This window comes from Ambystoma mexicanum, chromosome 4q, assembly GCF_040938575.1.
Source record: "Ambystoma mexicanum isolate Mex_15411 chromosome 4q, UKY_AmexF1_1, whole genome shotgun sequence".
NCBI lineage: Eukaryota > Metazoa > Chordata > Amphibia > Caudata > Ambystomatidae > Ambystoma > Ambystoma mexicanum.
In genome coordinates this window covers 428,712,321-428,784,409 of record NC_090928.1, presented here as the reverse complement: position 1 = coordinate 428,784,409, position 72,089 = coordinate 428,712,321, and positions in this window count along the sequence as shown.

Genomic DNA, 72,089 nt, shown 5'->3' with positions numbered 1-72,089 from the left:
GGGTACTAGATGGAATTCGTACCCTAGTGCTCTAACAAGGCTGTCTATGACCCCTGGGGGAAGATGACGGGTCACACAACGCACAGGCAGCCCAAAAACAAAAATAAACGTGCACGCTACCCCTCGTAGACCACGTGCATGGAAAAATTAACCCGCACTACGCTGTGGCACCCAGAAACACAAAAATAAGCGTATGCGTGATACACGCAGCCTACAATGACTTCTGAAGGGGTACGCGACACACAGGAAAGCACAGTTGCTAAGTACGTGCGGAACTCACCGTCTGCCTGGAAAAAGAACATGAAAAATACGCGCGTGTGCGCGTTGGCAACACCCCCGCCAAAAGAAGAATTGTACGCTGTCTGAGGAGACAGGACAAAAGGAGAAGTGAACACTGTTTGAGGAAACAGTCCCAAAAAAATTTGAAAAATGAAAGCTGTCAGAGGTAACAGGGAGTACGAACTTGAAACGCTGTGAAGTAATCGCATGTGAACCGACAACAAGTACAAAATCCACCCACTCGCTCTCCACAAAAAGCACGTACAAGGAAATGGCGTCCTACACGTACCTTTTAAACCGACCCACACGTACACATCACTTATGCGTGTACGCGCCCTTTCCTACAAACGCGCTGACACTCGGACGTGCAGCTTTTCCACGTGTGCTCTGTCATCACGTGCTATGAGGGAAACACCCACGCACGTCACGTCACAGACGCGCTTACACGCTAAGGGCCTTTGGTCCAATGAAATCACGTACGTGCACTGACGCGCTTATGCGCTAAGGGCCTTTCCTTGAATTACACGCTGACATGCAAGATTTTCACGTGCCAAATCACTCCGTATCAAGCTGGCCACGCGTTCACACACGGAAGACAATGCTCCTGCCCAGAAGGCTGAATTACTACCCCCCAGAACCCAGAGCACGCTCCCACCTGCCATCTGCTGCTGCCTGACTGCCTGCTGCCCACGTACCCTGCCATTTGCTGCCTGCACGTCAGCCAGGGGTGCTGTTGCTGTGACCACCCCTGCTGGAACCGAAGACTCCCGATTGGGATTCCATCACTCCACAGCCCAGCCCCAGGACCCAGTTGCCCACCCACTCCTGCCTCTAGGGTTGCCATGTCCAGCACTACACCATCTGGTGGCACTGGCAACCCCCAGCCAGAGAGGCAGAGGGCCACCAGCTTCACTGCCACCGAAGTTGGTGTCCTGGTAGAGCAAGTCCTGGGGCAGTATGATGCCCTCTTCGGAAGGTTGCGCGCCGACAAGGAAGGACAGACCAGGATCTGGACAGAATCGTGACTGCCATCAACGCGGAGGGGGTGGCAGTCCGCAAATTCCATCATGTCAAGAAGTGCTGGGAGGACTTCAGGTCCAGGACCCTCAACAAGGCCTGGCGCCTCTTGAAGGCAGCGGATGCTAAGGGGCACCGGGGCCACCTTTCGGAAGACCAAATGAGGGTCCTGGAACGCGTATGCCCACCGCTCCATGTCCAGGTCCTTGAGAGGCAGACCCGTCTGAAGTTGAGCGGTAAGTGTACATGCATACTGATTGGAAGCTGTGCGTGTGGTGGTGTGCCAGTAGTGTGCAGGTTGCACATGTGGTTTTGTAGGGCCATGTATGGATGTGTATGTACAGGGCCGTGAGGCTGACACATGCGAGTCCTTTCATGTGTGAGACACATGGATGGTGTATTTGTGGGTAAGCATGCAGGCCAAATGCAGATGTGTGAGCACACATGTTTGAATGACTGTGTATGTCAGTTGTCAAGGTTGTGGTGTCACACATGGATGTTGGTTCCAGCTGCATGTATCTGCACTGTGTACATGTGCATGTATGTGTATCTGACAAGTGTGCAACTGTCATGCAACATTGATGCATGTGAGACTGATATGTAGAAGACTGATTGCCAGATGTGACATGGATGCCAATCTCATCACTGCGACATTTGGTGGAGGTGTACACATGCATGTAAGTGTGGTGGCGTGTGTGCATGTCTAGTGCACTCCCTGTGTCTCATGTGATGTCTGGCTAACCTTTGCCTGCTCATGCTGTTGTACGTGTATGGATGGTGCTGGCTGTTGCGATATGGCTGTGGAATAGCTCATGTGTGTGATTTGAAATGACATGTGTGTTGGGGATTGTGATGCCATGTCTGAAGTTTGACAATGACACTTGTGTGCAACTGTCATGTGTGTATGAGTCCATTGTACAGTGCCATGTTGCCTGTGTCCTATCTCTCCCTGTCTGCAGTGCCGACTGATGAAAATGGCGGAGAGGGTGCTGTGGAGCACAGCGGCAGGGATCGCACCGCCAGCCGGAGACGCAAGGCCCGGCTCCCCTCCCAGGTTGTCATCTCGTCGGGGAGTGAGGAGTCCGGTGCTGCGTCCCATGTCGCAGCTGCCGAGGGGAGGTCCAAGAGGCGGAGGTCGGAGTTGGACAGAAGGGGCAGCTGAGACCCCACAGGGCCCGACGGAGGAAGATGGCACGGAGTCATCCAGGTTGGTGGGGGGTTTGGTGGAGGAGGAGGCCATGCAAGGGACAGAGACGGGGTCTGGAAGTGGGGATTCCACTGGTGTTAGTGGTGCAGTGCAGGGCAGGGACAGGAGGCAGCACAGGCCGCCGCGAAGGTGCCTGTGTGTAATCCTGTCCCCAATCCTGTCACTGCATCATCCCGCACCAGCAGGGATGCCTACATCCAGACCCGTTCTCAGGGAGGGGATCGGCTTACACCAACTGGCCTTCCTCTCCCTGTGGATGTGGCTATCCGACACCGGGTTGAGCCTGTCCTGGGTGGGGTGGCGTTGCGTCAACGTGCCACGCGAGCTTACCTGCAGTCTTTTCATGAGGAGACTGCACGTCTTCGCGCATGGCTCGTTGACCGCGTTGACCCACTGGGACAGCTCACCAGGGCCGGATTCCTCCGTTTTCTGAACCTTGTTCCGACCCCCTCCTAACTGAACCCCCTATGCGCCAGTCGTCCTCTGTGCCATCTTCCCACCCATGTGTCACCTGGGTGCCCTGTGGAGCTGCCTCTGACCCTGCGACCAGGCTGCTGGAGGACACATCCCTGCCGCAGTCGGGCGTCGGACGTCCAGCAGGGGTGGCCACATCAACAACTGCACCCCAGCCGGAGGAGGATGTGCAGGCAGCAGGAGCCAGGGCACAGGCAGAGGCACAGCAGCAGCAGCAACAAGGTGGGATCCATGATGGCTCGGGGCCTTCAACAGCGGTGGGGCAGGCATCGGCCAGAGGGCAGGAGGACCCAGGACTGGAAGTGTCTTCCGTGTGGCAGCGGTTGGACCATGCTATAGATGCGGAGCCCAGAAATACACCCCAGAAATACACGTACCCTGCTGAAATCGCGTGTGGAACTTCCCGCGCACCCCAGTAATACACGTAACCTGCTGAAATCGCGTGTTAAACTTCCCTGCACCCCAGAAATACACATACCCTGCTGAAATCGCGTGTGGAACTTCCCGCGCACCCCAGTAATACACGTTCCCCGCTTGGCGTTTGCTGTTTGGCAGCCCTGTATACTGGTCCAGGGTTAGCGCAGCCCTTTGCGCTGAATTGGGAATTTTTATGGCTTTTCCTTGCGCGAGGGCGTTCTTGGGGGCGTAACTGGTGCTGCTGCAGGGTCGCTGAGCCACTCTGCACCACGGCTGGTTTTGGAGGCTAAAATCCATGAATATGCTGTGCGCGGAAATCGATTTTAGCGCACGTGGCTGGCGCAGACATTCGCACGCGCACACTGTGCGCCAGCCGCGTGCGCCACTTTTGGGCGAAATTCTATGTATTACCCTCCATAATTATAAGGTGACTTACATGAGGACAAGTCACGCCTGCGCTGTCTGGTTTAGAGGAGGTGTGAAACGTATATGGTACTATGACGGGACATGTCATACCCCAGCTGCTTGGTGGGGGAGAGGACATCCGGGCCTGATGAAGGATGTGTCTTAAGAGGATATGAGACAGCAGTCTACGGACCGCCGTGAAGAGCTGTCAGCGCAATACTGTTATGTTAAGTTAGTATTATTTATAAAGCGCAACATTCACCAAAAGGCATCTTGGTGCTACTCAACAAAGCAGAGGCAAGACAAAGTAAAAAAGATAAGTTTTCAGCGCCTGACGGAAAGAAAGATGGTTGCATGTCGTCCTAATCGCACAGGGGAGAGAATTCCACAGGGAAGGTTTTGCAACAACTTCCACCAATCCGGCCCGATTTGAACCTGGGGATGTGGACAAGGCAAGTGTTCGCAGGGAGCACTGCATGCCCAGGAACATATGGGTGGACTATGATCTGGAGGTGCTCAACACCGTGACCATGACAAGCGCGATGCACTAAGCACAGTGCCTTAAATTGAATGCGCTGGGCTACAAGAAGTCAGTGTCTGTTGATGAGGCTAGCATACCCTTTCGGACGGGGACATTGGGTCTCACACAGAGGTAGTGCCTGGTGGGGGAGGCGTCATGCTAGCACTGACTCGTAAAGGGGGATGTGATACCTATACTGCCTAGTGAGAGGAGGCTTCACACATGTAGCGCCTATTAAAGGGAGGAGCCGTGCATCTCCTACCTTAAGAAGGGAGGTGTCAGGCCTGTGCTGCCTGATGGGAGAATGCATGAAGCCAATACTGATTGGTGGGAAAGGGGTCCCTAATTATACCACCTTACAAGGAGATGGTTCTTTAGTACGTAATGAATGGCAAAACGAAACTGCTTTTTCAGGGACAAACGCACTCTGAATGTTTAGGTCATTTTAATATTGCCTGAAGGGGTTAGTTCCCAATCTGGTGGATTTGGGTTCAGCACTTAAAACGCCTTTCACTATGCAAAGTCTAAACTATTGACTTTGCCAGTACTGGTTTAAGGAATGTGTGTGTTTCTACTGTGATGCCACCATCACTGTCAACACTGGAAATATTGAATCCTGGGAAAATATACGAAGAGAAGTGCACCTCCGAGTGAAATACCCTAAACTGCATACACTTATGAAACTAGTGGGAACACTATAAACATGGTAAAGAGACAAATAGAGGTTGTGTGTGTGGCCCCCGCCTCCAGAAAAATCACATTACAAATGAGATTGTATCTCGGGAGGATAGCTCAGCTGCAATGTGCTTGCATTGGAAGCAAAGCGCGTTATAAATAGCCTATCGTATCACAACCATAGCACAGAGGAAAGGTAGCTAATATTTAAAGCAAGTGTTGTGAAGTAGTGTTGTACTGCGAGTTAAGCTTTCTTTTTTAATGAGGTAGAGTTTGCTTGTTTTAGGAAATTACTTTATGTGGACTCAGCGCCCGTATTGTATTTGTATTTTATTTGAATTTATAAAGCGCTATTCGCCAAAGGCGCTAATACAAAGAATTAAACAACAGTACAATTAATGTCAACAGTAAATGCCAATTGAATAAAAACAGATGAGGGGGTAAAAGTAAAGATTATTTGTTGGGAAGAAGAGGTAGAAGATGAGTTTTAAGATGTGCCTGAATGATGAGAAGAGAGGAGGAATAACGTATGGAAAGAGGAAGTTCTAATGGTTGGGGGCAAGAAGGGCAAAGGAGCGGAAACCAGAAGGTGCAAATGGGGGTTTACAAACATTGAGAAGACACTGATTCTGGGAGTGGGGAGGACGGGGAGGGGGGTACATAGAAATGAGAGAAGGGAGATAAAGAGGGGCAAGACCATGGACACACTTGAAGACAATGGAGAGAAAGTGATTCCTCAGCATCTTTGCAGACTTTGCATTTTCTTATGTTTGGATTGCGTGTGCAGAGAGTACCTCTTCAATCAAACCTAAACTCTTTTTTTAAAGTGCTTTTCCCACTGATTTAAATTGTTTATGTTCCACATTTAATTCGGTGCATGGGGTATGTGAACGATGTTTCGTCCGTCATGCTCACTTGTATTTTCTGCGCAGTTTGTGTCCATGCATTCATCCCACAGATAAAGATCCTGTGTATTATTGTCTGGGACATGGTGGATGCATATGTTTGTTGTGTGCGTGTTAATGTGGTGATGCTGTATGTTTAAATTGGCCTGCCTCATTCACAACATGCGTAATGGTCACATGCCTTACAACAACGCGCATGCTGTTAACTCCAAGACCACTTTGCACGGTTCCATGAATCAAGGTTTGTGTCAGCAGTGCAAAGGCACTTTGAACCTGGCAAATATTCCATGGATCCGGCCCGGTGTATGTACAAATGTTGGATCTGTGCAGGTTGATGTTGATGTTGCGTACGTGGATATGTTTCACACTCCGGTCCACACGTGATATAATATGATATGATAGTTTATTTATATAGCGCCTATACACAATGGGCCTCATTACGAGTACGGCGGTAGGGGGTTAATGGCACCGGTAAGGATGCCGGTGCCGTTAACCCCCTACCGCTGCATTCTGAGGTCTCTTAGCGGGTCCGACTAAGGCCGGCTGGTTTTACCAGCCGCCCTTAGCGGGACCCGCTAAGGGACCAGGGAGCTAATAACGGACCCGCTATTTGCGGGCCCGTTATTAGCTCCTTCCCTATGCTCGAATGGGAATGGGGAATGGTTTTCAGAATGGGGATTTACCGGGTCCTCCAAGGTTGGAATGACCTGGTAAGTCCCCATTCCGACTACTCGGACATGGAGAAGGGTTTGGAGGCCCAATGTGTTTCAAAGCGCTTCAAGGCAAGGGAGGGAACAAAGGAAAATATAGTGACATTATTACAGGCCATGAACAGTAAGGATGTGAAATTAACTATTGTACTTGGCCTGACGACATTTCAGATAGTGCAAGAGCTAAGACATAGATAAGGAAGGGAGCGGGAGATTGGGAAGGAAATGGAAACAGACAGGCGACTACCGTACTAGGCCTGACGACATTTCTGGTAGAGCCAGAGAAAAACAAAAGGTGAGGGACAGAAGTGCAGAAAGGGAGGGGAGGAACAAAACAAGCGACTATCGTACTAGGCCTGACGACATTTCAGATAGTGCTGGAGGGGTGCAGGGAGGAAACAAGTAAGGAAAGGGGGGGCGGAGACATAGGAGGTTGCTATCATACTAGGTCCAGGGACAATAGAGTAAGTGCATAGAAGAAAGTAAGGGGAGGAGGGGAGCAGATAGGGATAAAGGGATAGGAGGAGAGAACAGAGAGTAAGCAGTCAAAAAGAGTGGAGAAGCAAGAGGGGAGAGCAAATACAACTGCAGAAGTCAGTAGTAACACATAACGTTGTAAGCCAGGATACAAAAAGATGGGAACACGCCACCATGAGTACAAGATGCAAAGGAAGTCCAGCAGGTGAACACCTGATGCTCAAATGCAATCCATCACTAAATATTATAAAATACATTTCCAGAGTTGTTTATTTCAGAGAACTTCAACCTCAAAAGGGAAGCACTTACAAATATATAAAACGCAGATGCCAACCTTGAAGCTGTATTTCTGTGAGTTTCCAAGACATCTGAAATTCCAAAGTGCAATGTTCTGCCAGTGGGTCTGCAGCACTGTTCTCACCTGAGGCTGTTCCTGGTATGGGCATTGTGGAAGAAGTGGCCACCTTTTTATCCCTTGAATGGCCCTCAAGGCACTAAACCATTAAGTAGCTCCTCCCATGTGCAGATTGCATCCCTATGCATTCATAACACAGTGGTTCTCACTGAGTATTGTTGCCCTTCATTTATTTGTTCCACTCTCTCCCTGTGTGTCTCATTCGCAGAACGTGTGCTGGCGACTCTAGTTGTGCTTTGCATGTGCCACTATTTGTATAAATATGTATTTCTTGAAAAGTGAATATATTGTGCGCCAGTGGGGTGCTTGTTCATAGGTTCATTGTACTCTTATTTTTCTTGAGTATTGTTCTGCATACTCTTCCATACATGTGCTCCACGTATGTTTGTTCTGCACACATGCTTTCTTGCTGATTGTGTTGTTCGATGTTGCATTAGGATTTATATACATAACCGAACCCTATACATTCTTTCAGTGTGCACAAGCTCAGGCGTGCTCGTTTCTCCAATAAAGGGAACCTTTTCACAACTGGAAACATTGCGTCCTAGGAAAGCACATTAAGACAAAGAACCCCCCAAACACGGTATTCTGTGCAGACTACATTTAGAAAATCAGTCCGAAGTTTTCTTTTTACAATGTGGCCCCAGCAAGTCATATGTGCTGACAGCTGTGTGACTCCAGACACAATTTTTGCATGCAGAAGTCAGCAAATTCACATTTTATATTTCAAGATTTTCTAATATTGCTCTTATAAAACTACTTTGTTTATCACACACTACCACTACCTAACAAAAGATAACAAACTAAAAAAACGAGGTTACTTTCCAAAATATGTGCGAAAGGAAGCACAACTGGATCTTATCTGGTGACAGATGATGTTTTCATCTAAAAGGCTCCATTAAATACAGGAAACAGCTTAATGCGGAGGTAGCCAGGCAGGCCTGGGAGATGTCACCTTGATCACCTCATGTTCGGTGTCAGGTTTACTTCTGCACGCATGACCTCTGCTCTCACCAGCCTCCTGGCCACGCTTCCAGAGTCAGAGCTCCTTGAAATTGCAGGAAATTATATTGTGTTTCAATCGAGCCAAGCCTCCCTCTGTCGATCCAGGATAAATAGGCCGCCCTCAGCATATCATTGAGGAAATTCGGTTTATTACGCAGCTGACATAGGATCCCGTTATCTAATAGCGTGCATTGTAGCAGAATAGGCTGCTATTGTGTTGAACAATACATTTCCCAACAGTGAAAACATGGACAAAGTTACATGTTCGTTCTCATGAGCTCTTATCAAGGCAGCGTCAAGGGTCCTGCCATTTTGATGACTAATTATATTACTCCATTGGCAGCATGCCATGTTTTGCCACACAACAGATTGCAACGTTTGACTCACTCTGTTTAACAAATATATGAGTTACAGGTGTTGAAGGCATGGACACAAGTATTTCAATTCAAAACACTGGATAGGAGGGGTTTCCCATGTGATATACAAGCAATATATCATATATAAAATATCATAGCCTGTGGTTACAATTACAAATAAGAAAAGAAAGCAACACTCTGCAATAACACTTCAGCACATTACCACAACCCTGCAGGTCCGCAGCGCAAAACTACTGACATAATAGTGAATGTCATTCCTCCAAGTTGGAGACTGCACGGCTTGCCTCTAGTTATGATGTAACCGGTTAGGAAGGCCATGGATTGCATCAGGGTCTCAGCACATGTCTGATGGCATAAACAGAAACAGACGTGGGGCTATTAGGCCTAAGGTCGACACACAATACGCCCAATGGCTGAATCTGTGGTTCCTCTTGTACTGAGTAGGATTACTGTTGCAATAACATATCATGAGCAGCGTGAAATGAACATGTCTTCAGGCAGGCGGTCTAAACACAGATCGCATTCCCTGTGAGTTGGGGAACAAGAGATGGATCGGAATATCTGGAGCACTCAATCTGATGCATCCATTTCCATGGCAACTTTATCACTTGACTTATAAAGCTTTAAACTGATTAAAAACTTTTTTTAAAAAAAGTTATTCGATTAAAACAATTACCTTACGTGTTAAACTACTGAAGAAGTATGCAAGAGGCAGTTAATAAAAGATACATCCATCCGTGTATACCAGAGTTCTTGTGCTCTGCTCACAGAGTGCTTCTCTCCTCAGCTGTGAATCATTAGGTCTCTGATAATTTAGGTTCCCCAGCTACCTCTCTCCATGGAAACCGCTCACTTTTTGAACAATCCGCCGCTCTGATGAAGCTGTCATAACGATATATGTTATGATTTGATAAGTCATTTACAACACGCCTGTACACAAGTGTTTCTAGGCACCACAAGACAAGGAAGGGAAGACAGAAGGAGGACAAAACAACAATCTTATTAGGCCTGTGTCATTCAGATTGCGGAGGGAGCGTGGGGAAGATGTGCCAGGGGTTAGGGGGCTGGGGAGAGTTCAATGAAACTCATAAGTGCTGCCAAGGAGGTGGCTCATAAGTGCAGAGAGTCAGCGGGCTGTAGGGTTGCAGATACAGTCCCTAAATGGGTGGGAGGCCCAGAGACAGTGCAAGGGCAACTGGTCATGCAGGAGCCTGGTCCTGTAAAGTTCTGTGGGTGGTCAGGTAACCAGTATGCACAGCAGACCGGGAAATCAGCAAGAGAGAGAGAAAGCGGAAGCGAAAAATAAAGTCTTGAGTTGCTTCTGGAACCTTAGGTGGTCCTGCTGCTCAATTATGACAGAGTCAGTGAGGCTGTTCCAGAGGGAGGCCCCAGCCGAGGACAGAGACCTACCCCTCACTCTCTGCCTCAAGAAGCATCTGACCCTGAGAGAGTTGGAGGTGGATGAGCAGAGGGCTTGAGAAGGAAGATGCTTAGGAAGAGAATGTTAGATGTAGTGTGGTCTCCGACCCCAGAAAGCCTTCTGGGTGATGCAGATGGTTTTGAACTTGATCCTTGCAGCCACAGGGAACCAATGGAGAGATTTCAAGGCTGGAGAGATACAATGCCTGGGCTTGAGGCCAAGGAAAAGTTTCACGGTCCTGTTCTGGATTTGTAAAAGGCGAAGACTGGAGGCAGGCATATTTAGAAAGTGGCTGTTGCAGTAGTCCAGCCTAGAGAGGACCAGGGCTCTGGAGGCAGTAAGCTTCTGGGGGAAAGTGAAAAGAGAAACAGTACCTCTGAGGAGGTGCAGCTGATGGTGTGACTTCTTAGAGATGTTAGAGTTGTGAGGAGAGAAGGAGAAGGTGGAGTCGAAAATGACACCAAGGTTCCTAGCCTCACAGGAAGGTGCAGGTAGAGGGCCCATGGTGGCCAGCCAGAGTGAGAGAGGTAAGGCTGGAGCAGGTGTCCCAATGAGGAGGATCACAGTCATACTGACATTAAGGCAGAGATCATTGGAGGCACCCTATTCCTGAATTGCAGACAGATAGGGCCTCATCACGACCTCGGCGGTAGCGGTAGCGCTATTAGCGCGGGGGCTATTAGCGCGACCGCCATAGCCCCCGGCGCTAATAGCGCGGGATCAGGAGTTGGGCGGACTTAAAAGTCCCCATTCCCCATTGAGCCCATTCGGGAATGCCCCATTCCCCATTGGGCTCAATGGGGAAATTTCGCGCTCATACCACCGGCGGATTTCCCGCCGGCGGTATTAGCGCAAATTCTCGGCGGATTTCACACCAGCTCAGAGCTGGTTTGAAATCCGCCGAAGCCCTGATTCGGCGGACCCTTAAATCCGGCGGTAATAGCGCTACCGCCGGATTTAAGGGTTACCGCCGAGGTCGTGATGAGGCCCATAGTCAGGTATGAGAGAAGGAGCAGTAGAGGCTGAGGCGATTCTGAAGGAGAGCTGGGTGTCATCCACATAAAACTGAAAGTTAGAACAGAAGGCAGAGATGCGGTGGGCCAGAGTTGCCAGGTGAGAGAGGTTAGACCCCACGGGAATACCACATATAGAGAGAGAGATAGAAGGGATGAAAGACCCAAGTTGGCACTGGTAGGGTTGATCTGCGAGAAAGGAGGTCAACCAGGCTAGGGCCTGACCAGAGATACCCAGGTTGTCACGGAGTCGATTGAGCAGGATGGCATGGTTGACTGTGTCAAAAGCAGAGGATAGATCAAGGAGAATGAGGACAAAAGGAAGGTTAGAGTCTAGATTAGAGAGCAAGTCTTCACGGGTGTTCAGGAGAGCAGTTTCCGTGCTTCTAGCTGCTCTGAAGCCACACTGGAGATCATGGAGACAAACAACAGATTCAGTATGTAGATTAAGCTGGGAGATGGCCAGCTTTTCCAGGAGTTTTCCCAGGAAAGGAGGGATGGAGATTGGGCGATAGTTTGGCAGAGAGGAAGGATCGACAGAGGGCTTCTTAATGAGGGGGTGCACAAGGGAGTGCTTAAGAGGGAGGGGAAGGTTCCAGTGGCAAAAGACTGATTGCAGAAATAGGCCAAGGCTGGAGTAAGGGTGTCAATGTATTGTTTAATAGTTCTGGAGGAGCAGGGAGCACCTGCTTTGACAAGACTTTCATAGATCAGACTTGTGTCGAAACATCGTCGGCAGTGAACAGGGAGAAGGTGGAGAAAGCAAGAGGTGATACGGCCGGAGAGGGGCCTGGAAGGGAGAGGAAGAGGAGGTAGAGGAAGAGGAGACAGTGGACAGGATGTCCAGAGTTTTAGTGGTGAAATGAGATGCCAGAGCTGTGCAAAGGGCATGGGAGGGAACGGGAGATGTGGAGACTGCAGCAGGATTGGCCAGCTACTTGCAGATTTTGAAAGGTTCAGACGAGTTGTTAGTGGGCGCTGAGACACGGGCTTGGATGCAGGCACTCTTCTTTGAAAGGACAGATAGTCTGTATTGCCTTTAGAGCAGACAGCAGGCCAGTTTGTCAGAGGATGATTCTGATGCCCTCCACTTCTTCTCAGGCACCCTACACTTGCGTTTAAAGGAATAGTGTACTCAAAAATTGTATTGTCTTAAAAGATGGGCAGTAATACAAAAAACATATATTAAACATCTTTTTTAAGAAAGTTCCTATGTAAAATTGTGCACGAGTTATGTTTAAACCCCTTTAATTTCAAGCACTAGCAGGCATCCATTTTGTGAAATGGATGAGCCTCCTGTGCTTCTGTTAATCTCTGCCCTTGTGCCACTAATGAAGCAAAATCCACCTGCTGGTATCTTTTATTACAGCAGCTTTTGCTTCATTAGTGCCGGAGAGCAGAGAAGTGCTTTTATAAATACAACATTGTTGTATTGATGATTGCCGTGGTTAGAAAACCATCGAAATCATAAATACAACAATGTTGTATTTATAATTGCAGTGGCTTTTGCGTTGAGTCTCTCAAGCCCGGGAGACTGAAAGTGTAAGCCACTGCAAAATTTAATACAACCGTGTTGTATTTATAAATGCTGTGGTTTTCTTTTTAAGTTTCTCTTAGTGAATGAGAGATAAAGGTTGGAAAGGGCTGTGTCAGAGTGTGAGTCAGCCAAAGAAGTAGGAGGAGGAGAGAAAGTAGCAGCAAAAGCCTCCACTGAAACATGCTTCATGGGCCGGATGACTGAGAAGGTGAGTGGCAGTGCTGGGGTCAGTTTAACCTGAGGGGCAGAGAGTGACAGTTGAGAGGAGAGAAGAAAGTGGTCAGTCCAAGAGAGAGGAGTGGTGAGAGGGTTGGAGAGGGGGAGGTCTGATGAGATCAGAACATCCAGGGTGTGCCCTGCAGAGTGAGTCAGGCCAGAGGGAAGAATAGAGAGAGAATTAGAGAGTCACAGAGGTTGCAAAAGAGCCCAGAGGAGGGGCTAGAAGCATCCAAGTGGATGTTGAGGTCTCCGAGGAAAAGAAGTTGAGAGGTAGTGTAAGAGGATTCAATTCAACACTACAGCTAAATCAATGCCTAGTCTGGGATACTGAATGGAAACCCTTATTGATATATCTTTACGTCCAGTTCATGCGTTCTGGATGACTACCCCTATATAACACCCCTCTCTTGGAATCCCCCTGACCCCACTGAGCCAAGAAGTAGTTCTGTTTTGCAAGTTTAAAAGGTTTATTTGATAATTTAAACAATAGATATATATATCACACTTTATAATAAATTAATAATTGAATATCACGCTTAATCTGAGCAGTAATCAATAATGGATAGTCCGGCACTAGCACACTTCTTTATAATCAATGATGGTTGGTTATAGGATGGATAAGATAGCAACAATACTTTTATGGTTTCAAATGGATGCAAGGTGGAATGAAATTGCAGTACAGAAATACTCAATATGATTTCAACAAAACAATGTAATCACTTTTCTCTGGCAATCCACTCCCCCCTTTATGCAATGCAAGGAAATGGAGATGACACAGTTCTTAGGAATGCAATCAAATAGAATTCAGTTCAATTCCCCCCCAGCAGCTTATACAACAGATAGGAGTTTTGAAACACAGGCAAAATGCTTTGAATATGGTGACAATGCAGTGAGAAATATGCTGAAAATGGTTTTAATTCCCTTTAGGAGGTTCAGGGTGAGTGAAATATACTTGGGATGAGTTCAGGCTCACTTTAGCAAGGATCTAGGAGTAACTAGCAGGTTAAACGAATTTTTGGCAAAGGAAAGCAATGAAGCTGCTGTTTTCACACGTGGCTGGATTTTTAACCAAATCGCAAATCGTGGTAAAATTCGGTAGGAAGTCGGTTCTAGGATTGTTGAAAAGGTGAGATTCTAAGCTTTCAGAGGAAAGTTAAACCAAGTTCCTAGCCCAAACGGTTACAGAGATACGAACGATTAAATAAAGGTAGTTTTTCGGATTTTAAATTTTAAAAGTTCAAAGCGACAGGTTACAGCTTGCAGATAGAAAATGACAGGTGACAGCTTTGCAAATGACAGGTGACAACTAGGAGGCAGTTCTACTTAGATTAAAATAGTTTGGATTAGAATATTTTAACTAAGAGATTGGTTCCTCACAGTTCTGCTAGGTACTCACAATATATTTTAAAATAGGCCTCGCCACGGATCTGGTCAGGTTTTGGACTGGACTCCGGTTCAGCTCTCTGGTTCTGCGAACAGCGGTCTGGGTGAGCTCTGCTCTGCTGGTCTAGCCTCTCTGGATTCTGGATACTGCTCTGCTTTCTAAGTACTGCTACAGGTTCTGGAGATTGATGGATTTGAAGTCTGGATCTCTGGATGTTGTATGGTCCGGCAGCATGCTCTGCAGCAAATGGAATTGAATGTCTCTATCTGTCCTGACTGTCTGCTTTTATGTGTTTTGAAAGTGGGTGTGTGTGCAGCATCACTAGCCAGCCCCTCTTTCAACTTGTCATTGGCCCAATTCTCCCCTCTCCGCTGATTGGGGAAGGAACTGTGAGTCAGAGTGATGCTGTAGGTTTTATGGGTCAGAGGATCCTCCCCTGGTCCGTTTGCCCACAAATCTATATTTGATTCAAAATGCACATTTCTCAAATACATAGTGGTTTGTCATTGCATGTACATATTACCTATCACATGAGGTAGTCTCTGTCCCAAATCTGCTCTTCCTAGGAGCTTGGGTTCAAAAATGGCAACATATTTCACTTTTTAGTCGGGTTACCAATATTGGATTTTTCCCCGCATTTACACAGATGTGCCCATGGTGTGTGGGCATTAGGTGGTGGAGTGTCAGATTTTTAACATACATACATTTAGAGTAATATCCTCTTTTCCGCTAAAACCCCCCTGAACATACCACCGGGTCCTACCACGTCTTCAAATGTGCACAGAAAAATCACAAGAATAATGATATCACTTATAAAATTTTCACAAGTCCGCTCTATGAATGATCCATTTTTTAGATTTTTATGTTCTGGCCCCAAAGGGGTGTGGTTTCCCCCAGCACAAGGTTGAATTTCTGGTTTTTCCAGTTCTGCCGAGCCAGCTTGCTCTCACAGGCAGTGCTCCTCCCCTTTCCTTCCAGGAGGAAGCCACTTTTACGACCCCCATAATAAAACATTTGCCTGAGTCAGGACAGGGCTTTGTTCAATTTCCTGCAGAGCCCAGGTAATTCAATCAGAGAAGTGTCATATTCCTTTTGGTGGGAACAGCAAAAGGCAGCTAGGCCTGGGAACACAGCTGTTGTGCAAGTCTCAACTCCTGTCGGGGTAGCTGGTGGTCAGAATTCAGTTTCATTAAGCCAGGTTTCAGATAAAATGTCACTTTTTGTTCCCCAGTTTAAGTCAAGACAATTTTTACATATGCAGCTAGAATGCTGATTCTAAGTTCAAAACTATGACATTTCAACAGTGACAAACTATGTGACACTCAAAAGTAGGTCACTCAGTTAATTTAAACATTTTCGATTTTTGGTAGTTTTAAATCCAGTTTCAGTTAGGCTGCTGCAGACCTGCAGAGCTCAGCCAGTCTTGTTATGAACATTCAAGTCACTTCAGAATATAACTTTACATTGTATCCACCTCTCAGTAAGTTTTTGTTTGGCCTGCTTTGGGTTCATTTATTCAGTTTTACACAAAAGTCTGGTGGTTTTAAAACGCCGGCTTTCTGATAGTGGTGAGTACTGGTAATGCAACCATTTTTGGGATTTAAGAAAATGAATTCCCCACAGTTCTAGGTTGCTTTTGGCAATCAGCATTGCCATTCCCAATGGTTTCAGGCTACTGTGTGGGTAGTCCAATGGTGGTTTTAGGCAGTGCCCTTCTGTGCCCATAACATCGGCAAAAATGGGTGGCAGCCTATTCTTCATGCATTTCCCTGGGCATTTTCTGGGAAGCTGGCTATCATGATGTTTTCAATGCCAGTACTGCACAGTTTTTGTGGTAGGGCTCGGATGCATGGGTAAAAACATCCCACAAGCCCCCCTCTTGCGATGGCCATTCTGTTTCACTGATGGAACTCGCAAGATCTGGGATGTTTCCCTCATCTTCTTCCGGTAGATGGCACAGTTCTGCATCTTTTCCTCCATCCGGTACTGATCGATCGGTTCTCCTCGCCGGTCCTGATGGGAAGATTGGGCGGTACCCCGGGCCCCTTGCGTCTCTGCTCCCGGTCTCCGGATCGTCCTCCTTGGCCAGTCTCGAGGTTTTCTTTCTCCTAGGACGACAAAGGAAGAGCGGCAATACCTATTCATAGACATTTTTCCCCCACCATTGATATAGTGGGGTGGCATATAAATTTATAGTCAAAACATATGAACATGCGCATTTCTTTTTGCATTCAAAAACGAAAACACCCACATTGAGAAACTCAGAATTTGATAGGCGATATGTAGGATATTTTAAGTTAGAACTGAATTAATCTGAGACAGTACCCTCTAGGATTCCAGAGGATTCCTCCAGTTGTTGCAGAGTGTGCCTGGGATGGCAACACTTTAGCTGATTTATATGTACCCACTTGTCTTCCCCCTCTGCCAAACCGCCTTTGGGGATGCAGATCTTGTAGGCCACAGGGGAGATCTTGTCTATAATCTCATAGGGTCCCTTCCATGCAGGCAAACATTTTCGCTGCTTGGCCTGGTTCCTTTGGAAATTGTATAGATAGACCCGGTCCCCGACCTGATATTCCTTCCTGGAAGTTTTCAGGTCATAGTGGGTCTTCATACTCTCAGCTGATCTTTCTAGATTCCGCTGAGCATAGGCAAAAGCATGCTGAAGGTGTTTCCTTAAATTCTCCACATACTCATGAGTTGTGGAGGCATTTATCAATGTTTGCTCTTGGGTTCTGTAGAGCAAATGCTGAGGAAGCACCATCTTGCGTCCAGTCATCAACTCAAATGGTGACATTTTGGTTGCAGATGAAGGGGTAGATCTGATGGCCATTAGGACCAGAGGTAATCGGATATCCCAACTTGGCCCAGAATCTGCCACAAACTTTTTTAAGATGCTCACAATTGTTTGGTTGTAGCGTTCCACTGATCCAGAAGAAGCTGGCCTGTAAGCAATGTGTAGCTTTCTTTTAACCCCCAGTATCTCCCACATCTTTGTCATTACTCCACTGGTGAAGTGGCTACCTCTGTCTGACTCAATCCTTTGAGGTAGACCAAAACGGGAAAAGATGTGGTTAATCATCAGGGCAGCTGCTGTTTCTGCCTTGCAATTTGGGGCTGGGAGACATTCCACCCACTTGGTAAACAAGCATGTAACGGTCAACATGTACTTGTTTCCTCTAGTCGAGCGAATCACAGGGCCTACAAAGTCGATTTGCAAATCTGACCATGGCAGTGTCCTCCCCCTCTTTTGGAGGGGTGCACAGTGTATGAGGGATGATGGCTGAAATTGTGCACACACAAGACACCTCTTCAAGTATTGGTCAAGGTCCTGCCCCATGTGTGGCCAGTATGCAACCTCTCTTAAGATTTCCAATGTTGTGTGAAACCCCCTATGACCGGCGGTGGCCGCATCATGGGCGTGACTTAACATCAGGCTTCGGAATGAGGTAGGAACCACCCACTGATCGTGGCCAGCTTTGGATTTCCTTACCAGCAAACCGTCTTGGATTCGGAACATTTTTGGACATTTCATCAACACTCTTAGGTCCTCTTTCCCAATGTAATCGGTATCCGTCAGGGGAAAGTTCTCAGGGTCCTCAAGGTGTTGGTAAAATTGAAGAATTATTGGATCCCCCTTCTGAGCGGTAATCAAATCAGCATCAGGGGTCTCCTTACTCCATTGTGCAATTGAAAGATCATTGTGAGCATTTGTCTGGGACCTAGTGATAGCAGTGACCTGGATTTCCCCCAACAGGGACTCAATCTCGATTAGATCCCCTTGGATGGCCCCGGTTTTGGCCAGCTGATCAGCTAAGTCATTTCCAGTTTTGTCTGGTCCCTCTATTTTGGAATGACCCTTGATCTTTTTCCAATAGATGGTCATCTCATTCGAGGTGACCAGATCATCAATGTTTTGGATCAACTTCCCATGTTTTAGGGGTTTGTTATTAGCACATAACATGCCTCTGGTTTTCCAATTAACCAGGTGCTCCACGAACCTGTTCCGTACATAATCCGAATCTGTGATTATGACCAGTTCGTGGAGTTGATGCTGGACAGCAGTGAGGATGGCCTGATGCACAGCCATCAATTCTGCCACCTGACTACTTCGGGGACCAATTTTGTATCCAGCGGAGGGTTCTGGGAATTCCTTCACCCATGCATTCCCTACGCCAGCCACCAGTTCTTTCTCCCCGTCGTTGTCAACATGGTACGAGCATCCATCCACATAGACAGTTGGCATTCCCTCACACTTGTCTTCTTCAAAGACTTTGTGTGGGGAATTAAGGTATGCCTCCGTGTTGTCCTTGATTTTTAGACTTTCGTCCTCGAGACAGTTTTCTCTGGCACAATCATGCAAGTCAGCCAGACCTTGCGCGAGGGGACTCTTCTTGTTTTGGCCATATCGGACCTCCACAGGAAAGCCTTGCATTGACAGAATCCAGGAAGTAATTCGGGAATTACTCACATTTCCGGCCCGAATTCTGTCACTTTGGAGATATTGCAGAGGCTGTTGTGGAGTCTCCACTATGATGTGTTCCCCCTGGATAAACGGCGGTAATTCTTCAATGCCCACACTGTTGCCAGGAGTGCCTTCTCACAATCGTTGAATTTTTCCTCCACAGAGGATAAAGTTTTGCTCGCATAGGAGATTACTTTATTGACCTTGTCATGCTTTTGGTATAATACCGCCGTCAAGCACGTATTAGAGAACCCTGTCTCCAGGAAGAACTCCTTGTTTCTGACAGGGTAAGCTAGGCAAGGCGCTTGTGTGAGGCTTCTCTTGAGTTGTTTTACCGCCTCGGCTTGTTCTGGACCCCATTCCCACTTGACCCCCCCTTCAGGAGATGAATCAGGGGTCTGGTGATCTCTGCGTAGCCCTCAATGAACTTTCTGCTGTAATTAGTCAGTCCAAGGAGGCTCCTTAGTTCCCGCAGAGTTGCAGGGTCTTTCAGTTTCTGAAGTGCTTCCACTTTCTTTTCCTGGGGACAGAGACCCTGGGGGGTAATCTCATGCCCCAAGAAATTAACACGGGTTCTACACCGCTGTGCTTTCTGAAAGGAAAGTTTTGCTCCGGCGGCCCTCAACTGGGTCAGAACATAACGGATCTCCGCTATGTGTTCCTCCACAGATGAACTTTTGATGAGGACATCATCTACATAAGCCAGGTTACCCCTCGCACCCAGGTCGGGCATGACCTTATGTAGGAAAATGTTGAATTCATTGCCGGAGTTGAGGTATCCGAAGGGAGTCCGGGTCCATGTATACTGCTGGCCCCCAAAGGTAAAAGCCAGCTTGTATTGGTCCTCCCTACTGACCGGCACGGTCCAGTATCCATTGGTCAGGTCTATTGCAGTGAATACCTGTAACCCCTGAATCTGGGCCAGCCCTTGGTCAATGTAGGGAAGAGGCCATCGGGAAGTATGGACCCGTTTGTTGAGCTCCCTAAGGTCAGCGCAGAGTCTCCACTGGCCGTTTGGCTTTAATATTCCCAGCACCGGATTATTGAAGGTGCTGTGGACGGGACGGATTATTCCCCTGGACTCAAGGTTCTTAATTATTTCAGTAAGGGACTCCATTGATGCGAGAGGCAAGCGATATTGCTTCACAAACACAGGAGTCATGCCAGGGTCCATGGGGATTGTTGTTGTGTGGATGTCAGTGCGATCACAGTCATATGAGTCTACCGCAAAGAGATCTTGGAAATCAAAGAAAACTTGTTTCAACTTTTGCTTTTGTTCCAGAGTCACACAGGCATCAGCTAGGTTGACTCTCTCTTCCACCATCTGCCTGAAGCCTGGAAAGACTTCTGGTTTGGCTATTTCAGCGGCCTCCTCCAGCTGGGTGGAGAAGTCCCTGGTCAGAGTGCTGATTTGGACTGGAGGCTTCAGGTGGGAAAGGCAGCCCTCATGGACCTGGAAAATCACCTCATCCCTCCTGAAGTCACAAGTCACATCTTCCTTACCATAAGGGCAAGAAGTGTACACCAGGAAGTTCCCCCCATGGCGGGTAAAAATCCTGTCTGGTGTTGTATTGTCATCACTGTCACTGTCAAAACAGTCCTTGGGGATTGGTCCTAACAGTTCATTTCCTAAATCGATGGAAAAATGTCGGTCATCAACCGCCATTCCAATAATGGTGCCTGCGGCTAGAGTAATACTCTTTAAGTCGCTGTTATCCACCTCTATTAGAATGGTGTCATGTTCTATGTTGACTAATGGAGTTGGGTTTACCCCCAACCCTTGCTGTTGGAGAGAAGCGTTTAGATGTATGTAAGCATCAGGGTTTTTCAAATGTTGTCCTCTTTTAACTTTCACTTCCAGGGAGAATTGTCGGGTCCTTTCTGGGATGGTGACTTCCTCTTTGATCTGAATTTCAACTGCATAAGGTAGCAATTGAGCTGACCTAAATGCTTTTTCTGGATCATCAAAGCCCATGGGAGTATCCGCTAATCGGGACCAAGCTTTGAAGTTTATTAGGTCCAAACTAATGGCAAAGCGATTGAGATTGTCACTGCTTAAGTAAAAGGCGGCAGAGACGTCTCGCACGACCCAACAATTATGGACTATGCTCTTGTTGCCAATGGAGATTTTGGGCATACACCTGCTTGGCAGGAGCTGTTTGGAATTAGGTGCTTCCAGGTCCATTTCCCACTTCCCTATCAGTTTGTATGTGGGAATGGCTGGATCTTTTGGGAGTTGGCGGAACATGGCTTCGCTGATGAAGCTCTTACCGTTGTTCACACACACTCGAGCGAGAACAGAGTCCTTCCCATCATTTAACTGGACAGGGATGAACAACTGCTCTCCAATTTGCTGAATGTCAGCCAGGCTCTGAGCTGATTTCACATCTTTCTGGACTATAGGAGTGGGAGTTTCTGATTGTGGATTAGTAAAGAATTTCAGGGTGTTTCCTTCCAGTGTGGAATGCCACCTTAAACTGGAAGGAAGGTTGATTTTCAGAAATAGAGAGGACCCCCCATCACCAGTCTGTTGTCCTACTGCTATTACTGTCACGTCTGGAATTTGGTTGTTCTGGAAGTGAAATTCTACTTGGTCAGATTTTTGTTCAACCATGTGGCAGGTGCCGTTTAAACTAACATGGTTGACACTCTGTTTTAATTTTATGGGTCGGCTAGTCTGGGTCCAGAGGACCTTGTTTACGCAATCTATTAGGGGTGACAACCTTCTCAGGAGGTCATTCCCTAGTAAACAAGGGGTGCCCTCTGGAGTCACAACTATGACCGGGTGTTTCAACTTGTGTCGCCCAATTTTAATGTCCAAATCTGCCGTCCCCTCGACGGGAATTTCCTTCCCGTCAAAGTTCTGGAGTTGTCCAGGAAGTGAGGTGAGAGGAATTTGGTAATTCCCTCCCCTTCCTGCATTCAGTTCATCAAAGGCCCTTCTGGACAGAAGGGTAGCTTGAGATCCCGTGTCCACCAGCGCTGAAATCGTACCCTACCCCTGTACTTGTACCGGGGCATAATATCTTCCCTCCTTCTCCTCAAGGGGGCACAGATAATGCACATTTTTGGACAACTGGTGGGCTAACTTTCTGGTTTTGGACATTGCAAGAGAAGAAATTTGGGCAGAATTCTGTGGAGAGCCTTGGGAATCTGAAAGAAAAAGTTGGCAACTGGAGATCAGAGCCATTGTGGGTTCCCCTGGTTCCGGTTCTGGGCCGCCCTTCCCTTTTTGGAGGCAGTCATCAGGATGGGTTTGAACCAGGGGATTATGGTATTGTGGGTTCTGGGATGAGATGATGGGCGGCGGTAGCTCAGTCTCCATATCTCCCCAGTCTGAATTGGCATCCCTTGGGACCCATTTTTCCTTGGGAGGAGTTCCCCCATCTCTGAAGGAGAAGGTCCTTTCCCCAGGATCCTCTGAGGATCCCTCTCCCTCAAATTGGAAGACCTGTACCTCCTCCACAAAGTGGGTCTGTTTGGGTCCTTTGTTTCTCCCACCCCCCCTTGGGAGGCAGGCTTTCAGGGGCAGGAGATTTTGTTTCCGGTTCCTGGTTTTCCAGGGGCTGTTTACAAGTTGGGAAGGAAGCTTCCTCCAAGGCTTTACACCCCCCTTCCCCTTGTGCCTCCTCCCTAGGAACCGGTGTGTTATCGGGGTGCTGCCCCCGTCATTGTTCTGGAGCACCAGGTCCAGAGTTTGGGGCATTCTGCGGTGGCATGCTCATCTGAGGGTTCTGTTGAGCCCTCAGTATGTGACCCAGATCCCGTGCCATATTTTGGACCTGGCGCTCTAACTGGGAAACCCGCTCAGGCTGATACGGGGCTCTATTTTCTCCCCTGGGCTGATCCCGGGAAGGGTAGCTATCCCTTCTCTGGTAGTACCCCTGGTTGGGAAGATTTTGGTACCCCTCCACCCTTGGCCTCCCCTCTCCCGGATTAGGTTGTCTGGGCTCGGAATTGGGGAAAGAAGGATGGATGATTTTGGGGCTGGAAATTGGGTGGATACCTGGGGAAACAGTTCTGCCCAGGATTTGGAGAATTTCTGCCCTCCGGTGGGAAGTTAGGAGGGAAGTTCCCTGGGTTAGGTGCTTGGCTGGATCCCCCCCCTTGGGCTGGAGGAGTCCACACATAACCCAGGATGGGTCGATTTCCCTTGTAACGGGGACTTACATAATCAGGAGAGCGAGGGACCCCATTTGTGGGGCTGCCTCCTTGGCTCCCTGTCTGTGACTGGCCCGAGGACCTTCTGGGCCTAGCATTATTAGGTGCAGGTAGGTTTTTAGGCCCCCCCATCTCCAAATCCAAAACGGGGGCAACCTTTACCTCTGCCACCTTGGCAGCAGCAGGGGTGCTGTTGGTTTTGGGGTTTTTGGGCTGGTTTTTGTTTTCCACCGATTTCTGCACCTCGTAGATGCGGGTGGCTTGTTCAATGACCCATTCTAAAGATCTTTTCTCATGAAAATCTCTCACGAGCTGGGTCATTATGTATTTGGGCAAGGCATGGAAAAAAGTATTAACAAATTCTCTGCTGTCTGTGCGCACCCTTCTGGTGGTCTGCGCAAAGGCACGTTTCAGTTCTTGCACGAATTCTTGTGGGGCCTGATCCTCCCCACATTGCAAATTGTAGGCTGCCTTGCGAGCCTCTTGAGGATTTCTGTGAACAGAAAAATGTTTCAAGATGGCCGCCTTATAGGTGGACCATCTTAAATGATTTTGGTCCTCCAGCCCCGCAAAGAAACTGGAGTATTCTGGTGAGAATGTCCATTTGACGTACTGGATGCGGCTACTGCTGTCCTTCAAATGGAAAGTCTCCATCATTTGCTCATAGAGCTCCAAGTGTTCCCATACGGAATACTTGGCGTTCTTATGATAAGGCGTGATAACACTCCTTATTGCCTTTATTTGCTTCAATGGGTCCTTAAGCAAGGCCCTTTTTGCCTTATTGGCCTTTTGGGTTCGGGTAACCCTGGTCCATTCATCCTCTGACTCAGAGGCACTGCTCCCAGAGGTTCCTGTCTGATCTTCCAGGTTTTCCCGGATTCTGCGAGCCTGGGAATGGCTGGCAGAATGTGGGGACCTGGTCTCCTGTGTCCTGCGCCGTTCAGAGGAGTCTTCAGATTCCTCTTTGCTGCCAGGATTTGATGGGTACCCCCCCACTGACCTAACTGGGCAGAAGTTTTCAGGATGCCCTTAATGGGCCTATTCTCCTGGGGTTCCCCACTAAATTGCACTGTGCTTGGGTGCCCATACCCGGATGCCCGCCCATCCATTCCTGGGAGGTACTGGCCTATGAGCCCCATGCTTCTGGCTGGATAGTAATCTGCCATCCCTGTGGCCCGGTGCTCATGCGCGCCAGGGGACATGGGGTGGCAGAGTCCAGGGATTGAGAGAGATAAAGGCCTCTGGTACTAGGGCTCCTGAGGTTATGCTCAGGAGTTTCCCTTTCCCAGCGAACCTGGTCTCTATCCGCCCCTGCTCCCTGTTACAATGCAAGAGCCTGCGCCTTCAGTTCCTCAGTTAAGGCCTTACTAGACTCTATCAGTCTCTCCTGTATCGCTACCTGTTGTTGGAGCCTATCATTGTGCTGGCAGAGAGCCTCATTCTTTCTCTGCGTTTCCTGATTGGTCCTGGAGCACTGGGCCAGTCTTTGCTGCAGGAGGGTTACCTCCTGAGCTGTGTCCCTATTGGCCTGCTCCTGTCTTGCCAGAGCCTCCTCCACCCTCCTGGTGTGCTCTAGCAAGTCCTGGTGTTCTTTTTGGAGGTCACCCAGTCCCTGGTGGGCCAGGTGATTGTCTTCCATTTTTCTCCTTAAGTGGCAGACTTCCTGGCCTAAGGTGTCCCTTTCCTGACCAAGAGCTTGAATTTCTGACGCCAGGTCGTCCCTTTGCCTTTGGAAGGCACCAGCTTTCTGGCGCTCCTGATCAAACTCTGCCTGGGTATCCAGGTCTTTCAGGATCAGTTTATTGCTCTCCTCTTTCTCTCTGTCTAGTTGGATTTGGAGGGTGGCTACCTGCTCTGTGCATGCCCTGTTGAAATTGATCTGTTGCTCCAGCTTTTTCTGGCTCTGCAGTAGGGAGTCCAAACTGTCTTAGCGTTCCTTCTGCAAAGCCAGAATTCTGGTATCCTGGTCTGTCTTTTCCTGTTGCAGTATATCCATGTCCTCTTTTATTTTAATGATATACTGCCTACTATCATTTTCTGACTCCTGGCTCCCCTGCAGCCTCTGCTCAGAAGAGACCAGGTCAGATTGGACCTTCTCTAACGCCATCTGTCGCTTGTTCGCCAGATCTTGGCTTTCCGTACATTTATCCTGCATGTCTCCCATATATAGGTACAGGTATGCCGCTATCCTAACCATCTTGTCTTGTTCATCCTTAGCTTTAGGAGCCATGTATAGTTCACTCAGGGCCACATGTAGGGGACCCTGATCTCCCCATATATCTGACCCTGTTTCAGTGACCTGTTGCGTGATGGCCTGCAACCAGACCATGCGGTCCTGGTGAGTCCACTCACCTCTCACAAAAAACTTATGTAAGAAGTGCTCTCTGGCTATTTTCATGTCTACTAAGGTCGTCATTCTAGAGATTGGTCTCTGTCCTGACTTACAGAAATTAGTATTTTATTTTTGCAAAACAGACCTTTTTCTTAGAGCGTTCCTTTGAGGAGTGCTTTACAGCGTAACACAGCGTGGTGATCCGGCCGGATATGTGTATCTGGTCAGCTGGCACACTGTATTAATCTGCACAAATGGTAAATCTAACCCAGAATATCCCGGCTCGAGCCCCCACTTTGTAAGAGGATTCAATTCAACACTGCAGCTAAGTCAATGCCTAGTCTGGGATACTGAATGGAAACCCTTATTGACATATCTTTACGTCCAGTTCATGCGTTCTGGATGACTACCCCTATATAACACCCCTCTCTTGGAATCCCCCTGACCCCACTGAGCCAAGAAGTAGTTCTGTTTTGCAAGTTTAAAAGGTTTATTTGATAATTTAAACAATAGATATGTATATCACACTTTATAATAAATTAATAATTGAATATCACGCTTAATCTGAGCAGTAAACAATAATGGATAGTCCGGCACTAGCACACTTCTTTATAATCAATGATGGTTGGTTATAGGATGGATAAGATAGCAACAATACTTTTATGGTTTCAAATGGATGCAAGGTGGAATGAAATTGCAGTACAGAAATACTCAATATGATTTCAACAAAACAATGTAATCACTTTTCTCTGGCAATCCACTCCCCCCTTTATGCAATGCAAGGAAATGGAGATGACACAGTTCTTAGGAATGCAATCAAATAGAATTCAGTTCAATTCCCCCCCAGCAGCTTATACAACAGATAGGAGTTTTGAAACACAGGCAAAATGCTTTGAATATGGTGACAATGCAGTGAGAAATATGCTGAAAATGGTTTTAATTCCCTTTAGGAGGTTCAGGGTGAGTGAAATATACTTGGGATGAGTTCAGGCTCACTTTAGCAAGGATCTAGGAGTAACTAGCAGGTTAAACGAATTTTTGGCAAAGGAAAGCAATGAAGCTGCTGTTTTCACACGTGGCTGGATTTTTAACCAAATCGCAAATCGCGGTAAAATTCGCGAGTGCGAGAATCGTGAATACGGAGAAAGTATAAGGAGTAGGAGGTCGTTTCTAGGCTTGTTGAAAAGGGGAGATTCTAAGCTTTCAGAGGAAAGTTAAACCAAGTTCCTAGCCCAAACGGTTCCAGAGATACGAACGATTAAATAAAGGTAGTTTTTCGGATTTAAAATTTTAAAAGTTCAAAGCGACAGGTTACAGCTTGCAGATAGAAAATGACAGGTGACAGCTTTGCAAATGACAGGTGACAACTAGGAGGCAGTTCTACTTAGATTAAAATAGTTTGGATTAGATTATTTTAACTAAGAGATTGGTTCTGCACAGTTCTGCTAGGTACTCACAATATATTTTAAAATAGGCCTCGCCACGGATCTGGTCAGGTTTTGGACTGGACTCCGGTTCAGCTCTCTGGTTCTGCGAACATCGGTCTGGGTCAGCTCTGCTCTGCTGGTCTAGCCTCTCTGGATTCTGGATACTGCTCTGCTTTCTAAGTACTGCTACAGGTTCTGGAGATTGATGGATTTGAAGTCTGGATCTCTGGATGTTGTATGGTCCGGCAGCATGCTCCGCAGCAAATGGAATTGAATGTCTCTATCTGTCCTGACTGTCTGCTTTTATGTGTTTTGAAAGTGGGTGTGTGTGCAGCATCACTAGCCAGCCCCTCTTTCAACTTGTCATTGGCCCAATTCTCCCCTCTCCTCTGATTGGGGAAGGAACTGTGAGTCAGAGTGATGCTGTAGGTTTTATGGGTCAGAGGATCCTCCCCTGGTCCGTTTGCCCACAAATCTATATTTGATTCAAAATGCACATTTCTCAAATACATAGTGGTTTGTCATTGCATGTACATATTACCTATCACCTGAGGTAGTTTCTGTCCCAAATCTGCTCTTCCTAGGAGCTTGGGTTCAAAAATGGCAACATATTTCACTTTTTAGTCGGGTTACCAATATTGGATTGGATTTTTCCCCGCATTTACACAGATGTGCCCATGGTGTGTGGGCATTAGGTGGTGGAGTGTCAGATTTTTAACATACATACATTTAGAGTAATATCCTCTTTTCCGCTAAAACCCCCCTGAACATACCACCGGGTCCTACCACGTCTTCAAATGTGCACAGAAAAATCACAAGAATAATGATATCACTTATAACATTTTCACAATTTCGCTCTATGAATGATCCATTTTTTAGATTTTTATGTTCTGGCCCCAAAGGGGTGTGGTTTCCCCCAGCACAAGGTTGAATTTCTGGTTTTTCCAGTTCTGCCAAGCCAGCTTGCTCTCACAGGCAGTGCTCCTCCCCTTTCCTTCCAGCAGGAAGCCACTTTTACGACCCCCATAATAAAACATTTGCCTGAGTCAGGACAGGGCTTTGTTCAATTTCCTGCAGAGCCCAGGTAATTCAATCAGAGAAGTGTCATATCCCTTTTGGTGGGAACAGCAAAAGGCAGCTAGGCCTGGGATTCTAAGTTCAAAACTATGACATTTCAACAGTGACAAACTATGTGACACTCAAAAGTAGGTCACTCAGTAAATTTAAACATTTTCGATTTTTGGTAGTTTTAAATCCAGTTTCAGTTAGGCTGCTGCAGACCTGCAGAGCTCAGCCAGTCTTGTTATGAACATTCAAGTCACTTTAGAATATAACTTTACATTGTATCCACCTCTCAGTAAGTCTTTCTTTGGCCTGCTTTGGGTTCATTTATTCAGTTTTACACAAAAGTCTGGTGGTTTTAAAACGCCGGCTTTCTGATAGTGGTGAGTACTGGTAATGCAACCATTTTTGGGATTTAAGAAAATGAATTCCCCACAGTTCTAGGTTGCTTTTGGCAATCAGCATTGCCATTCCCAATGGTTTCAGGCTACTGTGTGGGTAGTCCAATGGTGGTTTTAGGCAGTGCCCTTCTGTGCCCATAACATCGGCAAAAATGGGTGGCAGCCTATTCTTCATGCATTTCCCTGGGCATTTTCTGGGAAGCTGGCTATCATGATGTTTTCAATGCCAGTACTGCACAATTTTTGTGGTAGGGCTCGGATGCATGGGTAAAAACATCCCACAGCAGAGGCAAGGTTGGAGGTGGAGAGGTCAGCCCAATCAGACAGGAAGAGGGCGACCTGGTCAGACGGCTTGTAGATGGTGGCCACAGTGAGAGAGCGGCCAGGAGAGATAGAGAGCCTGCAGACCAGGCATTCAAAGGTGGAGTAGGCCTGCGTAGGAATTACAGAAGCAGGGACCTATTCTGGGAAGGTCAGGGCTCCTCCCCCTCCAGGACGGTTGGTTCTGGGTTCAGAGAGGCTCTTGTAGCCATCAGGGATTAGAAGTAGCAGAGGGTGCGAGAGAAGTGGCGGAGGAAGGAGGCAGCAGAGGAGCCAGAGAAAGGTAGGTAGAAGTACTAGAAGCAGGAGAAGGAAGGAAGTTTGTAAGATGCGGGAAGCATCTATCGAAAAGGAGGAGATTGGCCTGAGGGCCCTGGACCAAGATGGTGCCATTTAAGTAGACATTAATGATGGTCTTGGAAGAGTGGAAGGGGGCTAGGAGGGATGGGAGGGCCTCCCGCTGGGTGCCACCATTAATGGGAGAGGAGGAAAAGAGAGAGAGAACAGAGACCATGTGCAGGGGTCCATTGGCTTCGAGAGGGAATGACAAAGAGGATGTCAGTGAGGGTCTGTCTGGAGGAAGCATTGGTGGAGGTATCAGCGATAGGGAGTCCTGGGTTGGAGACCAGGATGTCCCCTTTAAGCTTCTTTCTACCAGACTCAGTGAGAGGGATAGGATAGTTGATAGAATAGCAGTTAGAGTAGATAGGGGAGACAGAAAGCACCATACAGGGTACGGGCGTAGAGTAAGGGGATGGGGGCAGCCCAAGCAGGAGTGGGGTCACACACTAGGGGCAAACAGGATGGAGGCACACCAGGGTCACACACAATAGAAGGGGTGACAAGTAAGTACACCATAGAACAGGAACACTGGAACCATGCAGGGCACTAGCGTGAGTGGCGAAACAGTGCAAACAACAAATGTATACTACAAGGGTACTCAAGGGTGTGAGAATGCAAGTACAATACAGAAAACACTGCTGGTAGTCCTAGGGGACCTAGAGGGAAGAAGAGAAATGCAAACAATGCAGCATGTAAACAATGTTAACACTACAAACAAAACACGCAAACACTGGTAATCCAAGGAGACCTTAAAGTAAGAGTAAAATGCTAGTGATGCAGTGGAATGACAATACAATAGTTCCCCCTTACGAAAGAGTGTGTAATGCAGAGACACAATCAGGGAACTAAATACTAGTCACAGCTCAGGGGAGCCTGAGGAGGATGGAGAGGAGGGAAGCGGGCCTGTGTTGAGTGGGGAGGAACGCAAAGAGGGATGCGCAAGGCTAGGGGAGCTGGTGCAGTCGCTTTAGGAGCAACACTTAGAAGGATTTGCAAGGCTGGGGGAGAGGGGACAAGTAACATGGGCAGCAACGCAGAGACGGATGCGCTAGGTCAGGTGAGTGGGGGCAGGTTGCATGGGGATGCATGTGGCATGAATACGGGGCAACTGGCCTGAAGTTGCGAGGGAACGCACGTGGCACGAAGAATGGGGGGAGCTGGGCCTAGGTTGTGAGGGAATGAACGTGGCACGCAAGACAAGGGGGAGCAGGGCCTAAGTTGCAAAGGAATGCAAGTGGGGAAAGGGAGAGGGACGGGGGCGCAGGCGGGGGAAGCAGGGCCTAAGTTGCGAAGGGAGCTAATGTGGGGAAGGGATAAGTGCAGACGTGCAAGCGGGCTAATCGGGAAACAGTTGCATGGGGGCTGAGTGTGTGGCAAGAGGGGGAATGGGACAAATGTGCAAGGTCACGGAGTTGCGTGGAGTGCAGCAATGCTACTCTCCCTCCTTCTTACCTTGAGGATACAGATAGAGAGTGAAATTATCCATGCTCACAATCTGTGCCACTACCCAATCACTGCATAACACCTGCGTTGCACAACACTAACACTATGGCTTTGTCCTGTGAGGGCTTTGCCACAGAAGGTCCGATCCTCAGTTCTTAAAGGCTTGGGAGCGTGGAAAGTTGTCTTGCGTGCTGCATGTTATTGGGCAGCGTCTCCTGCATACCTGCATTGCACAACACCATGTCCATGTTCTGTGAGGGATTTGCCCCAGAGGGTCCGATCCTTGGTTTTTAAAAGCTTGGGAGTGTGGAATGTTGCATTGCGTGCTACGTGTCGTCGGGCAGCGTTTCCTGTGTAGCTGCATCACACAACACTGTGGCCTTGTCCTGTGAGGGCTTAGCCGCAGAGGGTCCGATCCTCGGTTCTTAAAGGCTCGGAAGCATCAAAAGTTGCGTTGTGGGCTATGTGTCATTGGGCAGCATCTCCTGTGTCACACAAACCGCTGCATTGTCCTGTGATGGCTTTGTCACAGAGGGCTGATCCTCAGTTCTTAAAGGCTTGGAAGCATAGAAAGTTTAATTGCGTGCTACGTGCCATCTGGCAGCATCTTCTGCGTACCTGCAATGCACAACACTTTGGCCTTGTCCTGTGAGGTTTGGTGTGGCAACTGCCAATGTTTTGGGGTCTAAGGTCATAGATGTGGAAAAATGACTGTCCCTTTGCTCATTGTACATATTCCAATAGTGCCACTTCTACAAAATTCCTAACAATTCAAGACCACGTAGTTAGACATCCTAAAGGCATCTCATGCCAGTTAATGCTGCATGTTAATGCCATAGTCACCGTATATAGGGCATAACAACAGTGCAGCAATAAAAATATGACTCTGGTAAACGAATTAAATAAAAGTATATAAGATGAAATGAACGTTTAGACATCCAAAGAGTAGTTACTCCCAATCAGGAAATCTAGCTGATGAACACTGACACTGTAAAACTTATTTTGAGAACAGCAAGGGTGCATAATGAATATAGAGGCAGAATTATTTAAAAATAACCTTCCTCCAAATGGGTCAGATCAACTATATTATTAGAGAAATTGATGCTGAGTGTGACCATGGAAATCTATTCATATGTCAGGGGGACCTTATGAATGTAATTCTGTTGATGTGGGGGTTGGTGGAGCAGGACCAAAATGCCAATCACGGGTCCACATATTACATGACCCATTTTTGCATGTTTCAAATCAAGCCTATTGCAATCAAATATGGTTCAGGTTTCTGGTATCATCTGAAGTCATTGTTAGTATTAGCATGAGAATGTGTGGCACCAACCAATCAGGAGCTAAGGAACGAGGGCTGCATCAGTCAGCATAAGCAAGAATTCCAGTCCTGCCTCCTGTGACACTACCCTATGCCACCGTGTTTTTGCTTAACTGGCCACTTATTCACCCCTGTCACCACAGCCCTGCCCCCTCATCTTGCACTCCCTCTGGCCCCCATACAACTGCCCATCCTCCCCTGGCCACAGACCTGCACTTACCTGCACTCTGTGAAAGATCAAAAGAAATATCGAGGCTTAATACCACCAATAATGAAATAAGCCAGTCACGAGTTCAAAAGTACATGTACAGTTTATTGGTCAGATAGCTATCTGGCTCCCAACGCCTCAAAGTGTGTAGCAGCAGACACTATGAGGGGAGAGAGTGCTGGACATCTCAAAACAATCGGTATTTATACATTTTCTCATAATCCTGGACACATCGTCCAGCCCCTCTTCGTGTTACACATTCACTAGGGTTCATAGCTAGTTGACATAACTAATACAGGTTTAAACAACTATACATTGTTCAATGTTTTCCTCAAACACTAGACATGTTTTTCTGCACATGAGATACAATAGTAACATTTGTTTTCAAGCTTAAAGTTAATCCAGTTTCAAGGAATGAACACACAGATTTCTGCAAAGGCACACAGTTTCAGCTATTCAACATTCTGTTCCACTGTTTGCACGAGGATGACACTATTGATACAGACGACATCTAAATTACTGTTCAGTTCAACTCTAGTTTAGCTCCAAGGTTTCTTAGTGCAGGACACACAATCCACTTTCAGCAGCCTCAACATGTTTTTATCTACGTACAAAGTTCATTTTTCTCTGCTGGAGCAAAAAACACAAAGTTTAACATGAGACAGAAAGCAGGAGTTAATGAAAATGGCGGATGACTTTAAAATGGCGACGTAGTCAGCTTTATTCAGGTTCATTCAAATGCAATTTTCAATGCGATGCGATGCGAAAGTGCTTAAGCCAATGTTCGTTATTAGGCAGTATTATGTGAAATATACTTTAACATCCGGTGTCTCTTCACTCTGAGTTCGATGTGCTGAGTCAGGGCCTTAGTAAAAGTAAAAGGGCTGCAGTCCTTTTATTAATACCAACAACGTCAGTCTCTGCTGGTATTTATTTCCAAAGGAAATGTGATAGGCAGTGAGCCAATTATTTTCGTTAACCCTGCCCCGGCTTTTATTAGTCCCCCCGAACGAGGGCCCGGGATGCAAATATGGATAAGTACCCATTTCTTGGGCGGGCTTGGGCAGTAACGAGACTGAGCTATTGCTGAGGCCCTCCGTACATAGCCTTGGGTTGGCAGACTACTACCGCCAAAGCCCACCTAAGAAAGAGGTACCTAAAGCTTCATTATCTAAAAATCATCAGGCACTCAAACTGGGTCCACATGCCCAGAACAGGCAGTTTCTTAGACTTTGTACTACACCTCAAAACTATGCTACTGCAATTTTGATACTCATCCCCGAAATCCTACCAAATCAAAAACCGTTATATGTGTTAGGTAGGTTAAAGAAATCTGTAATCAGAAAGATTCTATTCAGGAGTCGCTGCAAAAGTCCTTTTCAGAAAGACAGTCCTCCTTCCTTAGGTAATGCGTGTAGGTGTGTCTGGGTGAGGCGGTTTTCTTCCTTGCTTTGAGAAACACCCAATGGGGATAGTGCATGTGCGGCAGGGGCACTGACAGTTCGATTTAGAAAGACTGCGCTGTGCGGTCAAGGAGCATTTTTTCAAATCCGTAAGAAAAGGGTCATTTGACCTAACATCCAAGCAGCACCTTGCCTGTGGCTGTCTTCAATGTCTACTGAATCCATGGGTAGCCTTTGCATTCCTCGAGGTCGGCACACAGGGCAACATATCTCCTGTCTTCTTTGAGATGTGACTTCTAACTTAATATCCTGTGCCGAGGCTCATTCTTTTGCCACTGAGCAAGGGACCGTTTTCAATGAGATCAGTATAAGGGCCGGAGATACAGTGAATTGGAGATTGCACCCCTTTGTCCCCTTTCTTTTTCTATCAGCATGCTTCTCTTTGCCTCACTACAGTGGTGGCACCCCCCTTAGAGTATGGAGCAACTTGCTTCGTGGGGAACATTGTGGAATCCTGACTCAAACTTTTTTCTTTCTTGCCCCTCATCTCATCCACCTCCCCAGGAAAAACCTCCCTCATGGTTCCACCAATATTCCGACAGCAAAGTAATGGAGCTGCTACAACACCGGGGGAGACAGGAGGAGGGTGGACTCCTTTTTGGACCATGCTTGGGTCTGCCCTTCCGAGAGGGATTTCAGGCATATTTGAGAGACTGTGAAGATTTCAGTGAAAATCAACCAATGATTCTGTCCTCTCGCGTCTGACCAAGGCTGTTCTTTTTCTGACAGGCAGCAGTCCTTACTGTACCTCTGCGAGCTAGAGTGCCAATCAAGGTATTAGGGAAAGTGAAATGAGGGCCTGTGGTTTCCTAGCTCGGGCGGCTCTTTCTCTGAACATAAACGTGCATGCCTCCCAGAACCCTTAGCACTTAGGTCAGGAGTAGTGTCCCAAGTCAGATCCCAATCTCCATCTGCAACTCACCGATCCTTAGTGCGCCAGGTGTGCCATATAATCATTTGAGGGAGAGAGAGGGGGTCGGGGTTAACAGTAGCAAAGAGAGAAAGTGGGCTAGGATGACCAGACGTCCTGGTATTGGGACCTTTTTCCCCCTGTCCCGCAGGTTAACCCTGTCCTGGTTTTGGGCAAGGGGAGAGTGACAGTCCTGCTTTTTTGTATCACAAACAAATATCAACTATATAAACAGTATTAAGAAGGTTGTCATTTTAGGAATGTTCCAGGTACTAACCTTATGCATTAACTGCTTACACCACAGAGACCGGCTAAGAGAACAGTACGTAGCAAGATATGTAATGTCAAACACAGCAAAAGCACAGTTGAGATGCTTAACATGTTCACACCAAATACCAATAACAGTCAAGTTCATTGTAAAGATATAACATTAAAATACTTAATTTAATCAGGGTCATGCTTGTTATTTACGTGCTTTTATCAACACTCAAAGCCGCACAATTTGTATGCATATATCGTGGGAATGGGGGCGGGGGGAGGTCGGGTTAGGTAGGTGGGAGTGAGTCCTTCTTTTATGTTGTTGGCTGTCCTGGCTTTTGGTCTCGAAAATCTGGTCACTCTAAAATGGGAGCCCTTTTCAGAGAGCAGTGGTAGGAGTGTGGGGAGGGTACACCTGTGGGGGCGAACGTGTGCTGTACAAATGCACCTGTTATGTTATGTTGGAGACCACAGCGTCTCTAATTAGGCCATGTTAGGCCTGGACATGACTTTTAATTCTTCATTATGCCCTTCTTTGCCATGTTATGCCTGGCTGTATGTGGCTTGCTTCTTGATTGTGCCCCTCATTAACCTGCTCAGCATCCTACTGCTCACCTCATACTGCACTCAGCGACTAGACATGCACACACACCTAGTACCCACCCCTCCACACACACACATCCGAACTCTACACCTTTCCCATCAGCTTAATCATGCCCAGACCCTCAGAGCAGCGCCTTGGAGTAAAGCGTGCTATAAATAAATAAATAAATAAATAAATAAATAAAATTCAATTCTGGACGCACCCCCACTCTCAGACCTTGCAAGTGGCAGACAGAGCAGGATACCCAGACTCTGGCGTCTCTATGCCAGGTGCCTTCATCCCAAACACATAGTGCTTCTCCTGAGCTGCCTGCATAGACATAGCAACAGAGTAGCGTTGCGCAGTGGCCTCTTCTCCTAGGAACCAACCCAAGCCCATTTTCCTACGGGTCCCAAAGCACCAAGAAACAGTGAAAATGGCAGCACTGCGCTATATAAAATCCAATAAAATAACATTTCAAGGATAAAAGGAGAAAGAAACCGTGACATCCTTGTTTTATATTACAGACTTGCTGCAGCCACGGACTCCTGCATTATTAAAAAAACGAAAATAAAACTTTAATTATTATGCATAATTCATGTTAAACTTGATAACTAGTCAGAATTACTCCACTAATTATAACAGTAATTTTTCAATTACTTGCCTTTGCAATTATCAATGAAATTACACACGCTGATGAAACAGGCCATTAAAAGCGTGAAGAAAACATGATAAGCACCGCCGAGTATTGGCGGGAAGGCCAGCCTCGCGGCTACAGTACATGCAATGCAAATGGCTGGAATTCAGCCGCTGCCAGCCGCGAGGAGCCGTTTGTTTTTTGCAAATCAGGAGAAAGCCACGGGGAAGGAAACTTCGCATCTTTGACAGATTGCTTTTGCGCTTGCTATTATTCAGTGGCGCGCCAATGCGGCCTGCTGACTGGCGCATTTTATATTGGACGGGAGAGGGGGGAAAAGTAAGCGCTGTTTCCTACGCTGGCGCTAGGTGTTTGCTGTGGCCATTCCATTTCCATGTGATTATCCGCTCGTGTCCCGCGTCTTCCTGGGGTGCGCGGTTCAGTTGACACCCGTCGGATGTTTCTCGGAACACGCGCAGAACGCTTTGCAATACCACATCCCGTGACACGATGGGGCAGTGCATCGTGATTCATTACAGGTGAGCGGTGCCAGCAGAAGCAATTTCCCGCTAAATTATTCGCTCACAGCCTGATTCCATGAGGTGGGACCAGGTCCGTTTTCCCGGAGACGGGTGGGCTGTGCGGCTGCCCCATGGTGGGTGCAGGCAACACTACACAGCAGCATCCAGTGCAGTGCAGAGAACATGCCGGAACAAGACGGAGAGGCGCTCCGCAAAACGTGTCGTGCCGGGGCGCCAGCTCATGACTCTCCCAGGTCCTGCTGCCTCTACGAGCAGACAACTTTCGAAAGGCTCGGCACAAAGGCTGTCTATCCTCTGAAAGCTGTCTGCTCGTTACATTGTACGGAGAGCATCCCGTTTTTCAACGAACTTTCAGACGACTCAGCACTGCAGACAGAAATTGCAAAATCCTTACATGCTTTGCTGGACCTTACCAAACTTCTATATATGTCATGCAATTTACAGACATCTCTTTATTAGGGTAAATATTGTGTCCTATCAAAAGAGAAGAGTCCATTATCCACTTAAAAGGGCTTCTTACTGAATCACTATAAGACATGTTTGACGTTTAAAATTGTGGACGTTATGCTGTTCCCATAATGCTCTTTGCTTTCATGCAAATTGATAAGATTAGGTTCTATGAAGGGATACTGGCCCTCATTACGACCCTTGCGGAAATCGAAAAACGATGGCGGAAATGCAATACCGCCATCGAATAGCGCTCGGTGCGACTATGACCCGTCACCGCAAAGTACGATGCCATTAGCGACACCGTAGTGAACGCCAACGCTAACTGCACCAAGTACGCGCGCGCGCGCCATGCCAAACCGTAAATACCACCATGGCGCAAGGGTACGCGAATTCCGACCCTAGCGGACATGTACCTAACGCCATCAACCACGGCGGAAAGTACCATTCCGCCATGGCGAGAAGTACGGCATCGCGAATCAACCGTAAACGGCCCCACTGAGTGCCTGTACACCGCTCCCTGCCCACATAGTACAACTCCCCGTAGGTGCAATGAAGTCACAATGCAACCAGTGAAATGTACAAGTCACCCATGCATGCCAACGAACAAAAGAATCACAAGAGGGGCCAATGGGAGCTGCAGGGCACAGATGGCACGAATACAGAAGCCATTCCAATGGACATGACCACAGTCCCCCACCAAGAAACGCACGCAAACACAGGCACCTGTGACTAGCAATATTTCGAAAATCACATCATTCCACCAGTCCACCTGGCTGACCGGCATCTGTTACACAAAACCCAATCCCCCGCCCCTGAGCATGACATCATTCAAACAGTCATATTGGCAGCCCTCATCCCTGACCTCACTGGGCTTCGTAGGCAAACGCGCCCAGCACAGTACCACGCAACTATACTCCGAAGCTGGAACCCAATGCAGATCTCCTCACAATACATCGCTCCCCAAATAGGAATATGCCACATCACTTGCAAAGAAGAACGCTACACGGCCCATATCAGAATAGAAATTTAATGCACAACAAAATCACCAAGCCCATACAGCCATTAGGCCATGAACTCCAAAACACATTTCACCATTGTGGGCTGCATCCGCAAGAAATGACCAGCTACTTCTTGTGTGACGCCCTGTTCCATCATGGTACACAGAGCCACATTCACGTACGAAAAGGCAACATGGAAGTGCACAGAACCGCAGGGCCGTCCCAATGGGGAGGCACTAGTCCAGCTGAAAGGCCGAAATGTTGCTCCGAGCCACTAGTACTGCGTAAGGGCATGTGGCCCATTGGCGATCGTCCCATAAGATCGTAATGCTGCTCCACTGATTAACACGAAGCAGCAGGTGTCGGGAGTAAAAGCCATCTGCAGGAGTGGCATACAGATGGCAGTGGCAAAAGGGGAGGAGATACCTGTCAACCAAAAGAAAAGAAAAAGAACAGAATGGCCATCAGAACTACATTTGAACAACTCACTTCAATGATCACACTAAATCCACAGCCATATGCATGCTAGCCCACTCCAAAGGATCATCACCACCCCAAAACCACTTGCGACTCATAACTATCTATATCGAGGTGTAAACACCATCACAAACGAGTGTACCTGTGCATGCGTCTGTGAAAACAGAATCCATCAGATGGGATTGGTAACGTGCATGGACACAAGTGTCTGAGGGCGCGTCGAGACAGGGAGGGCCCAACAAGGCCAGATAGACGATGGTCCCACTATGGCAGCCCTGCATCACATAGCGCAGGGGAGGCGGACAGATTCCAAGAAGCCCTGTACATGGCAAACACTGTATCAAATCATCTGTCCATGCATCCATTCATCATTCCCTCATCCCGGGATAAAAACGCCTGGATATTTACTCACATAACATTAGAAATATCCATTGAGTCTGTGCGTTATGCAGCCTGCAAAATCCACAGTGCCGCAGCCCGTAATTCCAGTGTTGTGAAGTAACATGTATTTGGGAACGTCCGGCCTCATCGCCCACGTCGCTATTGCGCATCCCAAACTATTCATATCAATCATTGCATCCTCGCCATGGCCCCTGTCTCAAGGACATTGAACAATAGAACGTTATATTTGCAGTCAGACCTGTGGGCATCTCCTCGCCGCTAGCTGATAACCGAAAGCGCCGCCCTTCGAATTCCTCATTTGCAACATCACGTCAAAAAGGCATCTGTGGCCGCTTGAAATCACAAATTAATCCATCTAGTGCGGCTGTGTGTGAAAATGGCAACTGCCTTCACTCACAAATGGGACGCCCCGCCCGTCGTTGCAACTCGGTACAGTGATGCATGAGGGCCCACCGTTACTCGAGTACTACGTTCCACTGACCCTTCACAAGTCTGTTCGCGACTGCAAAGATTGTATGTGAAACAATGGGACCATACCCGAATGAACATATCAACCAATGTTACACGGCCATCGGGTACAAATACATGATTGCAATAGCAAGATGCCATTCCTCGAATTGCAGCGTTGTGTGCGGGACGTGCTCGGCCAAAGGGGAGAGCAGCTTGCACAGGTGGAATGAATCACCACAGGTGGAGGCCATACAGCCTGAAAACACATAAATTGCACACCCAGTCTCCTCCCACAACCACACCCACTCCGAAATGCTACCGGCAGGACTCGCGATGTTGGCCCTGGGGGACCTGATAGCACTGCAAGTACTCCAACTCCAAGAAGAAGACGAACACCAACTTCAACCGGCCGCACGGAGGAGACGCAGGAGGAGGAGGAGGGCAAGGCAGGGCCAGCAAGGGCCGCCAGCACAGCCACTACCACCACGCAGGCAGCCCGCAATCCCACGCCTCCGAGCACATCCGTTCAACCTCACTGATGAGCAGATCCACACCCTCTACCGTTTGGACCGGGACACCATAGCCGCCATCGTGGACATGACACAGGCTGACCTTGTCAGCATGATAGATAGCCCAACCGCCATCCCACCCCTACTGAAGGTGGTGTCTGTACTCCACTTCCTGGCCACAGGCACCTACCAGCACACAGTCGGACAGTTGCATGGCATTTCTCAGCCACTGTTCTCACGGACACTATTGCAAGTGCTCGATGCCCTCCTGCAGCACGCAGACGACTACATCTCTCTACCACGCTCGGAGCAGGAAATTACGAACACAAAAGTGGGATTCCATGCACTTGCCGGCATACCGGGTTGCCTTGGTGCCATCGACTGCACCCATGTGGAATTGGTCGTCCCACATGCCATGGAGGCCCAGTACCGCAACCGAAAACAATTTCATTCTCTGAATGTACAAATGGTGTGTGACTCCAACAGGATCATTACACATTGTTGTGCCCGATTCCCTGGATCAACCCATGATTCTATGGTCTTGAGGAACTCTGCAATACCACGCTACATGGAGCGACACGCAGGGAACAGATCCTGGCTACTCGGTGAGTCTCATTTCATGCATGATGATGTGGGGTATGTGATTCGGCAATGACCTGGCAGGAAGGGGGGGTGTGTGTGTGTGCGTACGTAGCAATGGCATTCCACATTATACGTTTATCGTCCACATACAGGTGATGCTGGATATCCACTGAAGAGATGGCTCCTCACACCAGTCCGGAACCCACGGGACCAGCATGAGGAGGACTACAACCATGCCCACTCACGTACCCGTGTAGTCATAGAACAGGCATTCGGCCTACTGAAGACTCGTTTCCGCTGCCTCAGCAGGTCTGGCGGGGCACTCCTGTACCGCCATGAGAAGGTTGCAAAGATGGTGATGGCATGTGTCATGCTCCACAACATGTGCGTACGTAGAAATGTGCCCATGCCCCCTGACGCAGAACTGCAAGCACCTGAGGATGGTCATGATGAGGGTGGGGATGTGGCAGCACCTCAAGGAGTCTGCGAGGCACAGGAGGGCCGTGACATTCGTCAGCATCTCATTGATGCATGCTTCTAGCACTCACGCCTGGTGGCTGATACATGGACACGGTACTCGTGGCACTGTGTGTGTCTGGTACATGCACAATATGGACTGTACGCCTATGATGGCCTAGTACACAAAGATCAATGTCCACACATCTCATTGGTTGATCGTGCATTGTTTATGGCATATGTGATATCATGTTAAACACCCTATCGACCCGCCACCCAAGTGAGCCCAACACACCCCCTCCACCCTCCTACCTCCCCCCCGAACACCAGTGTCCAAAGATGCTCATTGTCAGTGGGCAGTCGCTATTGCAAGCCCCCTCTGCGGGTATCAGGGGCACCCCTGCCTGTGGAGCGCAGGTTCCTCCCAGATCTACGTTGGGGGCTGCCCTGGACGGAACTTGCAACGGATGATGTCTCTGCCTGCTCACGTCCATGCATGTCCCTAAGGGTTTGTGAGAGCTCAGTGAGCACACGGCGCACTGCGGCAAGTTCGGCACATACGTCTTTGGACGTCGCATGCAGTTCCCCCCTCAGGCTCTCGGTGCTTCTCTCCATTTGGACTCTCAGGCTCTCGGTGCTACTCTCCATTTGGACTCTCAGGCACTCGGTGCTACTCTCCATTTGTGCCCTTAGTGTCTCTGTACTTCTCTCCATTTCTGCCCTAAGTGTCTCAGTTGATGTTTCTATGTCTGCCTTAGTGCCCCCACATTCATCGGCATGGTCCTTGAGGAGCGTGGCCAGTTGCTGCTGTTGCACGATTAACTGGTCGAGGGACTGTTGCCTCTGCTGGGCCATGGCCATTTGCGGTGGTGTCACAGAGTGGCTGTTCGCCTCATGTTGCCCTGCCACAGGGCTTGTGGGGGATGGCCAGTCGTCGTCTTGTGGGTGCCCCTGCGTGGTATCCTCATGTTGTACGGGATGGGACAGACAGGGGGATTGGGACAGGTCATGGATGGATCTGACTTCGACATCCCCGTCTTCTGTGTCGGAGCATGCTGCCATCAATGGGGTGTCACCTATGGTGCTGCTGCCACCAGAGGCAGTGCCTTCTGTGGCATCCATTGGGGGGACCTGTGGTGCTGCTGTTGTGGGCATGCTGGCTGCTGGGGTGCCTGTTGATGTTCCCTCCTCTGTGCTGCCACCTGATTTGTGCTGCTGCCGTGTCTTGATGCGTGCAGCTGAGGTGGAGGGTCTTTGGCCGTTGGTCTTGGCCCTCTTTGCAGGTGTGCTGGTAGGGGTGTCCTGAAGCTCGTCGTTTGGATCGGACCCTGTGGTGGAGTAAAGGAGGGCGAGGGTTATTAATGGGTCTGTGGGAATTGGAATGGCATTGTATCACATGCATTGGGGTGGTACCTGAGGGTGATTTGGGTCGGGGCCTTGGAGGTGCTTTCATTTGTGTGTGGAGTGAGGGTGCAGTTGTTTGGCAGCCTGCAGTTAGGGTGTGCCTGCTGCGCGTGTAGTGGGTGTTTTTGGGGTTTTTAATTATTTATGTATTTATTGTGTGTTTTAAAGTGCGCTATCAGGCCAATGTGTGTGGACGTCCTCCTGGCCATGTGTTTCTGTTGCACTATGTGGACACATGGTACTTCACATGATTGGACATTGTGGATTTGGCATTGTTTTATTTGGGCCACCTACCTGATTCTTCGGATGTCTGCACTCCTTTCTCCATCCCTCCGACTCCCTCTATGCTCTCCATTCCAATGGTGGAGGCACAGATTTCTTCCCAGGGGGTCAACTTGATGGGTGATTCCGATCCTCCCCCGGTAGCTGTGGCAATGTTGCGGTTGGCAGAAAGTATGCTACGGACGCGTATCCGCAGGTCGTCCCATCGCTTTCTGCATTGCTGTGGGTTGCGGGGTGCGGTCCCCACCGCACTTACCCGCTGTGCCACCAGAGCCCATATGGCCTTCTTGTTCGCAAGTGCCGTCCTGGTCATTTGCGTGGAGAAGACGGCGGCGGCATTCTCCTGGAGGGTCTCTGTTAGCACCGTGAGTTCCTCACGGGAGAAGTGGACCTGCCGCTTGCGGTCGCACGCTTTCTTCGCTACTTTTCCCATTTTTCTTGGTTTCGCTAGGGTGGATGACGGGTTGGGGTGTGTCTCAGGGTAGTGTTTTTAGTGGTTGTGTGGATTTTGTGGTTTTATAGGTGCACGGCGGGATGTTTCCCGTTCCGGGCCCATGTTTTTACTTCCGTTTCCGTATATTTACGGTCACCGTACTTTCCGGTTGGCGCTCACTGCGGTGTCCCCTAAAATGGGTGGCGGTATTGCACCTAGGGCGCCGTACGGCGGCGGTGTGGGCCGTTTTGGGGTCATTTCCGCCATCGCGGACTTTGCACTTCCGCCATGCCGTGGTGCTCGTGCCCGATGGGTCGGAATGGGCCGCACTTTGCTCCATCGTGCAATGGCGGAAACGCTATTTACGCTGTGGCGGTCCGGTCAGTCACTTTCCGCCAGGGTCGTAATGAGGGCCACTGTGTTGTGCAACCTGACCTGGCGCCATGCACCTTGGCTGGCCCTCGTACCCACAGACCACCCCCTCCAAAGAGGTGACAGTTCCCCCAATACATTTTGGTTTGTAGTTGCTTGGACCTTGGCATATACCACATGACAAGTGTATTTGTAGAGTGCACGTTCACCCCTAGGGGGTATCTTGGTACTATTGACAAATAACTGATGTTTATTTTTACCCAACTTAATGGTACTCATTTTATCGACCTCGCAAAGATGAAAGGCTGAGTGCACCTGCTGGGATTTGAAACTGTGACCAGGAGCTCAACACAGTCCCTGCAGTGGATGCATTATTCCACTGACCCAGAGACCAGGCCACGTGAGTCCTCTGGAATATTACAGATGTCTGGTTCTAGAACAAGGCAACATGATTTAGCAAGACTGGGTAATACAGGGACGAGCATGTGTAGATGTTCAGTTTTTTCTATATCTCTTAATAAAGGTAATTCTGTTAATTAAAATTGAGCCGGGGAGATAAAGTGGTTTTCCCACAGCCACCCAGTTTAGCCAAGTGGGGCAATCACGATTCAAACTCTGGTTTCCTGGTTCCGTAAACAACAGGTTTGTCCATGCAGCAGACCCTCTTTTTGTTTTTGTTGTCAACTTTGCTGATTTCGTTATGTCTTTTGTATTTAAATGTGTTATTATATACATCGAGGAAATAAATATACAAAGGTCATTCAACAAACAAAAGAGAAAAAAAAAACTATTCATGAGGCAGTTTCCCCTACACACATCCCACCCAACTACTCTAATCCCAAATTATCTCAAGTCCACAGCCCAAGACTTCCATGACAGGGGAGTTGCTAGGTCTTGAAAAGACCCGGGGCTATGCTGATGTCTGAACTGTTGGGACTGGGGCTAGCTAGTCTTTTGGCTGTAGCTCCTGAGATTCTATCCGGGGCTACAACCAAAAGATCAGGGGCTATAGTCCCCTTAGCCACCCCCTAGCAACGCCCCTGTTCCATGAGGAACATTGTCATTCTCATCGGGGCTGGGATATTGGGATTGTGCCTGAAGTGCTCCCAACAGAACAGTGACAAAAGCCTCCCAGCCAGAGTGAGGGCCACATTCAGTAACAACATGTATCAAGAATGAGCACATTTTCCTTTGCGGAGGAACTTTTTCAGTCATGCAGGGCACCTTCCAGGTCTTGGCAGCAGGTACTGTGGAGCACGGACTCTTAAAGCATGGGCAACCTCTATGAAAGAATTTCATGGCCCCCTCAAACTTTCTCCAAATAGTTTGGGAAGGTTTGAGGGCTTTGAGCTTTCTGTGACTACCTCTCAAATGCCCACTAATCTCCCTGACATTTTTTAACCTAAGCGAAGTTCGAGGCAGCTGGAGACAACTGTTGTGATTCTAGGGTCACAGATGGATGTTCCAGGTACTTGGCAGGTGTCAATAGCCCAGCAAGATAGCTCAGAGGCTTAATAGACATGCTTCGGTCATCTGTGTGCAAAATCGTAGATCACAGGTTCATCTGAAGTTGAATGAAGGAGTATTGCTAAGTCAGGAAATAAGCCCTGTTGTTGCATCAAGAAACAATTCAATTTGCAACACAAATAGAAGTGGTTTTTGGAGAAATATTAGTGCCAGGAATCACCACCACGAACCCACGTGCTGGTCACTATGGCAGCGCTGGAGGCGGCAGCAGCCAAACAGAACATAACGACTGGGCCCGGATCGCTGCCTTGCATGTGTAGTGTGTTGTCATCACATGCAATGGAGACCTGCCAAGGACGATCGGCATAAAAACAGTAATGCTCCGATAAGACGGTGCATCGTAAACTACCCACAAATTCGTTTCTAGCTTGTGTTCCTCTTCTTGTTCTTTATCTTAGTTGTCTTGGCTACCCTTCAACAACCTTCCTTTGTGTGTTCCTAACAGCTCTCCTTCTTCCTGGCAAGTTCCCTTGTTTTCTCTCTGATTCCTGTTCGTCCTCCACCTGGAACAGCCCTGCTTGAGCATCCTTCTGCTCTCGCTGAAGAGTTTGGAGGTGAAGGCAGGTTTTTTCCTCTTCTTTCTCCCCCCTGCATTGGTTCTGTACCTCCAGGATAGGACCAAGGACTTGCGTTACTATCAGCAGGCCGCTGTGACTAACTCGCATCTCACCTCCACCAGTTGTAAGACAGGGTGCGACGCTGACCATTGGATGTTATTTTCCAAGTCTCTGGCACGCGTTTCATGAATTTCAGGAGGGTGAAAGGCTAATTGTTATGTTATGTTAGAATGTAGTAAACACACTACTACCACAGGCTTTGACTGACCTATAGGGCAATGCCCGAACCAAAAAATGCAAAATGCTAGTGTGGGCCAGTTTTTTTGGTGAAAGTGGCCCACCTTTTTCGCTCATGTGGGCTAGTTTGATAAGTTACTTCACCAGGTTGCAAGTAGTTTTGACCTGCGCTACTGAATAAATATTCTTTAAAATGTACAATTTGCACCACATTTTATCAAAATCCTCCACCTTCGGTACTACTCAATCTGTCACAAAAGGAATGCATTGCCATTTGCAACTTGAAGTGGGAGAATGGGAGAAAAAGCTCCCCCCAATCTCCTTGCGACCATGGCCTAGAGGATCACGGCCCAGACACCCACCACGAGATGAATTAGTCTATCTACCAGACGACCAAATACCCTGGTTCAAGAACATAAGGATATGCCCACCAGCCTGCCCTACTCAAGCCGACACCTGCGGCATGGATGAACTCGACTAAGACCTCAACGACAAGCATTCACATCGTTAGAGATGCCATAATGACCTAGCCAACTGCCAAGAACACACGTGCCACCATGCACACTGGTCACTCACGCACCAACCCACACGAAGAATATATTCAGTGCTATGACTTAGGTGACGGATACACCCACTGACGCGCATCTTTATTATTTTTCACATAGGTTTTTCCGTAATGCAGAAACGCAAGATGCATAAAGCACTCGCGTATACGCTTGCTGACGCTTCTCCCACCCCTCGCATCGTGATGAGAATATAACGAAGACGTAATACTGCCTATGAAGCCATGTCAAACCGCAACACAGGTGCCGTGCATTACACATCCCCACCCATGAACCAGGCCCAAGTAGGCCGCAAGCAAGAACCGCCATGAACACTGAATGAGCGAGAGTACAAGTGCTGATCACGCAGAACGAGCCCAGCGAGAGCTCACAGCCAAGGGGGCGATGTTGCAACTCATATGTTACCAGCCGGCGCCAAGGTCACACCTGTAAGCAAAGCCAAGCACACAGAAGGAAAATACAACTTTAAATGTGCAGAATTCCACCCCAGCCACGGTCTCTCCACACGTGACCAAGCCAACCTGACAAGGTGCCAGACCCACGAGGAAGAAGTCGCCTGGGTCCCACGTCTGGGACAAAGGTTGCAACAATGAAATGACCAGATGGACACCTACAGCGATGGGAATGGCCTGCTCTCAAGCCTATGAGCAAACCTGCACATTGTCTGCACGAACACATAGTTACACATTGTTGCTAGTGACAGGTACACCGCGAGCTGGGAACAACGATGGTCCCAGACTGGGGGGCTCGCGGGAGGACCAATCAGAACATGGGGGCACTTATCACTGATGCCGCTAACATTAGCCAATCATCATGGGTCTTCGTGTAACAATTTTCAACTATCTAATAGAAGGGACAACCCAAGTATACCACCTGACTCACCCTCAACCACTAATATTGCTCTCTACATGTATACTATACTAACCCTACCACTCGAGGAACCAATCCGGAGTGGCAATAGGTTTTTCGCTAACCTTCCCAGGTGACGCAAGTAGCGCATCATACTGCGGCAAAAAGGACCTGCGAGCCCCACGAATTTTGAGAGTCTGGACGGACGCGTACGATCCAAGACCCATCCCTGCCGTTGTTTTAGTAAACAGCAGAACCGCCTTGCTTCTTGTGTGTGTCTCATACTCATTTTTGGGGAACACGGGAGGAGTTGGGGCCTCCCAGCCCGGAGGTCCGCGGACAGCTCAGCCGACCCCAGGATAATCACCCCGACAAGTTGGAGGCACTGCTGAGATCTGTTTACGATCTACCTTTTCATTTTTCCAAGGCCTCTCGTTGCGAGGAGGCCCGGCGGCGCGGGCCCCCTCTGCCGCTGCCCCCTTTTTGAGGACTAAAGGACCATCGCGGAACTGCAAGAAGACCAGACAGTGCAATCCGGATATTGGCCCTCGGGAGCCGGTTGAGAAGTATCCCGCCCGCGGTTGGCGAGTGTCCAGACGTGGTCCAGATGAGGGGAGGTGGCGAGCCGCTTGGAGGGGTGCACGCAGTCGAGCGGCCCGCATCAAGAGAACTTGGTGAGTATGTCACACCCAACAAGCAATGTGAGATTGTGAGGGAGGGGGGAGGAGTGCAATAAGGGCGGTGGGAGGTGTTACTAAGGTGTGCGCCGACGATTTGATCAATTAGTGTTGACGGTGAAGTGAATGGTAGCAGGACAGGCACGAGAGCCGTCCGCTACCAAGTCACGGAGAAGGGTGGGTGGAGCAAGAAAACACCATGTGTGGTCGCTCGTAGACACTGATTGGCCTAGGTCGTGGCCACCTGTAAGGGGGGTATGTGTGTGGCTTCCTACGAATTTGCGGTTATTGATCAATGAGTAGATGAGGATCCCTACTGATCGAGCAGTGAAACTCGATAGATAGATGACGTTTTCCTGTAGGTGGTAGCTAACTTGTTGCCTAGTACGGAAGATAATTGGCTGGTTAAGCCCTCCCGTTGAGGGGCGTATCACACGCGAGGCGACGCAGCGTGCGCAGTCCAATTATATTGTTGGTTACCTTGTTCCAGGCGTAACAAGAGGACAGCTGTGGGGTTAACGGGGACAAACAGTAAAAAACTTATTGCGAGCTTTCTGAAGTGTAAAAGATCTTAGCGGTAGTTTTTGGAAGAGGTCGGTGACGTCACCCGTAGGGCTTTCATAGGATACCTTGACCACACAGCATTGTTGAAGGGTGGTGGGGAAGTGAATAGAGGGCAAGGGGTGCGCACGGAGGTTGTCGGCCACCCCAAATACGGGACAGGTGGAGAGGGGGAAGTGACCGTGCACGGAGAACGCTGGCCACGCCGAGTGAGGTGGGAGGAGGAGGGGAGGAGAAAAGTGGGACGGCTGTATAAGCACATCACACAGGGCACACAGCCGCAGGGGGCTTCGTGCGCCGTGGCCGCAGGGGGCCGTAACTGTATTAAGGAAGAAAAACAAATACAGGAAAGACAGCATATTTGCAATTGTTATATTTGACTGTTTTTCCTTTGGCGGACGGTCGCAAGTCCCCAAACTACGGGGCCAGGTAACATATTTGCAATTGTTATATTTGACTGTTTTTCTTTTAGCGGACGGTCGCAAGTCCCCAAACTACGGGGCCAGGTAACAACAACTATACTGAAGGGAGCTAACAACACAGTGTAACCATGTCATATGGGTTAGGATCGGGAGGGTGGGGGAATACCCTCACTACCCCACTCCAGCATGTGTGTAAAACACTATCGTCCCATAGGGAAAAACTGATCAAATACAGCATAGAATGGACACAAGGGGCAGACAGCAAAATGACGACACCCTGGCCGCCTAACGGCAGTTTCGATCCGTACGTCCAACACTCACTACTGACACACATACATAACACATACAAGGGGAAGAAGTTGGCGCATCACGTGGAGGTGTTTAACTTATGGAGGATGTTCCAGGGGTCCCGACCAGGTCCAACCGGGATGTTCACTGTGGAGGAAACGAAGGAGGGGAAGAAGATTAAGGAGGAAGAGGGAAATGGGGAAAAGGAGGTTGACAGCGCACAGTGCGCTGGAAGAGACCGAGAGGGGGACGAAAAGCTTGGCATCGCAAATGAAATAGAAATAAAGAAGGAAAGGACCGACGACATGCCCTTAGCGAAAGTAGTGAAGAAGGAAGAAGGGGGGTTATATCCTGTGACGGAACTACGAGAAGCGGTAAGGCAACAACTAACGGCGGCTGAGGGATATTCGAACCCCGCGTACAGCCCACCACCATATACAGCTACAGGTAGCTACACGGGGGGGAGGAGGTGACAAGTACGGTAGCCCCAACTTATGCACACAAAGGAAGGGAAGAATAGTGAAGAACCAATCCCAACCATAGGACACGACGAGTGGTTAGCCGCGCAGGTGCTGTTAAAATTGCGAGGGGCACTAACGGGAGAAGAAAAGGAGGTAGTACGGAGACTGAACCAGGACAATGAGGGTAGCAGTGAAATAAGAGGGGAGGAAGATAAAAGGAGAGAAGGGGAGCTGTTATGAGCAGAGGAGGAGATGTTGGAGGAACAATTGGCAGAATTTAGGAATGAGCAAAACGCCCTGATCAAACAGCTTGAGAAAGAGGAACGAGGGAGAAGGAGGGAAAGGAAGGAAAGTAAGGATGAGTTAGAAAAAATGAGGGAACGAACTGAAGAACGGAAGCGGGAAGCTGAAAGGATGAAGGCGATAGCAGAAAGGGTATCTCGAGCAGCACAGTGTGACAGGAAAAGAGAGGAAGAAGAGAAAGAAAAGGAAATGGAAATATGGAAGAAGAAAATACTATCAGAAAGCACCAAGAAATACGAGGAAGGTAAAGTAATAGAAAGCATATTAGAAAGGGAGAGAGAGAGATGGGAAAGGAGGAGAGAGGAAGAAAGGATATTAGAGAAGGTGAGTAGTGAGGTGATGGAGGAATTGAAAAAGAAAAGAGAGGAAATAGGTGGTAAAATAGTGGAGAAGAGAGAAGGGGAAAGAAGAGAGAGGAAAGGGGAGAGTGGGGTAAGGACGTATGTACGTCGGGATGCAGAAGTAGCCACAACATCAGCACAAAGGGGAGCAATTGGTAAAGGAGAAGAGGAAGGAACAGATTTAATAGACTTAAAAACAGTGACGATTAGGGGGAAAAGGACAGATTGGGGGTTGTCGCTCCTGGATGAATTTTGCAGCGAAGAAGAAGAAGGAATGGGGGGCGAAGGAAGAAGCAGCGATAGGGAAATCTTAGACAAATTGTACATCACCCGCACCAACCGGGAATCACCATGGGCATGCAGAAGGAAGGAAGAAGTGGGGGGAAGTGAGGAGAAAGAACGAGAAGTGGCGGGAGGGCAAACACGTGCAGCTACACCCGCATCATTCCGCCCAACATGTCCGCCCATACCCGCTCCTGAACACACCCCCTATGCCGGCAGGCTTAGAGATCTCCCCGGACGTAGGCAGGAAGAACGGACGCACACACCCACATTAAATAAAGAAAATAATACGAGAAGGGGAAGAAATGAAGAGGAAGCTACAACGAGCAGCGGTAATATGGACATGACAGATGATCTAGATGACACAGAAGAAGAAGAGGGGTATAAGGACTCCACACCGCGACAACTGGGGGGACAGATGGGACACAATCTAATGCCGCTATTGGAGAGGGGGGGGTTAGACCACAATACGTCCCTTGGAAGCATGCCGATAAGGAAAATATAAAGTGTAGGCTCCCATCACTAAGTGGAGGAGCGGGAAAATGGATATACGAAATGGAAAAGCACACTGCAGGACAGAAACTAGCAGTAGGAGACGTGAAGGGCCTATTAATATCAATATTAGGGGATGCAGCAGATGACATCTGGAAGAGAGCGGGTTTCCCCGGGGTCACAATAACGAACACATCACATGACAGGGCGCCATTTGCGAATTGCAGGCATGCATTATGGCAAGCTCTGAGGGTACAATACCCAGACACCTCATATATAGGAGCAATTACGTCACGCAAGATGTGTGAGAACGAAGATCCTGTTGATTATATCCAGGAGATTCAGGAGAAGTGGCGTATGGAAACTAGAGAGCAATGGGACAAGACACCGGCAATATTTTACCACATACTAATACAAGGGCTTCCGGAGACAGTACAAAAACAATTGAAGAAAGTAGTGGGGATGGAAGCCAAGGCTTGGCCGGAAATACAATTGACAATAGTACACCATTGTAGGATGTGGCAAGAAAAGATGAAACAAAAGGAAGAAGATAGAAAGGCGGAAGAGGCTAAATTAGTGCAGAAAAAACTGACTAAATACACCATGGAAGGAGCACTAATAACTACACCAACAACAATGACACCAAACCCCACGCAAGTAGTGGCCGCACAGGATCCCTCACAACTACAAATAGCACCACTACCACAATCACCACGACTTATAACACAACAGCTGCCACCACCCCCACCATACACGGCTAACCTGGGAGGAGGGTATATGGTACCAGGAAATGGATATTATAACAACCTCAGGGGAAGGGGAGGAATGATGAGGGGGAGGGGATATGGCCAACCTGCACAACAGCAAGGGGGAGGATTTCGAAGCTTCCACCCCCTGGGCAACCAGGGTACCAAGATAATGCAGGAAGTTTCCCATGGCAGACCAGGGAACCACCTGTATGTTGGGTTTGTGGGATGTTAGGACACATGTCACGTACATGTAGAATGAGACCCTCCCCACTAGCATGGGGGGAACAGGGACAACAAGGGCCTATGAGGGAGCAGCAGGGTTACCAACAACCACAGGGGCTACAACAGAGCAGCACACAGTAGCAATTAGCAACACAACAACAGCTGCAGACATATTCACTACCGCAACAACAGGTGGCAATAACACAACAACACCAAGTGCAGCCAGTGCAGCAGCCCACTCAAATACAGGACCATAAATTAACCTCCACCGATACACAGCTACAACAAGCACAATTGGGAAGGGTGACTATCCTGGGACACAACCCTTACACAGGAAGTGGTCAGTCATTATACCCACAATAGGACAGCCCACAGACGTCCTTGGTGTGTCCCATCCTGTCGATAACACCTAATAGTGCGGAGGAACCACGCATTGAGGTAACGATAGTTGACAAAAAATTATCATTCCTTGTTGACACTGGGGCAACCAGGTCTTGCATAAGAGAGGGTAGATTTAAAATGTCAGGTGAGGCCATGAACACCCAAGGATTTCTGGGGCTAGGGGGTTGGTTCCCTTTACTGATAACATCTCCTTATCTATTGGAGATTATGACATGTCTGTCCTGCTCCTGTATTCAAGGGAGTCGCCAGTGAACATACTTGGGAGGGACATAATGAGCAGATTAAATATGACAATCTCCTTCACGGAGGATGGCATAATCTGCTCCACACCAGGAATAAACATGCTTACTGCATGACAAATACTGCAAGCGTACTGTGGCCAGACAGTAGCTCGGGCTGAGCCAGTGGATGGCGAACTGTTCCAGTACAGAACAGACATGGCATTCGCCTGGATGCCAGGAATAGAAGGAAAGATCTGGAAGAGGCCAGCAGCATATTTGTTCAGGCCTGAGACACTAGCCAATGAACCAGAAGGGAAGGTGATTTCGGTAAGCATCGAGAGTATTATAGCAACTGCCGATTATATAGCAGTACATGCCCAAGACCAGGAAGGGAGAGCATGGAGGGCAGTGATAGCCCTGGCTGAGGATTGCAGGCTCACCCAGGTGTCCGATGAAGAGCTCTTTTCAGAAGACAGGGAAGAAGGTGAGATGGTATTTATGATGAGTGTAGATATATGGCTAAGAGTGACATATAAGCAAGTGGCACAGAAAATGGCCATGGCACTTGAGGCACCCTTATCTACCCCAGTTCCATTCTACGAGGAAGATATGGCTAAGGTTCCAGCATCACTGTGGACCACCAGTCCCTATGACGTGGGCTGCATAAAGAGTATCGGGGGAGTACGAATAAAGCTGAAGAAGGGTGCAATACTACCTAGAGTGAAACAATACCCACTATCAAAAGAGGCAGATGAGGGCATATACGAAACCATAACGGCCCTAAAAAATAATGGCATATTGGTACCATCAGAATCACCATGTAACACGGCCGTGTACCCAGTGCGCAAAGCTTAAGGAGGGTCTTCACTTTTTATCCAGGACCTCAGACCCTTGAATAACATTGTAGAAGCAGAATACCCCATAGCAGCAAACCCAGCTACAATATTATGTGGAATTCCGGCAGAGGTCTCACGGTTCACCGTGATTGACCTAAAAAATGCCTCTTTCTCAATACCCCTGCACCCAGATTCACAAGACTTGACAAGCTTCACATACAGGAACACAAAATGGAAACACACCAGGTTACCACAAGGGTACTGTGAGTCACCCTCAATTTTCAACAGAGTAATACAGATGGACTTGGGAAATATTGAATTAGAAAGTACGGTGCTGCAATATGTTGACGATATAATAATTTGCAGCACAACCGAGAAAAGGTGCAGGGAGGACTCAATGAAAATGCTGACAGTGTTGGCTGAAAAGGGTTACAAGGTAGACAAAGAAAAGTTACAGTACTGTCAGGAACAGGTACTATACATTGGTCAACTAATATCCCAACACGGAAGAAAGATTGCACCACAAAGAGCACAAGCTATATCCAACACGCCACTACCACAAATGGTGAGGGAGCTGCAGCAGTTCCTCCGATTATGCAACTACTGTAGAGCATGGGTTTTTGACTACAGCTCATACATAGGACCCCTACTTTAGGCATTGAGAGAAGCACACAAAGGGGACAAAACATTGGGATGGACAAGGGAAATGAAAGAGGCATTTGACAAGTTGAAGCACGCCATATCCACTGCTCCGGTACTAGCCACCCCAGATTATGAACGACAGTTCTTTGTCTTTTCGAATTGCGACTCAGCAGTAATGAAAGCAGTATTGACTCAGAAAACCAGCATGGGACACAAGCCAATAGCGTTCTACAGCGGTCACTTGGACCCTGTCATGCTAGGACATTTCCCTTGCGAACAGAGTCTCGCCGCAGCTGCATTTGCGGTAGAGAAATCATCATCGATTACAATGGGGTGCCCAACCACACTATTTGTGGAGCATGCGCTATTTGCAATATTGAATAAGCCTAAGTCCACACTAACCACACAGAGGGCGTCAGGTTATGAGATCATCTTGTCTAGACCCAAATTGACAATTGTCAGATGCAGTACAGTTAACCCAGCCAGATTTATAGCGGAAGTTATTGAGGAAGGTGATTATGCTCACGATTGTACACAGACTATCGAAACGTACTCATGCACTAGAAAAGTTGAAGAGGATGCACTTAAGGGTGGGGAGATTTTGTACATTGATGGGTCATCAACAATAGACCAAAGAGATGGGATAAGGAGAACTGGGGCAGCAGTTGTAAAAATGACAGAAGATTTGATGTATGTCCCAGTGAAATGCGTGCAGTTACCACAGCATTATTCGGCTCAAGCAGTGGAATTGGTTGCACAGATCTTGGCGTTGAAGGAAAGCGTTGACAAAAGAGTTACTATATATTCTGATAGGGCATATGTCACGTCAACCGTCCACTCAAGGCTGATAAAATGGCAGAGAAGAGGGTTTAGGAGAGCTGATGGCACCCCAGTGCAACATGCTCTCTTGTTAGCAGAATTAATTGAAGTAATTAATGATCCCCAAGAGATAGCTTTGGTTAAATGCCGGCACACACTAACGGAGACGACCATATCTCGAAAGGGAATGAAACAGCAGACGCACATGCCAAGCATGCGGCATACTTTGGTGAAACATGGAATCCCCCAGAGTCAGAGAGAGGGAGAGGGAGGGGGATGGCAAAACAGATGATGATGAAAGAAGGGTACACCCATCTCCCCGCAACACAGATAATGGAATTACAGGCAGCCGCACCAATGGCAGAAAAGGAACTATGGGTAAAAAGAGGATGTACGATGTCCCCAACTGACGCACTGTGGCATCAAAATAACACTGGAAAGGTGGTCATGCCATTGGCACTGTTGAACACCGCCCTGGCCCAGCTCCATCACCCAGCACATACAGGAAAGGAAGTAATTGCAGCACGAATTAGGGAAGATTGGTTCTTACCCGAGTTAAATTCTCATGTAACAAATTTCATCAGCAATTGCCTCACATGCCAACAGTTTACGGCCGGTCACATGCTGCAAGTGATAAAAGGTACTATGCCCCAGCCAGAGGGACCCTTCCTACACATTCATATTGACTACGTTGATATGATCAATGTATGTCAAGGACATAGGTATATGATTGTAGTGGTATGCTCATTCTCCAGGTGGATCAAGGCCAGACCCTGCTCACACGCGGATGCGTTCAGAGCAGCTACATTTTTAGTGAGAGAGGTTTTCCCCAGGTGGGGTGTGTGCGAAGTGCTGCGGTCAGATAACGGCCCACACTTTGCTAATGAAATGTTTCAGCACATCACGTCCTTGCTGGGCATTAAACATAAATTTGCATGTGCATATCACCCGCAGGCCAACGGTGTTGTGAACGCCTGAATGGCCTATTGAAAGACGAAATCGCAAAAATTCAGCAGACAACCAAGAAGAGCTGGTTGTACTGTCTTCCGCTAACTCTATTTGAGCTAAGGAATAGGCCAGGTTCTGATCACCATCTCACTCCCCACGAGGTGGTGACAGGACGTCAAATGCACCTTCCTCTAACGCCTACATCAAGAGCATTCACAGACCATGAAAACACTGCAACTGTTCTTGGTGACGAAATGTATCAATATGTGTCTTCTTTGATTACTAGTGTAGCGTTTGTATCTCAACAGCTCGAGCGCACGCGGGGCGGGTCGAAGAGTTCTCAACAAGAAGACACCAACAAGGAACTGGAAAAGGAAGGACTATGCACTATTGCTAAAGGTGACCATGTGCTACTCCGCAACTTTAATAGAAAGTGGAACGGCCCACGCTTTACTGGTCCTCATTTGGTAGAGGAGGTAGCTACCAGAGCGGTGAAATTGCAGGATAAGCGTGCCTGGAATCACCTACACGACGTGAAGATCTACAAACTCCAGACCCGCCCTAGCGTTAACGACAGGGCCATTGGAAGAGCAACGACATCAACAGCATCGGCTACAGAGAAGGAGACATCGACCACAGCTGATGACAGTAGTGTCACTACACCTGATCACCCCCCAGATTCCCCAGAGGCAACTACTGAGATAGACATTGGACGCTTGCCCACAGCCCATCCCATGGTCATGAGATCACAAAGTAAACAAACTTCCGCCAATTGAGCCCCAGCCCCCTCCCCTCTAAGGTCACCCCCGATTGAAGGACGTTGTATAACAAACTTGGGTATTGCACACACACACATATAAAACACTTGTATGTTTTCTCTTTTTCTTCTCTCGCACATGCAGGTACCGTGTATAATTGTATTGTTAAGAAAATAAGTAACTAACAGTGTACTCTGCCCAGGAGTAGATGCTGCCCACGGATGATGACACCCCTAAAGCCCTATCACACCAATTTGTATATCATATAAGAAGACCAAAGTACCTAATAAGAAGGAGGGTACGCGTATATTACACCGCATTTGTTTTGGCCATAGAACAATCATTTCCCCATCTTCACGAGCACTTACCGGCTCTAAGAGATAGATCACTAAGATTAGCGTGGGAACAGCTCTTCGCCTGGGCACTGAACGATTACTTGATAGGGAGAGCTTAATAACAACGACTAACAATAATAATAAGCGTATTGAGGATTTTCAGGCGGGCACCTTTAACGTTGCAAGAATAAGCTGCCGGACTGCAGCAAGGTAAGAGCAAAATGCCGGTGAGACTAGCTCTTGTAATAAAAATGATAGGAGTATTGGTCATCACTGGTCTGTTGGCTGCCTCTGTATGGCAGAAAAGTTATGCTATCAATATTATGGCTGCACCCAAAACTAATATGCCCCCTCCCAAGGCTGCAACAGGTATGACGTCAGGTGGTACTAGCAACCCTACGCATAAGGGAAGTACAGTTAAACGCAGCACATATACTGATAACAAGTGTATTGATAAATACATAACAGATTCAGCACACGTCTCAAACAACATGTGGTACCAGCACATGACCCAAATTGGTAAGCAGACAACAGAAGATAGCTGTTATGTGTGCTCATTGATCCCATACGCCATGAGCGCTTCACGAACATTCGTCGCCACAGAAATACAGGAAAAGACGGCGCGATGTATAGTATATCTGGCACTATTTCAAACGAGAGGACGATTTCAAGGAACGGTGGTGAGAATGCAGTGGGAAACAAGAGACACATACCTATACGAAAACAATTTCCTCAAGTCATATTTGAGTTACCATAAGAGCAGTTTACACGCTGAAGTGTTCAGATACATGACGAGTGGCCCTGAAAAGGGAGAAACGAAGAAAATAACACTACAATACCTACCATGTGATTGGTACGCCACTGAAGTTCCTGGTATACAAGGATGTTGGGAAAGGCCACTGTTAACAATAACAGAGAAGGTATACATGAACAATGAATGGGAAATAGGAGTGGTCGGTAGCAACATGATAACAAGAGAAAATATTACCACCATACAGGAACACAACGACAGATGCTGGATGACATGGGGCAAATACGTACCCATGCTGACATGGATGGAGAAGGATGAAGACCCAATAATCACACTACCGCTGACCGCGCCCAAGTTATGCTACCAACACAGAGGAGATGTGGAGGTGGGATATAACACCAACTGTGGAAGTGTGATAGAATTACCAGAGGGGGGTGCTGGAATGGCAGTGATAATGGATCACTATTGGGCCTGCGGAGATAAGGCATACCACACCCTGCCTCCGTTGTGGAATGGTATATGCACAATGGTACACATCAACGTACCATCACTAGTGGTGCCCCAAAAACATGTCAACATGGCCAATTTCCCCAAAATGGATGAAGGGAACAAGAGGAAGAGGAGATCCGTACAATCACAGGAGAGAGAGAACAACAACAACAATAATGTCCTAACAAGGATAAAGAGACAAGGAGAACCCCTGACAGGAAACTACCTGTGGGGAAGGTTGGAAACAGCACTCACTTCTATTCCACCAGAACATAGATTATTCAGCAGGGCTGCAATGTTCTTCTCGTCAATAATACACCCAGGACTGCAAGCTTATGCAAACGCTAAATGGCTCCAGATGACCCGATGGGAACTAATGATGACGGTTAATTCAACAGTAAACGGATTCAATGACATAAAAGAGGAACTGCGAGCGGTAAGAATGGTAGCACTACAGAACAGATATGTACTGGATCTTCTCACAGCAATGGAAGGAGGAGTTTGTGCAAAAATAGGACAATCATGCTGCACATTTATTCCTGCTAACGATGCAGATAATGGTACACTTACCAAAGCAGTATCACAACTGGCCCAGATGCACTCCAAGATGATGGAAGAAAGTAAAGGAGTAAAGAAGGATGATAGCTATTTTTCATTGTTATGGTCATGGATGCCATCATGCCTGTCGGACATGCTGAAGATAATATTTGGATGCATAATACTGGCTGCAGCTGTATTGATTGTAATAAGGTTTTGGAAGGCCAGGAAGGCACGCACTACTGACGAAATGATCGAAATGGTTGGCATGCACCCCTTGATGCCAACTGACGATGACCAGCACACCGACGTGATAATAAAGGAAAGAGAGAAACTGCGCAAACAGATCATCACCAATCACTTAGACCCACCATCTGTAAAGCTTGAGAACCCAAGAAACCCGAGGAGCTATATCGGAAGATGGGTATACTGCAAACCGGGAGGGAGCTGTGTATATATGTACTGGTCATTTGAAGACCATGTCAACCACTATGGACACCTGGAAGGAGTGACCAAAATATGGAGAGTAAGAGGAGATAAAGAAAAAGATATGTTTGTGGTCAACAAGTCGACCAGAGGGGGGACTGAAGTGGGAGAATGGGAGAAAAAGCTCCCCCCAATCTCCTTGCGACCATGGCCTAGAGGATCGCGGCCCAGACACCCACCACGAGATGAATTTGTCTATCTACCAGACAACCAAATACCCTGGTTCAAGAACATAAGGATATGCCCACCAGCCTGCCCTACTCAAGCCGACACCTGCGGCATGGATGAACTCGACGAAGACCTCAACGACAAGCATCCACATCGTTAGAGATACCATAACGACCTAGCCAACTGCCAAGAACACACGTGCCACCATGCACACTGGTCACTCATGCACCAACCCACACGAAGAATATATTCAGTGCTATGACGTAGGTGACGGATACACCCACTGGCGCACATCTTTATTATTTTTCACATAGGTTTTTCCGTAATGCAGAAACGCAAGACGCATAAAGCACTCGCGTATACGCTTGCTGACGCTTCTCCCACCCCTCGCATAGTGATGAGAATATAACGAAGACGTAATACTGCCTATGAAGCCATGTCAAACCGCAACACAGGTGGCGTGCATTATACATCCCCACCCATGAACCAGGCCCAAGTAGGCCGCAAGCAAGAACCGCCATGAACACTAAATGAGCGAGAGTACAAGTGCTGATCACGCAGAATGAGTCCAGTGAGAGCTCACAGCCAAGGGGGCGATGTTGCAACTCATATGTTACCAGCCGGCGCCAAGGTCACACCTGTAAGCAAAGCCAAGCACACAGAAGCAAAATACAACTTTAAATGTGCAGAATTCCACCCCAGCCACGGTCTCTCCACACATGACCAAGCCAACCTGACAAGGTGCCAGACCCACGAGGAAGAAGTCGCCTGGGTCCCACGTCTGGGACACAGGTTGCAACAATGAAATGACCAGATGGACACCTACGGCGATGGGAATGGCCTGCTCTCAAGCCTATGAGCAAACCCGCACATTGTCTGCACGAACACATAGTTACACATTGTTGCTAGTGACAGGTACACCGCGAGCTGGGAACAACGATGGTCCCAGACTGGGGGGCTCGCGGGAGGACCAATCAGAACATGGGGGCACTCATCACTGACGCCGCTAACATTAGCCAATCATCAGGGGTCTTTGTGTAACAATTTTCAACTATCTAATAGAAGGGACAACCACCTGAATCACCCTCAACCACTAATATTGCTCTCTATATGTATACTATACTAACCCTACCACTCGAGGAACCAATCTGGAGTGGCAATAGGTTTTTCGCTAACCTTCCCTGGTGACGCAAGTAGCGCGTCATACTGCGGCAAAAAGGGCCTGCGAGCCCCACGAATTTTGAGAGTCTGGACGGACGCGTACGATCCAAGACCCATCCCTGCCGTTGTTTTAATAAACAGCAGAACCGCCTTGCTTCTTGTGTGTGTCTCATACTCATTTTTGGGGAACACGGAAGGAGTTGGGGCCTCCCAGCCCGGAGGTCCGCGGACGGCTCAGCCGACCCCGGGATAATCACCCCGACAAACTGTGGGCCACTTTTTCATTAGTGCCGAAGACAGTTTTATGCCCCAGTCTGACCCCGCTCCCCTGCGCTAACTGGTCAAGAGTGGTGTGACCAAACACGTGCATGAACCGTAGTTATACTGTGTATAGAAAGCTTGTCAAGCTTTTCTAAACTTTATATAGTTATCCAGATGTTAATGTTAAAGGATATTTATACTGTGAACTATCACCACCGTAGTGGTCCCCTGGCCCTTTTTAAGGGCATGGCTGCCTCCAAACTCGTAATGAGGCCCATTATGTCCATTGCTCTCTACGCAGAAAACACTTCCTCCTATCGTGCAAATGCTAGCCTCAAGTATGCACAAGACTTACCTTAGTCTAGCGTCTGTGGTCCAGTTCCCAACCACTCTAAATTGATTGTATGTGCTGACACCAGTACATGACTACCATAGACTGATGTCAAGCATACATTCTATAATCCTGCACTGTTTTAGTACCATTCGGACCAGTTGTTGCACCTGATTTGTATAACTGCTCTGCCCAGTTGCATAACTTCTCCGACTCTCTGCAACTCATCCAAAACAGGAATGCAAGAATTGTCCTTGGTCTCAAGCCCAGGAACCGTATCTCTTCAGGACTGAAATCTCTGCACTGGCTCCCAGTGGCAGCGAGGATTAAGTTCAAGACCCTCTGCATTGTCCACAAGGCCTTCTGGGGCCTGGGACCTGAATACCTTCAACTCTCTCTTCCTAAATATCTTCCGTCTCGAGCTCTTCGCTCATCCGCCTCCAACTCCCTCCGCGTCAGTCGCTTTTCCAAGCAGCGAGTTGGTGGTCGATCTCTTTCTTATGCTGGGGCCTCCCTCTGAAATAGCCTCCCTCCCTCTCTGAAACTTGAGGAGAACCATCTCCGGTTCCGGAAGCACCTCAAGACCTTCCTCTTTGCTTCTGCTTTCTCTCCTCCTCTCCCCTATTGATCTCCTGGCTGAATCTGAAATTGCACTGGTTACCTGGCTACCCTCTGATCTCGGGCCCAGGTCCCTCTGACTCCCGCCAGTTGCACACCTGCACTGCCCTCCTGGCAACCCTTGCACTCAGGGACTGTTTCTGTATCCCTACAGCCCCTACCAGCACTTGTCCCTCATGACTGCACTTACCCTTGCACTTGTCACCATCTGGCCACACTTTTATTTATTGTATTTATTTTTTACTGTTATCCTTACTGCACTGCCCCCTGCCCTTCCCCCCACACTTTTCCACTTCCCCCCTTCCCTGCACTTGCACGATCTCAATGTCACCTGGCCTAGTAGGATCGTTGTCTCTGTCTTCCCTTTGGTTCCCCTCCCTTGCCTCATCGCGCCTAGAAACACTTGTGTTTAGGTGCGTTATGAATGCCATATCATATCATATCAGTGTTGTACCTGATTTGTATAACTGCTCTGCCCATTTGCTGCATCTGATTTGTACACTGCTCTGCCCAGTCTTGCACCTGATTTGTATAACTGCTCCACGCAGTGTTGTACCTGATTTGTATAACTGCTACCTACATTCGAGCTCAGTCACTGTAGGGTTTGGTGCCATTTCATCCCTCTTACACTAGGTCAATCGCTGCGTAGGACCCTTAATTGCTCACTCGCATACTGGCTCAGTCCTGGGTCTGTCTTGAAGAATCTGCTTACCACTTTTCTAGGTCTATTATTGTGGCCATCTCTGTAACAGCTCACCTACATACAAGCTCAGTCACTGTATTTTGTGTATGCACCGGCATACTCCCATATAGGATGCTCTCCCATCCAACTTATCCACCTAGCTCCTTAAAATGGTGCCAAAACTGCCCTTCTCTGACCTGGTTCCGCCTACACCTTTCCTCCCTGCCTTTTCCAAAGACATTCAGGTCACACCTAGGAGGATGCCTACCACTGCTCCTATCCCACCACCACACCCATTCGCTATTCCACCTACACTACTAGTATGCTCAAAGATCCCTTCTCGCCCTATGCCCCTCCCACAGAGAAACCATCAGCTAGGAACACATAGTAAACACATGTAACCTACCCCCAAAAGGTACCTAGGCAGGCAATCCCTCCAGCCACACCTACCCCCTACCGCCCCCAAACCTACACCACTGTGCACTATTCACAAGGATACTAGTGACCTAAAAACCACTAAAACAAGAAAAACTAGTATACCCTCCTCAAGACAATTCCAATGTGCACTAATCAACGCACGCTCCTTACCAGCCCATGCCAGAGAGATTCATGATCTAATCACAGACCTGGATCTTGACGCCTCAGCCATCACTGATACTTGGCTTCATGAAGCATCTGGCCCTGCCACCTGCCAAGCCCCGACACCAGGATACACCATATTATGTTAAGACATAACCTCCAATAAAAGAGGTGGTGTAGCTCTCATTGTCAAGGAATCTTTCAATTCCAGACAAATAAAATCTTCTACTGCTGAAAACGTTGATGCTCTCTCAGTAAAAAATATCCTTCTCACCTAATAACACCATAACCGTCCACCTAGTCTATCGACCTCCAGGCGTCCGCCCTGACTTCCAAGGGAATCTCCAACACCTCTTAGGTGATAATCTAAAAAAACAACACGAGATCAATACTTTTAGGAGATTTTAACTTGGGATTCAACAACTCGAGAGACAAGAAAGGTAAATCCTTTGCCAAAGCCCTCTCAGACTTGGGTTTTATCCAAAAAGTTAGTAACCCAACCCACACGAGAGGCCAGATACTGGATTATATGGCTGACCACAACTGTGCAGTTGAAATCAGCTCTAATACACCACGACCGGGGACGGATCACCATCTCGTATACTTCCACCTTCCGCCAAAACTAGCAACTAAACCCAGCATACCACTGCCAGCGGCTATGACAAGATCTAAAAGACTACTCACTAAAGACAGAATTCTATCCTACCTAGAAGCCTCTGCGCTAAAACCACCCTTCTCTAATAGTCCCACAGAATTGGTGAAGCTCTATAACACTAGCCTCAAGGGAGCAATAGATGCTATCACCCCATTGCAGAATAGAAAAGCTAAAGCCACTAAGCCCGTGAACTCTTGGTTCACCCAAGATCCAATGCACATAAAAACCCTTAAACGTGCAGCGCTCACTAAATGATTTTCCAGCCCCTCTGACTCCACACGAGTGATTTACAAAATGATTGCCAAACATTACAAAAAGTCCATCACAGCAGCTAAAGCCTCCTCATACAATCTCAGAATAGATAATGCCAAATCTCAGTCTAAAGAATTATTCTCAATCGTCAGGGAACTTGTCGTACCTCCCACCTCCACACAACAAACAGTGAAAGACAAGGTATGGTGTAACAATATTCAGCACGCCATGCTATATAAAATAAACACAATTCAGGAAAAAATGAAGTCTCACTTCAACACCCTGCCCAAGACCCCTTCCCAGAAAACCAAGACTACAGTCATTGGGCCTGTACTAGACGACACATTTCCTAACAAAAACCCCAAACGCTTTACCTTCAAAGACATAACCCGAGCCAGAAGTCCTGGTGATCATGCGACATATCAGGCCATCACTCTGCAAGGGAGACATTTGCCCAGCCAACCTGATCAAAGACTATGCTGAGTCACTTGCTTCTTTTCTCACAGCATTTATCAATGCCTCTTTTGCCTCAGGCCTTGTCCCTTCATCCCTCAAGGAAGCATGGGTTCGACCGTTACAAAAAAACCAACTCTTGATCCTGACTCCCCAAACAACTATAGGACAATCACAACCATTGTATTCTTGTTATAAACCCTAGATAAAGCTGCATACCTGCAGATTTAGGCTTACTTGGAACAGCACAACATCTTGGGGAAAAAGCAATCCGGCTTCCGTCCACGTCATGGCACAGAGGCAGCCTTACTAGACCTGAAGACTCAGCTACTGGAACCATGGATAAGGGAAAGCCTGCACTTCTCCTTCTCATGGATCTGTCAGCCTCTTTCAACCTGGTTAAACAGAAAATCCTATGCAGACACCTCACAGAGGTCGCTCACTTCTCCCAAAAATCTACAGACTGTATAACATCCTTCCTGGAAGGCCAGGCCATGAGGGATTTTTCTTACCAGGCCTCGGCCAATCCATCCCCCATTGACTGCGGAGTCCCACAAGGCTCATGCACCTTCCCTACCCTTTAGAATCTCTTCACATTATCCCTCTTCAATGAACTGGATGAGGACGGCATTGCCTTTACCAACTATGCCAATGATACGCAAATTCTCCTCCAGCTATCTGGCTCCTACGAGCTAGACCTTAACACTCTCAAGGAAACCTACGCAATCATCCAGGCCTGGATGGTGTCTTACGGCTTATGTCTTAACAGGGACAAAACAGAAATCCTTCTGGTAGGTCCAAAGGAAATTCTGAACAAACTAGATAGTCAATACAGCACTTTCAGCATTGAGAATACTGTAATCTCAGTCTCTGCTGCAGTAAAACCCCTGGGTGTGTACCACGACCCCACCCTCTCAATGAGTCGGCAAGTCAGTTCTATTGCATCGTCCGCTGCTCCCACAACCAAAATCATCAATGCAGTAAAACCTTACCTTTCGTCCATAAATTGCCTCAACATTAATAGAGCCACCATTGGTGCTAAATTGGACTACTGCAATAGCCTGCTCTTAGACACATCATCTAAAAACATCAGCAAGCTGCAAATTACACAAAATAACACCCTAAGAGCAGTATTACGTATACTGAGAAGAGAGCGTATTTCTGAAGCCAGAAGAGACGCCCACTGGCTCCCAGTCAAAGAGCGCATACTGTTCAAGACCCTCACCATCACACAAAGATTCCTGTTGCAGTCTGCACCTCTGTAACTCTCGTAACAAATTCACCAGGCACCCGTAAACAGACCCAAACGTGACCAATACTCACACCAGCTTCTAGTCCCTGCCTTCAAAAGAGTAAAAGCCGGCAGCGCCAGTTTTCCGGTCTTAGCCCCTAAGAATTGGAACACATTACCACTCAACCTCAGAAAGGAAACCTCGCGCACACTATTCAATTAGATTAAACTGTACTGTGGTCCACTGTAACCAAGGAACACACCATTATGATAATTGTATGAACCAATTAATGCTTTTTTTCTCCATGTAACCTGTATACAAGAAAATCTCCTGTAACAGCGCCACAAAGCCTCAGGGCTGCAGTGCACGTTATAAATTCAAATAAATAAATGATGTGTTGTTGGCAGCTTCAGTTCGGTTAGCACTGTTCGCTGAGCATCGGTGCGGTTTGTGGATCGGTAGAGTCCCATGTGCTGATTGTATGTTTTTTGTTGTTGTTGCCATGCAGTGAAGGGGGTGCGGGTTGCTGCGCAAGGACATGGTTGTCTTGGTTTAGTGATTGACCGGTGTATGCAGAGAGGATAGATTGAGGTTTAGGAGTTTGGTTAGGGAGATATTTTACCTTGTTTTTATTGGGCATTTAAACTTCTACGAGTCCCTCGCTGCATTCTGCGCCAGTGGTTTAGTCTACTTGGGACCATGTGGTGACATCATGGTAGGGAGATATACGATATGATATGATATGGCATTTATAGCACGCCTATACACAAGTGTTTCAAGGCGCAACCAGGCAAGGGGGGGTGAACAGAGGCAAGACATACACACCAAACTTACTATGCCAGGTGACCTTGAGATCGCGCAAGTGCAGGGGAGGTGGGAGGGGAAAAGTGTGAGGTGTGGGATGTATTGACCCACTCCGCTATGCTATGCGGCATCACCCTGCCAGTTATGGTGAAAGAAAAGGCAACAATGGTGGCAAAACCCTTGTGCGTGCAAAAACCTACAAAAACTGTGTGCTTCAGCACACAAAAAGAGCGATGCACAACCTTCCACCCATGGTGCATGTGCGGTGGAATAGAGCACACACCGCAGGAAATGTGCCAGTGGGCTCCATGACCAGCAAACAGAGTGCAGAGAGAGAAGCAGCACTTTGCAAGTGAAACCCCAAAATGTGCCTACAAATGATATTTGCTTTGTTGCTAAAAACTCCAAAATGCCTATACACAACACTTCCCACACTGAAAATCTTGCTTGGCGCTAAAATTCATGTATCTAATGAAGCATTGTGAACATACAAAGTCCTAAATGTGAAGAGCAAAACATTCATCAGACAAAATGGATTGTCTGTAAACTGACAGCCTCTGTCAGAATCTGGGCGCAGTACCCTGGGCCACCTGAATTACAGCTGTCAGATGAGTTACTGATGAAATTTTAAAGTGGGCTAAAACTAAAAAGTCTGCTGGATTAGCAAACATAAAAATGATTTTTGCTAAAAGGAATACAAATCTTAGTTGTGTTTTGATCCCCCAGATGTAAAGCCAGGAAAGTAATGTATTTATGTTTGATGGAACAAGTTTGGGTTTTGCTGGATTTAAGAAGTTAATTAGCCTGGCTGAGCTGCAAGAACTGGAAAAGCAGGTTTATCCAGGGGAACGGCCTCCCTCTCAGCAGAAACTCACTGGGAGATTCTAATTGCGGGTTAGCCCAGACTTTTGTCTTTTGAAAGAGAAGGAACAATGACAGAGCTTCAGCCCAGGAAACGGAGGTGTGAAGGTGGTCATAAATGGCTCCTGGAAGGAACAAACAAGGAGGGGGATGGTCCTGGACTGCAGGGAGACAAAAAGGGGTGGACCATTCATTTGCTAAACATGAACAAAGAACAATTCTTAAAGACTCATAACTTGTCATCCAAAAGGGTGAAAAATATACCAAGCACAGAGTTGTGAATCTAATTTTTGGCTGCGCGTTTTAAGAGGCGGCAGAACCGTGTCACATATTCTGGACAAGAATGGCAATATATGTGGTTTTATGCAAAATGTATTAATGTTAGAATTGTAAAAAATTACACGCACATCCCTATGTTAAACACACATATTTGTAGAAATGTGCATAAAGTTTGGAAATTGTGTTCATAGTAAAAAGGACAACATTCTGTAGAAAGTTGAAACAAGATCCCACAGCTACAGGATTTTGAGCAATAGATGCTACATACAATATGGCATCTTGGTGTGTGATTTGTATAAAGGTGACTAATATAGAAATGTGTAGTTAGTATGAAATTCTCTGGCTTGCCACCACTAAGCTTGCCTGAGGAACTTGCTATCCAGCTGATTAAAATACCCACAGAATAGGAAGGCAGATCCTGCGCAAATCCAGCGACCGGCCCAGCTGTTCCAGTACTGTGCCTGATGTGTTGTCTTTCGTAGACCAGAAACAATCCAATGACCAGAGCTGACGGTCCCATTTAATTATTTATCCTGTGAGTATTAATAGGAAGAACTGTGACACATAGTATATTTGCATTGTCTTATCCCTATCTCAAACCCATCCTATCTTTCATTCAGAACCAGTATTGTTAGAACTATCTTTGTGCTGACCCTTTTCTCATCTGAAAAAGTAGAGTTTCCACAGCAGGCGGGTTACACTGATCACGTGACTGTAAGATCCCTCTGTGGTATTCGCTTTTTCATAGTCATCCTCCAGTGTAAGCAAACCCATTTGTCATTTTCAAAAGTACATTTCTGTTTTCCCTTTTCGCGCCTATCTCGCGAAAACGACTCTTGATAAAACCCCTATAACTCCCTCAGTTTTTATGATAGAAACGAAATTTCAACCCCTACTTGTACCTAACATCCGTAGCTATCCATAGAACCCAACCGCATTACAAAACAGTGCCATTCTCCCGTTATCGCGAATATCGCGCAAGGAAAAGTTTGCCACGAATTACCATTCTGAGAATTTTTTACACGTGTGAAATAGCTTTAATTTCTTTCCGACTTGAATTTCAAATGTTTTCTTTGGACTAAATCATTGTTCGTGATTGTGTGCAACTGTTCAAAGAGTCTCCCATAGGAATTTACAACAATTTAAGTATTGACCATACTTGGTGTTTTTTCCCAGTCAATTCTAAAGACAATTGTAAAGCCATTCTGACAGTTGAAAAGTGAATTCCGTTTTTCTCTTGTGTTTGAAAGGGGAAGGTGGGACTGATATTCTGTTCGATTTGTGCTAATCCGGAAAACCTGCTCTCTCCTCACATCTACTTAATTGCCTATTGGGGGTTGAGGGGTGTTGCAGGGGGAACCTCTAACCATAGTGCCATCTGTCCACACAAACACAAGAGTATACTTTTCTGTGCTGCATATGTTTTTGGTGCTCATTACTTGATTCATAGTGTATTAAAGATATTATCCTGTGTTCGGTCACCCCATTGGTGATTGTTGTTTACCTATTAAAATATACTGTGATTAAATTCTAAATACATAAATAAATATCTACCTTTGCGAACTAGCCTGATTCCTGGTTCAGTGTGACCGTGGGGCAGAGGGGGTCTCAGGAGAAGGGTTTGATATGAGTGGTATATCGTTCAGAATGTTGAACTTATAGACAAAAATAAATAAGGGTTTCAGTTGTGCCCTACATGCTTGGCTGTGACTTGGGTGTTTGCCGGATTTAAATCACTTACAGAGGGGAAAGGGCAGAGGGCAGTGCAGTACATGGGATGAGGGCACCCCCTCCCTTGGATCGAGAGATGTATAGTATTGGGAATACTCATATCACACCAGGCAGTAGTTTGCCGTCACTTCCCTGGGTTTCTAGGATTGGTTACCTCCCTCTGATTTTTAGGAGCTCTCTGTCTAACTAGGTTCGTTTGTTGGTTAGTGGTCCTTTGTCTGCAGTTAGGGAGCCTGTCCTAGGGTGAAGCCTAAAATTAAGTGATGGTTTTGGGAGTGGGTACGTCCAGGGTGTTCTCCCCCTGCCGGCTGGAGTCTTCCATGCATGTTCATTGTGGTCTGTTTTATTTTCAGTGGTGTCTTTGGGTTTCTACTAATTCCCATCTGGTTGTGAAATGAAGAGCCAGGTTTTGAGTGATTTTTTGAATCTTAAGTGATCCTTTGTATTGCGTATTTCTTTTGAGAGGGTGTTCCACGTTTTGGCTGCCCGGTCGGAGAATGATGATCCTCCACGTTTTTTTTCTTGTCTATGGGCTTGGTTCCCGGCGGATGTCATTGTTTCATCTGAGATTTCTTGTCGGCCGGTAGATGTTTATTTTCTTGTGTAGGAATTCTGCCACTTCGCCATGAATTGCTCTGTGCGTAATCTGCATCGTTTTGAATGTAATTCACTGTTTGATTGGCAGTCAGTGTAGCATTGTAGCATTTTTAACGCTGGGGTGATATGGTCCCTTCGTGATGGTTTCAGTAGAAGTCTGGCTGCTGGGTTTTGGATAGGTTGCAGTTTCTTCAGCGGATGTTCCAGCATTCTAAGGTAAAGACTGTTGGCATAGTCTATTCTGGACATGACAAGTGTCGATGATGATCAGTGTTGTATGAGTGAAGGAAAGGAATGGTAGGATTCTCTTTATCGTGTGTAGGAGGTTCAATGATGCTTTAATGTCATGGCAGGGGAGTTCCAGAGTGTGGCCACACATGCTTTGGAGAAGTCTAAATTTGGGAATAGTGATAAAGCAAAGCGGATTCTGATATCAACAATTGTGCAGGGAGATATTTTTGAATGCCTGCTGTATGAACGTTTGTCCCAGACCGTACCACACTCTGTGTGCCAAGCAGGGTGATTTAAATGAAATTCTTATTTTTATTGGTAGCCAATGACAGGAAGAGAGAGCTGCTGTAGCGTGGTCCCAAAGTCACAGTTTTAGTTTCAATAGAGGTGTCCCATTCTGCAGTCTCTGAAGTTAGTTTAGCAGAAATGTAGGTAGAGCAAAAGAGAGATTTTTAGAAGAGTGTAAATTAGATATAACTAGGGTTATGGGGAGTGGCCTAAGAGCCATGGGATAAGACGGGTTCCGGAGTCTCTCTGCTGATCCTTAAACATCCTGAAGCACAAAACTATTAAGACGGAGGTATCCGTGCCGCAAAATGAAGCTATGAATGTCGGAACATGTTGGGAACAATGTGAGCACACTCCCGTGAAAATCGGAGCACCAGAAAAACCAATGCATCTATCTGCAACTACTGAGTGCCCCGACTCGGACCAACAGAAAATGGCGGCTGAACAAGGACCCTGTCGTGAGGCGGACGTAAAAGGGAAAACGAAACTGAGCTGCGCTCAGTGCCTGCTGTAAGATGACCCCACCGCACAAAGAACAGAGCAGACTTACTTTGCAAGGGATACAATTTCGTGGGCCAAGGACCAGCACGCTGTGAACAGTGAGGGCAGCAAAGCTAAACGCAAGCACGGTAGCCCCGTGCCACCATAGTGCGTAATCAAGCAGATCCCCACCGAGACCTGAAGCACTGAAGACAAAGGAACAGACTACTGCGAAGCGCCCAACGGGAGGCCCAAAAATGCAGAAAGACCGAAGCCAAATGCTTGCAAGCACCAGAGTCTGTTGCAGAACATGAAGAGGCAGTGATAGCAATGAGAAGCGGTGCGTACCGAGCCCCACGGATTAGAAGCAGTGGAGCCTGGAGGTCAGACTGAGCTGCCATGGGCGATAGAAGGCACAGTATCTGACATAAAAGCGCCGGCTGGGAAGCAGGGAGAGCCCCCAGCTGACGCAACCGCCACACACATGCGGATGGATGTGATACAAAATATCCGCTGGCTGGAAACAAGGAAGGGACTGCAACAGGCACTCGGATGAGGGAGGCCAAACATTTATGAGGAGGATCCCGAATACATCCAAGGAAAAGGAGCATAAAGAAGCGTTGCGAGGGGGTGTGCCACTGCAGACGTCCCACACCTGTAAAGATAGCGTCTATAGAACGGGTGAACACAACAATCATTGGGAAAGCACCCCAACCAACAAAGCAACATCGAGATCAGTACAAGGAAGACACAAGAGCCCAGGACACTGTTGAAATAAAGCGGAAGGCTCAATATAGATGGGAGGAGGGACTTTTGTTGCGCACGGCAGACAATACTAATAATAACACTATATAACCCACAAATAAGTGCGCCGGCAGGAGACAAGCAACGGTAAAATACTGGGAGGAACAGCAGCGCATTAAGCAGGTGATACACACGGGTAGACCACGTTATCACGAAACCCGCGGATGAGGACATGCACTACCACTGAGAGGTCCATAAACAGTGGAGGCAGACGGACAAACAGCCCCTAAGACCAGATGAGGCCTTAAAAGAAGCAGCGCAACAACAGGGTACGGCGATAGCACCACAGCAATTGATATCAGTGGTAACACACAAGAGGGGCACTGGTGCAAAAGGTGGCGTAACACACAAGCCACAACCATACCAGCTGTGGCCAGGAACGTGGCACGACAGCAGGTGAAGCGAAGGCATGCTGAGACAGAAACAACTGAATTGGGGGTGTGGTGCTGCCGCAGGCACATGCAGCCATAAAGCGGATGCACGGATAACATCCAAGCGAAACAGACTGGTGACCGTAGCGCCAGCGACTGGACATAAACACACGTAGCCAGTGATGACATTCAAGATGAGCAAACAGAAGTGGAAGAAACAGACAATGGAGGATTTCGCCAAGCCAACTCCAGTTGAGGACGTGGTGGGACCTAAGAAGCAAGAAGGCCAAGGCGGAGAATCCCTAGTGTGGAATGATCAACCCATCTTGGACGCCATAGCAGAGCTAAA